We start from the raw sequence: 72,089 nt of genomic DNA on the forward strand, positions 1-72,089 counted from the left end.
CATGTTGTTCATTCTTTTTTCTATCTTCTCGTTTTAATTTCATTTTCATGTCCTCTCTCCTCTTTTTTTCGTTTATGTTCATTTCTTCCCATTTTGAAACAACTCGTCCACACCTGTGGAGTAACGGTCAGAGCGTCTGGCCGCGAAACCAGGTGGCCCGGGTTCGATTCCCGGTCGGGGCAAGTTACCTGGTTGAGGCTTTTTCCGGGGTTTTCCCTCAACCCAATATGAGCAAATGCTGGGTAACTTTCGGTGCTGGACCCCGGACTCATTTCACCGGCATTATCACCTTCATCTCATTCAGACGCTAAATAACCAAAGATGTTGATAAAGCGTCGTAAAATAACCTAATAAAATTTAAAATTAAAAAAATTGAAACAACTCAGATCCCACACAGAACACAACTGCTACACACAACATAATACAATACAGCCTACTGCTTGCAGTGCCTGCCTCACGCTGACTGTATTAATGTTTACCGAGTTACACACCTACGCAAAAGTGCATGGGTTCATTCAATTAGCTACCCTGCCCTCTGTTTACAAGATATTGAAACGAAACTAAGTAAACAAGTAGATTTTAACACAGAGAATCGAATTAAACATTCTCTTGGAAAAGGACCTATAGACCCATGGGCCCTTTTCCGGCTACCGCCTCAATTATTGTTGTAAGTACCCTTGAATATGCTATTTTCATAATTTTAAAGTAAAAGAAATTGAGTGAATTTATACATTTTTCTCTTCGCTTTGTACCATTACAAAAAAAATGTTTTCTTTTTTCTTAAAATAATTTAGTTCGAATTAACCAGATTTTCGGATTAGCGAGACTATACTGTATCTAGTATCGTTACAGTATATAGTCTATTTTATAGCATTTAATTTGTCATAACTTATTTAATATTTGTACGGACTGTAGGCATAAGTAACAGATCACTTATTTAACATATCATCTGCATTCTTAAAATGTATATTCATCTCTTCTACCCATGTCTGAGTTCCACAAATATGTAGATGAACATACTGCATGAGTTTCAATCAGAAACAGAACGGACATGTTCATAGTGCTTGGGGACAGGCAGGATCTGGCCGAATATTGAAAAGCAGTCATTTACAGCAAACGCTCAAATAAACACGGACACTGGCGGATATTCACGGATCACATGAAGCCCGGTTCTGTTCTAATATCCCCATACTCAACATCGAACATTTGATCAAATACTCTGCGTCGAAGATTACTACGGTTTGATTTCATATTATTAAACCCAAACGTAATCAGGGAATTATATGCATTCATATAGCTGAGTCAGATTTAATTGTATACAATTTGTTTTTCAAAATAATGTGTAAGTTGCTCATTATGTACGTTAATTTTTTTATCAAAACTTCAGTGTTGGAACAATGTATAAATTATTTATTTAATACAAGCATTCAGCTGTAAAAGCAATGAGTTCGTTGGTTTAATAGCAATTGGTGGGAATTTAATCCTATTGAAATTGTGTATTATCAGATTTAGTTGTAAAAATAAAATGATACAGAATTTATTCAATATTATTACTAATACAGGTGGAGTTTCCAAAAGGCCTTCCTATAGTTTAGTATTTTTAAGGGTTTAAGAGTTGACCCAGGCTACTACCGTACCTCAAACGGTAGTGAATTTGGCTCAAGGCCTAAGACTGTATTTGGACGTTGGTTCGAAACTCACTGGGTTGATTTATCTGGTCGGTTTTTCGCAACTGCCAGGTAGTCCCATGACTTATCCTCGAACTCACCTCCTACCACTGTTCCCATCTACGAACACAACAAACCTTCAGTTTTCGAAGTACTGAAAAATTGATGAAATTCAAATTTTTTCTTTATCAGCAATTAACAAATCTGTAACCTTGAAATTTTACATGCTCAATATGCGCTATTTTTACAATTGTAGACCATTTTCATGTTTAGTAAAACTATTACCGTTCCGATAATTACCAATTCAAAATGGCAGCTGCATTTTGTGCATTAAAATGCCGTTTCCCTGATAATTACCACACATATCAATATTTCTAAGTGATTCTTCTTTCAGTTTATTCCTGAATTATATATGAATAACAAAACGCACAAGCTTTGACAATCATCTTCAGTGAAGATATACTTTTTATTTTAATTTCTATTTTAAAGTATAATTTCTTAAATTTTATTACATAAAAATAAAATAAAATATAAGTGTTAAATAAATGGTTGTAGGTAGGTCTATCGACAAGCATGAACTATAGTTACAAGAAAAAATCACTGCAATATCTTCAAAACTGTTTGAATTATCAGAGAAACCATTTTAAACAATACAAGTTATGGGTGCCAATTTGTATTGATAAACATGTATACTGAGCAAGGTTACAGACTTATTCATTGATGAGAAAAACAATATTGAATTTCACAAATTTTTCAGTACTCTAAGCTGTATGTTCCCCTTAAGAATATTGTAACAAAATTTGAAATCATGCAGGACAAAATTAATAACTTTTCTCATCTAATATATTTTTATGAAACTTTGTATAGTAGTTACAGGTAGCACATTTGGTTTATATATAAACTCTCATTATGTTTGTATAAAAGGACCTACTCCATTATAGGGGGTGAATTTAGACAAAATTATTAGCTTTCTCCTATCTAACAGATTTTCATCAAACTTTACACAGTAGTTACAGACCTAACATATTTGTTTTATGTGCAAACTCTCATTACATGTGTGTAAAAGAAACTAATCTCTTATAGGGGTGAATTTAGGTAAAATTCTCACATTTCTCTTATCTAACAGGTTTTCTTCAAACTTTATACATTAGTTACAGGTAACATATTTGTTTTGTATACATACTCTCATCATATTTCTGTAAAAGAAACTACCCAATTATAGAGGGTGAATTTAGACAAAATTAATGATTTCTCTCCTATGTAACAGATTTTCGTTACACTTTGTACAGTATTTACCACATTTTCATGAACCTTTGTGAAGTAGTCACAGGTAGCATATTTTTTCTGTATACAAACTCTTATTATGTTTGTGTAACAGAAATAACCGTTTTACAGGGAATGCATTTAATCTAAGCTAATAACTTTTACTTCTACATAACATATTTTCCAATATTAATGTATTGTTTTTAGTGAGTATAATATATTCTAATAAAACTACTGTACTTCAGGGATATATGGTATTGGCGGCGAACATAGTAAAAAATAGGATTTTTTAAATTTTGTAGCCGTTTTTGGAGTGGCTTTTGTTCTGTCTTTTATTATAGATGCTACTCCTTCAGTCCTGCAGTATTCTAATTTGTCCTTGACATAATTACATAAATTATTCACTGTAAACCTTTTTTTCTGGAAGAGTTTCATATCAGCCACCATTCGTAATTCTGCTCCTACTTGAGACATCGTGGTTTCATCTAGAAATAAAAAATAAAGGACTGGTCTGAATTTTTATATACAGTAATATTAATAATTGTTTCATATTTATTATGAGAGCATTAAAATCCCTGTTGTTAAACAAAGAAATTCAACGTGAGAAATTTAACTTTTATTTCAAGACTAAATCTGTAAGATCGAGGCATAAAATTATTACAAATTAAGTTCAGTTGTTTAATTTATTCAATATCTTTAAATTAATATCCTATTTACATTTTTATTAGGTTTTGATCCCTTAATGTCGATTTGGTACGATACCGACCGATGTTTTCGTTTCGAATAAGGCAAATCCTGATTCCAGAATTTTTTCTTATTAATCGCCTTGGAATAAATGATAAATATTTGAAAAAGGCGCATGTGACGCACTTTGCGGTTTACAGCCTCTTATAGCCCTTACATTTCTATACAGTATACTAAATTTTTGTGGATATGTTCGGGTACATATTTTCTTTAAGTCTGTTTCAAGTTCAAGAATAAAAATAATAATTGGATTTTCCCTCTAATGAACACTACTTAATATCACAGACATACAGTTCTCAGTATGTGTATAATTATTATACCAAAAAGCTACACATAATTTTTGTTTATAATTCAGCAGGCGTGGGATCTTCCTCTTGTTCACACTTCCTTACAGCCACTAAATAATCTCACAATGACAATAACAGTCTCCTGCTAGACGCGAAGTCAGCATCTAAACATTCAAATTTGAGGCTTTGCCACACAGTATTATGTTAGATTACTCTTGTTTAAAGACTGAATCACTATAGAGCAATATGTTTGTGCGAGATCGTGCGTATTTGCTTTGTTTCCACACAAAACCAATTCGCGGAAAGTCTAAAATTCCACATTCAGTATTCCCAACGTAACACACATAACAATTTCCCTCTTCTTACTGCTTAAGTGACATATTGATTTTACTGGTTTAAGCTTTTAACATATTATTTTTAGAGACGTTCAATATAGTAATAATTATAAATTGGAAACTTACCACTGCAATTTCACCTAAATTGCACTCTTAATTATTGATTTTAAATATTTGCAAAAATTAAGTAAACTCTACAACTCCACTAAAGTTACTGCATTCGTGATGCAATTAACATTAAGGAAGCCGTGAAGAAATCAACAAGATTCCAGACTCATCATAGACTGGGGAAAAAAAAAAGACAGGCGTATATCACGGCCTGCTGGAGTATAGTAAACACAGAATAGTAATATACGTTACAAGAGCGGTATGTTGACGTTTTCATGTTCGAGGAAAAGACTGAAAAAGCGAAACGTAGTTGAGCTTTTTTAATTTCCGAGAACATGAAAACAAACATACCGCTCGTGTATCGTACATTATTTTGTGCGAAGATCGTTTATTACATACCTAAAAGACGAATTTCTAGTTAGTTGCAATGAAATCTCCATGTTGGTTTCTGTTTAATGACGGCAACTTCGGAAAACCAAAATATCTTTCTTCAACATTGTTGCTACAAAATGTTTTCTGTGTTTACTATATTCCAGCAGGCCGTGATATACGTCTGCCCTTTTTTCCCCCAGTCTATAAATGCGAACTTAAAACAAACGGTAAGGTTAGGTAATGATTTATTTTTTCATTTTAATATTTTAACAATATTGCAGTAATGACATCGGCATCTGCAATCTTGTTGATTTTTTCACGGCTTCCTTAATGTTACTTGTATCAGGAATGCAATAAGTTTCGTGGAGTAGTAGACTTTACTTAGTTTTTGCAGATATTTAAAAACAATAATTAACATTACAATTTAGGTGAAATTGCAGTGGTAAGTTTCCAATTTATAATTACTACTATGTTAAACGTCTCTAAAAATAATATGTTAAAAGCCTAAAGCAGTAAAATGAACATCGCGCTTAAGCGGTAAGAAGAGGGAAATTGTTATGTGTGTTACGTTGGGAATACTGAATGTGGTATTTCACACTTACCGCGTATTGGTTCTGTGCGGAAAACAAGCAAATACGCACGATCGCGCACAAAACATTTTAAAGCAACAATGTTGAAGATAGATATTTTTGTTTTGCAAATTTACCGCCATTGAACAGAAACCAAGATGGAGATTTCATTGCAACTAATTAGAAATTCCTCTTTCAGCTATGTAATAAACGATCTTCGCACAAAATAATGTACGATATACGACCGGTATGTTTTCTTTCAATTCTCGGAAACTAAAAAAGCTCAACTACGTTTCGATTTTTCAAAATTTTCCTCGAACATGAAAACTTCAACATACCGCTCTTGTAGCGCATATTGCTATAGCGTAATACTGAAGCATTTTTACTTACATCTTCAAGGGTGGCCAAAAAATGTTTCTGTCCCGCTAGATTTAAATTCATGATTTGGACCACTGCGCAGTGGTGTGGTTACGAATGTAAGAAATCAGGTGAAAAGTGGCCGTGATACACAGATATAACAGTTGAAGTTTTGTACAAATCATAGCGTTTAGAAGAAATTAATTGTGTCGAGTCAATAAAGAGGCAGTACGTCCTAAGATAAGTAACGATAAAATAAATTCTTAGAACGCAACGTAAATTGTGTCGTATAATATGATACTACTTCGAACCAAAGGGAAAAAAATTGTGAGATATTATTTTCCTCTGGAAAAAATTGTTGGAACTGAAGTGAATAAGTGGTTTGAGTTTGTGTGTTATACCGGTAAAGGACGTTTTTAAAAAAAATGGTGATATACAAGTATATGCAACTGGAAATTTTAGCCATCCAATAATCCACATTCAATCATCCAATCGGAATACGCTGATTAATAACTACAATTTTCATTCTTGATTACATACTTTTAAAACTTGTGTATCACGAATGATATCATTAAACTTGTTATTGCAACATTCAATTTTTAATTTTAACAAAATTGGAATTAAATATGATATGAAAATCAATATAGAAAAATAAAAAAATATGGCCTTCTACGGAAAATACTCTGTGCCTAGCAAAATAGCAAAATGTTTAGATTCAAAAATATTAGAAAGAGTAAACTATTCTACATATCCCGGATACACATTATCTTTTTTCGATGAAGTAAACATTTCACAGAAAATTTATAAATACACCAAAACAATAGGAATAATTAACAACATTATGAAACCTTCCCTAGTGCAAAGGCATACTAGAATTCGCCTATACAAGACCTTGGCGAGACCTGTACTTTGTTACGGCAGTGAGGCTTGGACATTAAGGAAGAAAGACGAAAGCAGAATAACGGCTAATGAAATGAAATTAATGAGATATACAGCGGGATATACGAAATGGGATCACAAACGCAATGAAGATGTAGTGGAAGAATTACAACTAGAACCTGTAATTAATCACGTAAAACATTATCGGAACAACTGGATAAGTCATCTGCATCGCATGCGTAGAGATAGAATCCCAAGAGTCATGCTCCACTATCGTTCAAACGGGGAGAGATCTCTCGGTCGTCCAAAGAAGCATTGGATTAAAAATTCAACTGAGAACGTAACAGGCCATATGGCCTAATACTTGAAGGGAAGAAGAAGAAGAAATAAACAACTTATATAATTTCACTATGTTAAATAATGAAACTATTATTTTATTTTATTTTATTTTAACTGGTGACTAGTTTCAGCGGCAACTATACTTTATCAAATTTCTAGTGAGCAAGTTTTACCTTAAAATACTCGCACGTAGCTTAGCAGTACCTATTGAAGGATTTCGATCAGTCTTCTCCAGTAATAAAAAGTAAGAATGGCAGATTTTGTTCATTCGGTACTGAATGAGAAAGATCAAGTAGGCCTAAAGAGAAGGAATAATGGCACATAAAAATAATAATGAAATGTGTGCAATTAACTCTTTCAAGAAGGTTATATACACTGCATTCCTCTGCGCTTAAGATAATTAAAACGTTCTTGTTAATATATACGCTAACAAGGCAACAAATTGTTAAATTAAAATTACGACGAGATAAATATTTATCTCAAATTTAGAATGCGAAAGAAAGCAAGACGGGCCTAGGCAGGATAAGAGACTTTTCGTGTTCTTTAAGAATATGAATATGGATAAAGAATTTAAATTATTTTATTATTTATAAAATCTCCAAAACTCAATGCGTACAAAACTGAAATTTTAGTGACCATAAGGGTATTAAATGAGACAAATATTTCAAGTCTTGGAAAATGAAAGTTACATTATTTTTATTTGAACATGATTCGCTTTAGCTTCCAACTACTAACATGTTTTCTCCAATGCAATACAGTGACGTCACAAGGATGCAGACATCCGGGTTGGCCTCTGCGATGAACTTTTTAATTAAAGCAAAACTGACGGCAGGGTTGTATGTGTCGGGGATGAAAGGGGAGGGGCGAGCACGGGACTGGGTCATCAAATCTCGTGTAGTGTCGGAGGGCAGAATTAAGGCTGTTTTAAAGTGGGGTTAGCTAGGAGACCAGAGAAGGGTCAGGAAAGAGAAGAGAGGCATCATAAGGGGGCGGGGGAGGTACTTTCATTACCAGAGAAGAGAAAATTAAAATTAAAAAGTCATGATGTTATGTATTTTAGACCGTGTTCGAGGTTGCGTTAATGGTGAACAGAATTGAGGCATCAAGTTTCTCGGCCTTATTTTAAACAGAGGCTTGTAAATTGAGTGATTATGTTCCCGGCTGATGCCAGTTCCTGTTACCCGAGATAACTTTCTCTTCTGTTAATGCAACCCAATGGAAATGGTCAGATCCTCAAGTGATAATGATAGTTTTAATTAACTGGGTTTCACTTCTAAACTAAACACTCCGAATACCACAATTTTGTGGACAAGTCCAAGGCTACTCTTTATTAGCATTCTGAATACAAGCCCCGAATATAGCGTCCCATGGTCGAGAACAATCCTATACGATATTATACGTTTCCAGAAGTGGTAAAACAGTACAGCGAATGAAATGGATTACTGGAGTTACTCAGCTTGAAAATCAAAACTAAACCAATTGTATCATAAATATTTAAAACAACAATAAAATTTCCAGAAATTATTTACAATCTAAATGTAAAAAAATATGACTTATGGTAAATGGAAAAGTACAGTACATCCCTTCCCAGACATAATTCCTGGAATTATTATGAACAATATAAATGACACTCAGGAGGAAATTAAACGCAGAATAAATATGGGAAATGTCTGTTATTATTCAGTTGAGAAGCTTTTCTCATCTAGTCTGCTGTCAAAAAAATCTGAAGGTTAGAATTTATAAAACATTTATATTATCGGTTGTCCTGTATGGTTGTGAAACTTGGACTCTCACTTTGAGAGATTAAGGGTGTTTGAGAATAAGGTTCTTGGGAAAATATTTGGGGCTAAGAGTGATGAAGTTACAGGAGAATGGAGAAAGTTACACAACGCAGAGCTGCACGCATTGTATTCTTCACCTGACATAATTATGAAAAATTAAATCCAGACGTTTGAGATGGGCAGGGCATGTAGCACGTATGGGCGAATCCAGAAATGCATATAGAGTGTTAGTTGGGAGGCGGCGGAAAAAAGACCTTTAGGGAGGCCGAGACGTAGATGGGAAGATAATATTAAAATGGATTTGAGGGAGGTGGGATATGATGATAGAGACTGGATTAATCTTGTTCAGGATAGGGATCAATGGCGGGCTTATGTGAGGGCGGCAGTGAACCTCCGGGTACCTTAAAAGCCAGTAAATAAGTAAGTAAGTAAGATGAACAATAAAATATATTTAGTCCCTTTTCGGACGGTTTTCGAAAGAACACATTTTGTGTAGGATGGTGTAGACATGTACAGTAAGTTACTTATGACCACTTTTGTTACTAATATAGTCATAAGAAGAACAGGCTTCGATTAACCAATCGTCTGAAAAAGATACGAAAATTTAATTATTCATCTGTAGTAGCTTGGCCGCAGAAAGACGGCAACACTGGAGTCAGAGTATATAAGCTAGAAATTACACTCATTCCTCTGCAATTCAGTGAACTGAAAGGGCTCTTTCTCATTTTTATTCACTTTATGTAATGTGGACTTTACATCACTAATAAAAATGTTGTAAACACATTTATTACGCAACTAGTTAGGTAATGATACTTCTATTACGCAATCAGTTCGGTAATGTGACTGATATTACCTAACTGGTTGCGTAATGTAAACCACACATTAAATTAAATTAAATGGAATTGACTTTATTTATTATAAACATTAAGAACAATGATACTAAACATTCAATTGCAGAATTTGCAGCATTTTCAATATCTGAATCCTCGTTTGAACTCATTTTAACAATGGTAGTTTATTTCTCCTAGTATTGCTGATTTTCTGCTATAAAGAAAAAACTTTCGTGTTCAAAACTAACAAAAGAATCGTAAATAAATCGCCTCTGTCAGGAAGAAACTAATACTAATACTACTACTACTAATAATAATAATAATAATAATAATAATAATAATAATAATAATAATAATAATGCAGTCGCCTCTCCACAAAATAAATGTTCAAAACTAATTAAAGCAATTACTTTTACTAAAGAAAAAGTGTTTATCAAATTGGATAAAACGTTGTACGATATATTTATCGTAACTTCATGTTACAATATTCGATTTTCCAACCTCGTACTGTAATATGAAACTTTACGATACTCATATCGTAAATAACTATTATACTCTACTGCGTTGCTACGTGTTGTAAAATAAACTCTAAATTCTAAAATTATTATTAGTTGTATCAAAAGCATAACATCCTATAACTAGTGTTAATTAATGTAATACATTCTCTTCTATCTTACATAATAAAGTAAAAACAAACTAAAATAATTAGGCTTAGTATTCCAGCTACCTAAAGACCGAAGTTAAAGACACATTGGGTTTATGGTACGCCGAAGACAGGTAATGGAACGTAAAAAGAGTTAATAACAAATAGGTAAACTTTGCGTGTTTGTGGAGTACAGTCAAATTCCAATACAGTGGAGCACTTTTCAACAAGTTCTAAACAACTACTAAAATGAGATGCGACTAATATGGGAGTCTATAACAAGTAGGCCTATATTACATCTTGCATCTTGAGCCGAGATCTCAATTTCTATCGTGATCATTGCAGTGAATAATAACATGGATTCATAATTTACGAAACTTGATATTTCTGCAGATATTTAAAATGACTTTATGACGCGAGAAACTTCTTTCAGTATCACAGACGTCACTGATGCATGAGAATAATATAATATATTCCTACTGTCTGACATTCTTTCGTGTTATATCAGGCTACTGCGTACATCACACCTCACTGAAAACCCACTTTTTAGAAATTTCCTAAGATGCCGATTATTTAATTTGGTAATTGAATTAATATCTTAATAATGCTATTATTTTGATGGTACTGGTTCTTTTGGATTACGATCAACACATTTGCTGTGCCTTTCAATGCACTGTTTTTGTCACTTTTTATTTATTTTACACAATGAATAATATCCTAGATCATATATGTAACAGATATGTCGGGGTTATAGGCTTTGAGGTTAACAACTTTTGTCAGGTTTACTGCGCTGCCATCTAGTTGTTACATAAGGAGTCACGTCATAATACCCATTTGAATTACATTGGCGACTGTGCTGCCATCTCGTGTTCGTTTACGGCGGACGGGTGGCGATCCTGGCGGTTGTTCTCTTCAAAGTGCTGCCGATTTTAACGTAGCGAGGAGTTATCTGTTACATATATGATCTAGGATAATATATAGCCTAATGTTGTTTAAATTAACCGTGAAAATTTAAAACGAGCGGTTCCGGGTTCAAATCCTGGTTGGGACAAATTACCTAGAGGTTTTTTTCTGAAGTTTTATCTCAATCCATTAAGAGCAAATGCCGCGTAACTTTCGGCGTTGGATACTGGTCTGATTTCGCTGGCATTATCATCACATATCCTTCAGATGCTACATAATTATAGCTGGTGATTACAAAAAAAACAACCGTGAAAATACCAGTTCAATATTTCTCAACTATGTCCTGCAATATTACAGGATTGAGCGCCTTGCCTAATGTATTTTACCTTTGCAAGGAACCTACAATCAGCCAGAAAGATTTAGTTATTTAAATAATGAGAATAGTAACAGAACAACACTAATTTATCGTAGTACTCACTATGATTTTATCCTGCCTTAGACTTACTAGAGCGAGAGGACAGAGGATAAGTAGCTATTTTGTATAGACCACGCACGTACAGTACCTATACCTGCAATGTGACATCACATTTGTATACTTGTTATCAGGCAACTTCATTCCAGTTCCTAAATGACTGAATTACGAAGCAGCAGAATAATAATAATAATAATAATAATAATAATAATAATAATAATAATAATAATAATAATAATAATAATAATAATAATAATAATAATAATAATAATAATAATTTGCAGGCACTTCTGCTGAACTCAGACTACAAACATGTTTCTCAAACGTTTAGATACATTTTTCGAACGTATTACCCTATTGCTTCTAAGACAAAAGAAAGTTCATATCAGCAGTTGTTAGTACACGTTTCTTGTCTCAATTTTAGACATTAAAACTTCACATAGACGCATGAAAATAGATATTAGAAGTGGTCTCCAGTATCAATAATACACAGCTCATATCTGGATCCGACACAAACTGTATGAAGTATCCTTAAAAGACGTTGCAAATTTTCAATGTCTCCTACTCCATTGTTGAAACGCTGCAATCATCGTTGTGCTACAGACTCACTAACGGCACTTTCAACCTCGACTTCACATATTCTTCTAGGTGCGGCAGCAGCTTTATAAACTTGTTTCCACTAGTGCTTTAGAAGGACTGTAATCCCAAACTTTATGATCTCCATTTTATATTCTTTGTAATAACAATTGACACTGCCACATGCTCACAATACGCAATAATAATAATAATAATAATAATAATAATAATAATAATAATAATAATAATAATAATAGCGTTGTGTAAATTACATTGCCCAACAGGAGAAAATCACTGAAATCTTACTAAAGACCAAACTTAAAAAAAAAGACATTACGTATGTGACTAATATTGAAAATTGTAATAAAACTGAGTGATTACACATTATAACTATGACTCTGACACAAAAGTGTGAGTTTAGGCTTGGAGTGTATGTATTTTATTCCACTGCTTCAGTATAAACAGAATACATAAAGACTAGGAGAGAAAAGTACACCTCTTTTTCTCCATCCATATATGAGACTATGTGATCTGTTCCCATCTCCGAGCCGGGCGTTCTATAGGTCTCCATCCTCTAGGCAAGTACTACAGGATTTCCTTGGGGATTCTTCTTTCATCCATTCTGTTGAAGTGTTCCCTCCATTTCCGTCTTAATTTACCAATGCACTCTACGTAGTATCGGCTCTGCCTTCAATTTTTCCATCATGTTCTTGTTTTGTTTTTGATCTCATTTTGTGCGACCTGTGGTAAGTCTCATTAATAAAATTTTCTCTGCAGTAATTCTAGAGACATCACATGTACTGAAGGTCTATACTTCACTTTTGTAAACCAATGTAGGCCATAAAATTAAAATTAATCCTACTGTAGTTCTGTACTGAAAATGGTATCATAACTCATTTCATAGTAACTAGGTTTTACAGTCTGCTGTTCTTCGCACCTATCTACTGTAGAAAGGTGGCCCGGCTTCGATTCCCGGTTGGAACAAGTTACCTGGTTGAGGTTTTTTCCGGGGTTTACCCTCAACCCAATATGAGCAAATGCTGGGTAACTATCGGTGCTGGACCCCTGACTCATTTCATTGGCATTATCACCTTCATCTCATTCAGACGCTAAATAACCTAGGATGTTGATAAAGCGTCGTAAAATAACCCACTAAAAATAAATAAAAAAATAAAATCTACTATAGAGGCTTAAAGGTAGCATCGCTACTACTGACTTTCTCTCGAAGATTTCTTTCTTGCTTTCAAGTATCATAAAAATATTAGCAGGACGAGGAATGAAAAGAAAAGAAAACAGTTCCTAAAACTAGCCTATTTTAAAGTAAGAAATAATAATATCAAGGGAAGGTAGTTGTTAAAAGGAAATAATTGAATGATTTATAGGATCTATTTTCATTACGTTTATGCTGTCGGTTGAGTTTCACTGCCATATTTAGTGTCTTAAGTACTAATTGGACAGATCAAATATGAATGCTTTAATGTATGCAGACGATCTGGTAATAACACAGAAAAGAGACGATGATTTACGAAGAGCCATTTATATGTTAAAACAATTAGAACCTGAATATAATTTTAGAATATCAACATCAAAGACAAAAGTGATGACATTTCAAGGCAAACTACCTTTAATTGTTAAAATAGTTATACATTATGAAACAATAAAACATACAACATATTTTAATTATTTGGGGTCAGATATTACGTTTAATTACGATAAATTAAGCCTATATCAGATGATGTGTGGGACTAAACGAAGAACTCTTCAAAAACTTGAAGTGAAACACAACTCAGGTTCTACAAGATGATGGCCGTTGCAGTTCTTCTATAAGAAGCAGGATCATGGGTTTTAACAAGGAAAGACATGTCTCCATTCATGCTAACGAAATAAAGTTTTTAAGAGCAGTTAAAGCATTGGTGTCCAAACGCCTATAGAACCAGAAGATATTGCATCCTCTGCTAAGGTCAATAACTTTTCATATAAAATAGGAAAAACGACCTTAAGGGAAGAGGATAGTATTTTTTGGTGAAAAATGAGTAAATTTTCAAAAAACAATTTTTTTCCTTAAAATACTCTGTGATATGTGTAGAATAAATTGTATAATATTTTGTGGGTATTTGTCCCTTATCAGTTGTTGAGACGCCATTTTTAAACTTCCTGCGCTCTGGATTTTTAAATGACACCGCCCTTTTGTTTGTTGTTTCCGGAACTCATTTTTTTTTTCAAAACCAAATTTTTCTTTAAAATACTCTGTGATGTGTGTGGAATACATTGTATAACATTGTGTGGGTATCTGTGCCCTTATTGGATGTTGAGACGCCATTTTTCAAGTTCCTGCGCTCTGGATTATTAAATCACACCCCCTTTGATTGCTGTTTCTGGAACTTTACCTTTTTCGCTACATAGCCAGACAAAAATCGATATAATTTTTGAACTATTAAAGATATATGAAGGAAATTTAGAATACACATTCTCTAGACTACTGGGAAACTTTTCTCTGTAACGGAATTTCCCTAATTGATTTCATTTTAAAAATAAGTCTCTCTGTTTGCAAGAAAGAAAATAAAAAAAATGTTATTAAATTTTAATTGTTTATTTTACAAATGTAGGAACTAATATCAAATTTCTGTTACAGACAGTTTGTAGAGCGTGCTTTTACAAATAAATTGTAACATAGTGTTTGAATTTATCTTTAAAAATGGCTTAGATATATCGAGTTTAGTAAAATCCTGCATTGGGTACATTTTTTTTTTTCAAATCTGCCTCCCAAATAATTTATTCAAAATATTTATATTTTGTTGAGTTGCTATAGCCATGAGCTCTCTACATACAAAAAATTAATATTTTACACCAAATAAGAAAAAAGTTTTAAAAATTACTATCCTCTCCCCTTAAAGGATATGCGCTGCGGGTTGCTTACGCCAGGGATTACCTCGTACGTGTTACAATTGGACATCTATGAGTTAAAGGATGTACAAGGATGGATAAATTATATAATGAGTCTATAAGAAATCATTTAGGAATATTTTCGATACAAAAAAATAATTGAATATAGACATGGATGGAAAGAACATTTAGATAGAATGACAGAAGTAAGACTATCCAAAATAATTACTACATAAAAGCCAAATGGTAGAAAGGCTCCTGGACGACCGAAGAAAAGATGGGCTTGAGGCCGGATAGGTTATTGGTGACTAATTCCGGAAAGAAAGAAATTTTATAAGGATTGTGAATATGATTGAGAGTAAAATAAATTTAACGCAATGTACGTGTTGCATTATTAATGATTATTTTTCCTTAATTTCTTCAAAACTGAACATATAGAATATATTTGTAAAGTATCTATAATGGAATTACTGTATTTGCACAATAGTGTGTTTTCTCGTCGTTACAACAAACGTCCGCCACGATTGAAAGTTGATTTTATGAATTCAGAGTTGCCAACTATATATGTTGAAATATTACAAATAACAGCTATAGTGTTGTAATGAAAATCACTGCCTTTTATATATGCTACAATGCATGTAAAAGTCATACACAAAATGCAGTGTTAATGAATATACATTATAGGAAACAAATCACTGCATTTGAAATGTACTGAACTTTATTTAAACAATTCAAACTTGATTTAACAAAAGTAAATAAAAATTATTCCAATTGAACACGAAATATTACAAGTACCTGAATCATTTTTACTCCTTCACATTGAAATTGATGGTGAAGTTTGTACGTTGGCCAGACTGCTAACATCAGTCAGCTGTTCATAGTGTAACTTACGTACTGCAGTATATGTTATATGAAATATTAAATATGAAAAACCTGAAATTCCATAAGGGCAACGGCCTCCTAGAGTAGTGTAGGATGAGCCGAAAGCCTACTACACTTGGGGAGCCAGTCCAAGAGAACTTACCCTATATTTACAAACTAAACACATAAACAAACTATACAAACTAAACACGAAAAACTATATAGACTAAACATAAATTATGCAAACTAAACACACACAAAAAAACTATACAAATTGAACACATAGATTATACAGTCTGAACACACAATTATCCACAATAAACACACAAAAATTATACAAACTGAACACATTAATTATATAGTCTTAACACACACAAACTAAACACACAAAAATCTATACAAATTGAACACATAAATTATAGTCTTAAAACATAAATGCTATACAAACTGCACACATAAATTATACAGTCTAAACACACAAACAAACTATCTAAACTAAACACACAAAAACTATACTTACTTACTGCTTACAAATGGCCTTTAAGGAACCCGAAGGTTCATTGCCGCCCTCACATAAGCCCGCCATCGGTCCCTATCCTGTGCAAGATTAATCCAGTCTCTATCATCATATTCCACATCCCTCAAATCCATTTTAATATTATCCTCCTATCTACGTCTCGGGCTCCCCAAAGTTCTTTTTCCCTCCGACCTCTCAACTAACACTCTATATGCATTTCTGGATTCGCCCATACGTGCTACATGCCCTGCCCATCTCAAACATCTGGATTTAATGTTCCTAATTACATCATGTGAAGAATACAATGCGTGCAGTTCTGCGCTGTGCAACTTTCTCCATTCTCCTGTAACTTCATCCCTCTTGGCCCCAAATATTTTCCTAAGAACCTTATTCTCAAACACCCTTAATCTCTCAAAGTGAGAGTCCAAGTTTCACAACCATACAGAACAACCGGTAATATAAATGTTTTATAAATTCTAACCTTCAGATTTTTTTTGACAGCAGACTAGATGAGAAAAGCTTCTCAACCGAATAATAACAGATATTTCCCATATTTATTCTGCGTTTAATTTCCTCTATGAGTAAAACCGAATACCTGGTGATAGGTGGAGATGGACGAAATATAAAGTTGCCCCAAGGAATAATTAAAATAGTGAAGGAGTTTAAATATTTGGGGTCGGTTTTGCATGAGACTGGAAACTGTAAAGCGGATATAGATTATAGGATAATGCAGGGTAGAGGAGCAATAAAGATGTTGAATGGAGTGCTATGGAGCAGGACAATAACAATGCAAACAAAAAAGAGAATTCTTGAGGTTATAGTGGAAAATATATTGGCTTAAGGGGCTGAAGGTTGGAGTCTATCGGAAGGCCAAAAAAGTAAGATACAGGCAGTTGAAATGGACGGCATAAGGAGAGGTGCTAGAATATCCAGGCTGGAAAAGAGAAGAAACGAGGATGTTAGAAGGATAATGAACATGGAAGAATCGGTGATTGCAAGAATAGAGAGTAGACAACTTCAGTGGTATGGTCATGTAAGGAGGATGGATGAGGGGAGGTGGCCAAACGTGCTACTTCAGTGGTCTCCAGCTGGTAGAAAGAAACGAGGAAGGCCTAGAAATTCATGGAAGGCTGGAATATTGAGGATGATGAATGATAAGGGACTAAATGAGCAGGATTGGAATGACAGACGCAGATGGAAAATGGGAATAAAGGGTAACCACTGAAAAGTGGAGAGGCCCTCAAAAGTAAAGTAAAAAAGTAAGTTTAATTTCCTCCCGAGTGTCATTTATATTTGTTACTGTTGCTCCATGATATTTGAATTTTTCAACCTCTTCGAAGGATAAATCTCCAATTTTTATGTTTCCATTTCGTACAATGTTCTGGTCACGAGACATAATCATATTAGAAAAGCCATACTAAAAATATTATTTTCAAAATATACTATCGTACAATACATACAATACACGTTTGTGTATTACAAAATTACAAAATCTCGGAAATAGAAAAACTGGCTCTGTTGGTTCCCCCCCCCCTCGATTTTGTAAAAAGCACTTCCCAACCTTACTATTTTTTTTATCGGAACTGTTTGTTAGAGAGTCATTAGTATGTATTTATGATAAGGGAAATAAGAAATATAGTTCATAGCAGAAAAATAAATTTATCCTTCTAGTAAACACCATATTAATGCAAGAGTCAGATTCTCTGCTAAGCTAGTGACGTCAGATGTTTTTAGAAATGATCCCCATGTGAGAGCAACGAAGTACTTACGTAATTTGTTTGTTATCTGGATTCGTAATGATGGATGTTAGTACATTCGCAGAAGCTTGCATCAGAACATACAAACATTCCTAGATGCAAAATCAAGTGCACTTTGAAGATTTATGCATATCAATTTACACTCGCGTTTCAGTCATGAATAATTGTCCAAACTCACCACAAATTAACTTAGGTCTACACATTATGGTTTACAATCGCTATGGACAGGATATAATATTTTGAGTCATAAATGCTTTACGGTATTGTGGGATCTTGTTCAATTACTGCATTCGGAAATGTTGTCAATCTTAATTGAACGCGAGGCATTGTGATGTTAATGCATGCTCCGGTCACAGAGATTAGGGTAAATATTTGTGACCACCAATGCATATCCGATTCATTGATAAACAAAATTAGATAGCCAAAAGCCAACTGGCGTCAAATCCTGATAGCACTATCGGGTTCCTCGACACAATACTAATTAACATGTTCATTCGATTAAAAATTTCATTGGAAAAAATACTTAATCATCGCAAAGTGCTTGTGACTGCAATTCATCGTGTTTCATATTTGAATCCAGTTATGTATATTTGCATAGTAATACCGTTCTGTGTTCAAATATGATACTAGTTCCCTAACATCGGTAATTGCTTTGTGGATTTAATATGCTGAAAGGAATGGCTGTTCTGTTCGGTCTATTGCAGGAACGTATCATCCATCAGGTGTTTTAGAGGCCCCAAAGAAACTGGAAAAAATATAAAAGAAATTACACAGCAGAAATGCTATGCTGTCGAAAGACAAATTGAGCTTTCCCATCTGTCCCTATCCTCACTTCCAAGCTACAGAGCGGGAGTCGTCATCTCAGTGCACTATGGTGCAGGCACAGTTTGCTCGCTAGCTCAGTTCTATCCCTTGGACATCAACTGTGCAGCAGGAGTTGAGGGGAAGGAATCAGGTGATGGCAGTAGCGTCCGCTCCCTTGTTCAACCCTTTCAATCAGTCTCTAATAATTGAAGCGGTAGCCGGAAAAAGGGCCCATAAGCGAAAGTCACGTTTCGAGAAAACAGTGATTGAAATATTTATTTCTATGTCATTGCAATTTGGATGCACTTTTATCTAGATAACAATTTTCATACTGTTACAATAATATTTGTCTACAAGTTTTTGTTAAATAATACAATCCGACTTTAATAGTGTTAATAAAAGAATATATTTTATTGAAGCATTTTATAGGCCCCTTTTCCAGAGAACAAGTTTATTTTATCAAAATACTTTCACTTTTGTTGCATTTTAGCAAAAATTTAAGATCAGCATTGAACAGCACACATTACAGAGGTTTACAATTTCATAATCATTTCAGTAAAATTATATTCCTTACATATATTTCATATTTCCGTCATAAATTGTACCGAATACGTAAGAATCAAGAATATCTATTGGGTACAGAATACAGATTACAGGTTATTTAATATTATTCTTGAATGGATTCACAAAGTGCAGTTTACACTTTAGAGCACATCCTGGATGGATTCACACTCACTTTGAGAATCATCTTCATTGATGTTTTATCCCAATCCAACTTTGCTATCTTCGATGATGTTGTCAAGCCAACTGTTTGAAATATTTGATATATGTTTTGTACTTCACATTCAGTTTTTTACCTGTCTTTTCTTTGTAATAATCACAGAATAACCCAAAGAGAATCTTGATATTTAGGTTTTGTTAGTGGACAATAGTGGATCTTGCTATGTGGAATAGATTGTAGGTGTGACTGCAGTAAATCCCATTACATTTTTGTTCATTTTATATGGTTTGCTTTCATGAAAACTCGATTTTTCCTCAAATGTTTCACATTTTAATAGTTTCGCTTGTATTACTCTGTCTTTTCGCAGAAATTTTGAAGATTCCCAAAATCATTTGACGACACACCTCTTGCTGAACACCACTTCGACGCAGAGAATATGTCCATGTATTTTCACGACTTACTTTTGGATTTTAAGTTACATTTACGACTAGTAGATTTTTTTGATAACAAGCCTGCCATGTAGTATCCTGCAGTAAATTTGTTTGCCCCCTGTAAAATATTTCGAAGAGATCTTCCTGTTCATCAGCAGTGAACTTGGAGAAACATTCCTCCTGGCAACAGAGATAATGGGTGTAAGAACTTACCTTCAACAATAGCACCTTTCGAAGTTAGATACGTTATATCATGTTGTTTATTCATTTTTCTGTCTTCTCGTTTGGAGTTCATTTTCATGTCCTCTGGTTTCGTTTATGTTCATTTCTTTTCATTTTGAAACAATTCAGATCGCACACAGATCATACAGCACAATTATACTGCTTGCAGTGCCTGCCTCAAGCTGATTGTGTTTTTGTTTGCTGCATTCCACAACTACGCAAGTATGCATGGGTTCATTCAATTAGCTACCTTGCCCTCTGTTTAAAGATATTGAAACGAAACTTCGTAAGCAAGTAGATTTTAACACGGAGAATCGAATTAAACATTCTCCCGAAAAAGGGCCTATAGACCCATGGGCCCCTTTTCCGGCTACCGCCTCAATTGTAATAAAAATAAATATGGAAGACGCATGCACTTAATTTATTTTAATAGGAACAGTATAATAAGTAAATCACTTTTCTGTTTAAGACAAGAAACCAGTTGTATTTTTCCTTTATGTATTTTAACGGTTTTGAAAGTAAATAGTTTTTTTTTTTCATATTAAAGTAATTGAGAACGTATAATGCATTTTCACTGTTACAAAATATTAAACAAATCGAATCCATTAGTAATATTTAAATCATGTCATCCTGTGCCTTTGTTAAAGTGTCGTCAATAAAATAAAATAAATTATCCATTTTTATCTGATACTATATATAACAAAACCAATTATTTCTCATTATGTATAACATATGAAACATATTATTTTTCTGTTACAAGACTGAAGTAAATTATTTTATTACAATGTAAATAACAAAATAATGATAAAAATTATTTTCGCTGTTCATTAGCATTGGTTTTTCTGGATTTTTAAATCACTTTTCATTTTAAGACAACAAACCAGTTGTACTTTTTCGTTATGTATTGCAACGGTTTTGAAAGCAAATAGTTTTTCTTTTTTCATATCAAAATAATTGAGAACTTACAGACCTATCACGCATTTTCACTCTTACAAAATATTAAACAAATTGAATCCATTACTAATATTTAAATCATGTCATCCTATTTCTTTGTTCGAGTGTCGTCAATAAAATAAAATTATCCATTTTTTTATCTGACACTATGTATCACAAAACCAATTATTTGTTATTATGTATAACATATGAAACACATCGTTTCTGTTACAAGACTGAAGTAGGGCTAAATTATTTTATTACCATGTAAATAACAAAAGATACTAATTATTTTCGCTGATCATTAGCATTGGTTTTCCTGGATTTTTTAATTCGTTTTTCCCTCACTAACTGGTGAATGTTAGATGTCAATGCTAGTGTAGAGCACAATCGATGAACACATTGTAAATTATGGTCAGAAAGTTGGCTTCTGTGATGCGTTGGCTTGGCTCGACACACTGCACACTGCACAGTACTACCTCCTCAGCCAGCGTCTCGGTACTCCGAACTAGTATGCAAGCCAGTTGACGATGGCTGCTACAGAGTGTTCAACAAAAAGCAGGTGAAGTAAATGCCATCGGCTTTGTAGTACAGGTCTACACAACATCTTACCAGACGTTTCATTTATCAGGCGAGACGGTCAGATAGAACGGAACAAAAACTCATGTCCACATTGTTACGTTTAACCGACGATTTTTGTCCAGTTGCATAGGTATCATGGACCAAGCACTGCTCTTTCTTCCTTTGTATTAATATGGGCATCATCTTTTTTTCCTTTTTAAATGTCGAAGAATTTTATATGCCATAGCTTGTCTTCCACAGACGCCATGTTCGATACTTGTCCGACGTTTTGCCTGAAAACAAGGCTACAGTCACTCAGTTTTCTAGACGATCGTACGTCTTCATTCAGTTCAGGCAAATCCTCTGTTTTACTGCCCACACCACAGTGCTGCATTGGAGTTAAATTGCTCGCTTGAACTCGGTCGACTGTCGCACCCTCGAGTGAGATACGATCGGTCGTGATACGCTCGTAATAAATAGAAGCACAGTACAATATCATCTCACCGACATGTTTTATCTTGTATGGAAGGCGACAGATAAGAAACACATATGTTTTGCTCACACGGTAAAAATAAGGCTTTATTTTCTGCGTTTATGACAAACGTTTAATGGAACAGTCAATGGAACGTACCAAAACAGGAACATGAAGTTATAAATAAAATAGTATGAAAAACTTCGATATACAGTTATTATTGCTAATTAATAATTATTCAATATTTGATTTACCACATATATAATATGATAGGTCCATACATAGTGTTCCGCCTATATAATGCGGCAATGTAGAAACGTTTTACAAAATATTATTGATATAGCAGTAAGATTAATAACAATATTAGTACAGACATGACGTCACAGAAAATATAATAAAACGAATAATCATGCTGCACAACTGTTCCAGACGCAAAGATTGACACATGAATTATTAGAGATTATTATTATTATTATTATTATTATTATTATTATTATTATTATTATTATTACTAGTAGAAAACTTTATACAGTTCTTGCATTATCGTGATTGTGTTCCCCGATCACTGTAACAAGAACGAATGTCTAATGCTCGGCTTATACCGTTCGAGGATTTATCGCTCGTGACAATTTTACCCATCATGCATGTGCGCTACCTATCGGATTATACTATGAACTACTTAGCGCTCGAGCGAAAACGTCCGATGCAGACCTCCGGCCCACACACAAAGTTTTGACTGATATGTCTTGCTTGATGGAGTAAAAGATCAAATAAGACAGTAAGTGTAGACCGAGCCTAACTGTTATAAACTGAGAACACAAACTGGAAAGGAATAGTGTGCATATTTCTCCTGATCGAACGTGGGAAGGTTTTGTATTGCGTAGTGTGGACAGATAAACCTAGATCATTAATATTAGAGAGTAGCAGAATAGGGCTTACAAGCGGTTTTCACTCGACCGGTCAGAGAGCATCCGTCAAGGACGAGCATCCGACCGAATGTTCGACCGTCAATCGGTTGCTCCTGATGGTTTGCGGGCTAGACCGAGCACTGACATTTTCTGAGTACACAAACTGAGTAAAAATTGAAGGAAATTTATTACGTGTAATTTAAAAAATGCACTGGCTTAATATAGGGCTACAACTGATTGGACACTTTATTACACTAATATATACGTAAGAAATGTGAGTTCAAAATAAAAACACCACATAGTGTACTCAATGTGGTCAACCCGCTCCCTATATCTCACACCCCTTTATGTTTACCTTTGATTAAGTCGTAGGTCTACCAGGAGAAATCCAGGGATTCTCAACATCTGAAAAGTGTCTGGAGAAAACAGGGAATGTTACGAAACAACATTACCGAGAATAACAAGTTTTAACACCTGAATCAGTGTACCAAATATTTAACGTTACCTTACACGGACATTTCCACTTTTAATTTTTTTGTGACTGGACCGTTTTGTAGTCCCAGTTTCCACTTATAGAATGCACTATATAACTTACCATAAAATCGCCAAAAATGGACATTCGTTGCTTTCTCCCCCAATATCCTTCTTCTGCAAGCCCATATCGTCGACGCTTATCATGTGAAGATGGACATGTTACAGCTTTTACATCGAAACAGATTGGAACACATTCACTGACCTGTGCCTGACTCTCGAAGGCCGCTATATTGAACACAGTATGTGACATTTCTATTCTAAACTGACATTCCGTATGTATGGAGACTTTTCAGACATTCTGTAGCTTGTGTTTATATTGTGATCTGAGAGCCTAGAAATTTTAAAAGGATGGAACGACATAATCATCTTCAGTTCATAGCATAGTTCCGAAGCATTCGTTCTTTAACAGTTCAAAGTCAGTTATTTTGAATTTAGTAAGCTCTTGTCTTAAAAATGAAAGTTGAAGACATGTCGAAGGCAGAAAGATCTTCCCACAGTAAGTATGACTCTCTTGGTAATGTTCCCACGAAACTTGAAAATGAAAACTGGGCAAAATGTACATTCTGTCACTCGATAGGTCTAATTAAAGACACAGCAACACATCGTCTTCAAGTACATAGAAAGGTACGCAACTTATTAATTTATGAGGGGCAGTCAAATGAAAACGGGTCACTATACGTTTACCTCACGGCGCGCAAGTTGGTACCACTGGAATTTCATTGCTCAACTGACATCTGGTGGCGACTCGCGAAAGTACAGTTACAATCTCTGATTACACACACTAGTCATTTGTTTATTATGCTGAAATTGAGGTTAGAGATACGTGTGTTCGTCCAACATCACTAATGGAGACAGGTAAAGAAGAGCAGCGAGGTGTAGTGTGATTTTTGACTGCTGAAGGAGTAGGAGAACGAGAAATCCTCCATCGCAGGTGCTGTTTACGGCGAACACAGCATGTCATGTTCGCGTGCACTGGAATGACACAAGAAATTCCGAGAGGGACGCGTGTCACTGCAAGACGATGCTCACCCAGAACAGTCTCATCGTGCCACCACTCCTGCTGTTATTGCTGAGGTTGATGGTCTTATACGGGGAAATCGACGGATCACTGTGGAAGAACTTCGTCGTTTGATAAGAATAAGTTACTGTTCCGTACACATCATAGCGACGAAGTACCTGTATTACCGAAAAATCTGCGCGCAATGAGTTCCACATCAGTTCACGGAGGAACAAACAACAAACAGAATGGCTGCTTCACTGGGTCACTTGCAACGATACCATAAGGAAGAGTATGCATTTTTATTTCGTATTGTCACTGGGGAACAATCTTGGTGTCACCATTTTGAACCGGAGAGCAAAAGGCAGAGCCAACAATGAAAACACATGGATTCTCCCCCACCGAAAAAAGTAAAGCAATACATATCAAGAGTCCATTGCAAGAATGATGGATGTCATTTGGAATACATTTTGCAGGAGAAGCAATTGAAAGTTTGAAATGTTTAGCGCTCAAAGTTTAACTGTGATTTTCCGATCATTACTGGACAATGACTATCAGTGTTAATGTCATATAACTCTGTATGTACATTCTATATGTCTTAAGCTATGCATTGACAGTATTGGTTCATTTTCGACAAGAAAGTGACATCCATCATTCTTCCAGTGAACTCTTCATATAAGTTCTGGTAAAGTCATGTTGATATTCTTCTTCGATTCAAGGGGTCATCTGCATGTTGAATTTCTCGAGCATGGGGCCACAATCAAAGCACAGCATTATGAAGAAACTTTACATAAACTGAGCCGCGCCATTAAGCCAAAACACCCTGGAATACTATCGAACGGCGCCAGCCTTCTTCACGATAATGCCCGCCCACATACTATTAACTCCGTGAGGAATACTATTCAAAGATTTGGTTGGGAAACGCTTCAACATCCCCCTACAGCCCAGATCTCTCTCCATATGATTTTGACATTTTTGGCGAGTTGAAGAAAGTCATTCGTGGCTTCGGTTTGCATCGGTGTACGACGCTTGTCACTGGGTAAAGAACTGGTTCGGTAGACAATCCACAAGCTTTTTCAAGAATGGGATTAATCGCCTTGTCTCGCAGAGGAATAAAATAGTGTATAAACAGTTTTGGAGATTACTTTTGAGGTAATAAATGTTCTATTATACTTTTTGGCATCTGATTCGTTTTCATTTGACTGCCTCTCATACATTCAAGAAATTAATTTGTTGCGTCTCTTAGAAAAACGTGTAAAACATTAGTTTTCATTTACGCGGCCACAATATACATATTACATCTAAAGATTTTACTTCTATTACACTTTTACTCATAGATATCTTGATTCTCTCCACCCAGACCTAGTCAGATACTACAAGTGAGATGTTATAATTTTGGCGGACACAATGAAAAATACGACTTTAAACTCTGACAGTGGACATCATCCTTCTAGGCGGGATTGGAATCCAAATACGTGGTAAAGGCAGACAAGTGTTGATTTAAAACGATTGTATCTTCGGATGCTGTGCCGGGTAATCTAATATCACAGCTGAAGGCGACGCATCCACCAGTCTCTCCACGTCGAAGCCACTATTCACCCCAGGACACCACAAACAAAGTAGCCCACTCTGTGCATAACAATGCAATGATCGCAGCCAGGTGGGGCCGCGACTTTGTCAATGCGTCATTCTTTCATGTACAAATCCCTGCTTTTCCTGCACTCTAACTTCCTCGTTTCTTGAAGATAAATCACTGGTGATAGCTTTGGGCAAAGTGTGTGTAAGTGAAACTACAAAACAATTAGGTCAAGTTTTCAGGACTGGTCTTGATTTCCGGCATTTGCTTTCGTCAGTGGTGGGGGTAGGGTGTGTTGCTCTTATGATGGGAGATGGTTGTTTGTCTGTCGTGTATTATGATATCGAATAAATTCTAAATTATAGTTTATTTAACGACGCTCGCAACTGCAGAGGTTATATCAGCGTCGCCGGTGTCCCGCAATTTTGTCCCGAAGGAATTCTTTTACATGCCAGTAAATCTACTGACAGCCTATCGCATTTAAACACACTTCAACGCCGTCGACCTAGGCCGAGATCGAACCCGCAACCTCGGATATCGAATAATGTATGTATATTTAATTGTAATTGTGTATTAAGTGTATTCTGTGGGTATGTTATTGTGTGCTTGTATATTTTGTATTGTTCTAATATGTTTAACTGTGGACTTTTTGGTGTAATGTGAAGCATTTCCATATATGTTTCCATGTTATTGTAGTCGTGATTGTTGTTAGTAATATGTTTTGCGTAATTTGATGTGATGTATGGTTTAGTTATTGCTTTAATGTGTTCATTGTAATCTTATTTGAAATGATCTTCCAGTCTGTCCTGTGTAAAAGTCTGGACAGCTATTGCATTTTAATTTGTAAACCCAGATTTAATTATTTCTACTTGTTTGTTTGATGTCATTATTTAGATATTTTTATATTGTGTTATTTGATTTATATGCTGTCTTGTATTTGTTTTCTGAATGGAGTTGCAATTTCGTGTGTATTGGTATTGTGATATGTTAAATTTATATATTTACGCTCGTGTGTTGTGTTGGTTTTTGTTATGTTTTTGTTTTGCCTTTTTATTAGTGTGGCTATTATGTTACGGTTACATCCGTAGTCTCTTTTAATTTATTTCATTTTATGTTATTTTATGTTTTTTTTTATATTAATTAAAATATAATTGTTTTACTTTAAAAATGAATAGTGATTTATGGACACTGGATAATTATAGGACGGCTTCGAATGTTTGTTGTTTAGTCAACCTGTCTAAGACAGGTGTGAACCCCATAAGTGATACCAATAAGGCACCACTTATGACGCAACTAAACCTGGAGATAATGGAATAGCGCAGTCAGTTTCTTTCCTCCTCCATTGCATACATCGCCGACTAACTACTTCTAGCATAGAAAGTATTCGAAATATTTATATTTTATTCTGCTCATTGATTCACAGCTTTCTGCCCAAGGGCAGGCCTTTCACTACAAACCCAGCATTCTCCAATATTTCCTATTTTCCGCCTTCGATTAAAGAAGATTAAATTGAATTTTGCCACAATATGAAGGAATCAAAAAATCATGTAATGCACGCGGTAGGAAATAATGTTTAACGGGTTAACTTGTAACAAATATTTTCAGGGCCTGAATTCTGATTTTTTGTTGTTTGGACCCATTTAGTTGACCATTTTTTCAAGAACTAATTCACATACCGCTATAAAAATGTTATAGTTTGTTTTTAAGAATATATGCTACAATTTCTAGCTTAAATTATAAATCAATCGGTTTTTGGATTTTAATTTTCAAATTACTATGTTTATGACAAAAATGTTAACAAATTCTTAATAATTATATTATTATTTTCTCTTCAAATAATGTGTGTCTGTTTTATCAAATTGTAGGTGGAATTCTACAAAATGTTATTTAAAATAAAACTTAAAAATTTTAGTCTTAGGTCAAACATTATTTGAGAAAAGCACACCCAAATGAGTGTAAACAGAAAAAAAAAGAAATAAGAATACAACTTGTCAAAAAAAGGACGTTTCATTAACGAACATGAGAGAAAAATTATCGCGTACTAGCTTATATGCATTATTGCTTTATATTATGGCAAAATTTCATTTAAATATCTTTAGGAGTATTGAAATAAAAAGATTTAAAATATTTTCCAATTTATAAACACTCGAAGTAGTCCTCTAACTATCCACCGTCCTTAACAGAAATCAAATATTAGTAAAATATGTAATGCAACCGTTGATAATTTTTCATGATAGTGAATTTTATTTTTCTTATAGCCATTTTGTCCTCAAAATCATTACGATGCTCACAATTTTGTTCGTGTAAATATATCGTTGTTGAAAAAGATCTAAGTTATTTTCTTTCTTATCTTTGCAGAGCCAAAGTTCCGTTTCGTGGTCATTACAAAAGTGAAGTGGTTCAGGTATAACAGTTGCAGTTAACATATGAGATAAATGATCATCATTCACATTTCCCCGTCCGCACTGTGGAGCAACGGTTAGCGAGTCTGACCGCGAAACCAGGTGGCCCGGGTTTGAATCTCGGTCGGGGCAATTACCTGGTTGAGGTTTTTCCAGGGTTTTCCGTCAATCCAATATGAGCTAATGTTAAGTAACTATCGGTGCTGAACCCCGGACTCATTTCCTCGGCATTATCACCTTCATCTCATTCAGACGCTAAATAACCTGAGATGCTGATAGTGTCGTAAAATAATCCACTAAAATAAAAAATTCACATTTCCCAGTGATTTTCTCTTCTTTTGATTGCCTCGTATATAATAATGCATGACTTCAAAGTCTAAGAGTCGACATTAACATATTGTTCCTTTCCTGTATTTGTTACATCTCAAGTTCATGCAATACTTTACTTTCACTGAGCATCCAACTCATAGTAACGTTTCTGAGCTTGTATCGCCTTGATAAAACTTGTAATTATTCCTTTCGATTGCTACTAGGGGTTTCTTTAATCTTGAGGGTACAAAATCCAAGTCTCACTTTCAAACTTTAGAATACTGCATTATGTAGGACTAGTATTTGCTTTATTTATTCTTAAAAATTTCACCAACGATTTCATTGTGTCTTCTAGTTAAGCATTCATTTGCTGCATTTGAACTTCATAACTCAAACATTTAAATTATTTAACCTGATCGATGACGTCTACATCTATAACTTTTCTCCTTCAGTATTCGCTATATTGGTTTTATTCACAGAAATCTTCATAGTTTGCTCTTAATGTACCCTTCGGTAGTTCAACTTATCCAGATATGCAAACAGAAGTTTTGAAAGTGTTCCTTTCCATGTAAACATCGTGAATACCGGTAGCCTATATGAAGGAAACATAAAAGTAGGAATACCATAATTTTTAGACAAGACACAAGATAATAATATATGTTAATCACCACGCCGAGGCCTCTTTTACTACCGATAAAAGTCTAGTAATAAATTTTGTACGAGTCTCAGTGGTCACAGAAGTTAGGACGAGATGCAAAATCCGCCTTCAATTGGCCATCATCAGTTTGTTTCAGTTCGTAACCTGTCATTCTACTCATAGAGCCAAATAGACTCCAACTAAACTCCTACAGTGTGAGAATTTTTAGTTTTTGTGCCATGTTAAAAAAATAGAATTAATCAATGTTTCGCAGCTATATATCGGCTTTATCATAAATGAAAACAAGGAAAAATAAGCCCATTTGCTGCATACTTTGCCAAAAACAGTGGTCATCAGCATAATGCACCCTCGGGCTAGCGTCTCTTACCCGCGCATAAGACATTGCACTGGCATGCATCCCTGGCTACTGGGGGGTATGTTTTCTATCTCTCTCTTCTGCTTCTTGACGACGGAGCGTATTACTTTGCACTCGTTATCCTTTACCCATTTCAGCGAGTGCTCACGACCACTGCTCTAAGGCCTCTTTCACACTAGGCGATGGATCAGTGTATCTTATTGTAAAACACATTTTGAGATAGAATCGGTCATTTTCCTTTCATAAGAGGCAACTGCAGTTGTCGAGTTGGTCAACAGCCGCTTGTAGTCGCTCACTACCGCAACTAATTGTCGATACTATAGTTTTCTATGTCGTATTCGGAAAGATTTAAATACTCTATTAGTTATCCCAATGCTTTATTGTATTTACAGATATTATGAGAGATATCTAATCCAATAAAAATACATTTTCTTTAACCTCGATATGAGTAAAACCATTTCCGCTTTCATTAAATAATTGTTAATGTACATGTTACTTGAAATAGGATTTTTCCCACAAAGAACCATATTTTTATCGCTTTTATTTTCATATATTAATTTTCACCAACAATGTTCAAAATTTGTACTCAATAATCATCTTGTGTTGATGCCACAAGAAATACATCTGCAGAAGTAAAACATCAATCTATAAGTTTGAATTGATTGGGTTGAATCCGTGGTGCATTTATCTCAAATTGGGTAATCCTGTCCATATAGGCCAGGGCTGGGCATCGGGAGCGGATCCAGACTCTAAACGGGGACTCTTAATATTCATCCGTCACTCAATCAACGCTGCGCGGTGTTCGGCGGGGAAGAAAGGGGATGAAGAGAAATCATATGGCTCCCCGTGAGAGAGTAGAATCCGCTCTTGCTGCCTAGCCCTGATATAGGTTATTGGGTTGATGCATAATTTTATAACTTCTTTAGCTGTGACTCTTCATGGAAGAATAAATTTTCTCATGAAATTTCGGCCAGTATATTAGATTTATTTAGATTAGATTAGATTTATTTATTTAACCTGGTAGAGATAAGGCCGTCAGGCCTTCTCTGCCCCTCTACCAGGGGATTACAACTATAACATGAACAATAAGATTACAATTAATATTAAATTTACAATTACAATTACAATTACAATAAAAATTAAAGTACGACAAGAATACCTGATTAATGAAAGCTAGACATTTTATCATAGAAGTTAAGAACAAAGAATATTTTTGTATTTACTAAATTACAAATTAAACCTACAATAACAAAATCCTATAGTGATGAAATTACCGGATATTGAGATATTTTGTGGTAGATTAAAAGAACTATTTACAAGAAACCATGTCTGAACGAGTCTCAATTACTGACCAAGTGCCTAGTAAGTTTGCGTTTGAATTGAATTTTATTTCGACAGCCCCTGATGCTAGCAGGTAACGAATTCCAGAGTCTTGGCAGGGCTATTGTGAAAGAGGATGAGTATGAGGAGGTGCGATGGGATGGTATTGTTAGTATTGTTTCATGGCGAGAGCGTGTGTTCAGATTGTGGTGGGAAGAAAGGTAAGTGAAGCGAGACGACAGGTACGAAGGAATAGAAGAGTTCAAGATTTCGAAGAGAAAGAGAAGTGAATGTAAATTTCTTTTCTTATCTAGTTTAAGCCAACCTATTGCTTCCAGGGATGGGGTAATATGATCATATTTACGAACATTGCTTACAAAACGTACACACAAATTATGAGCACGTTGAAGTTTCATTTTGTTGTCGCTGGAAAGGTCAGTCAGTAAAATGTCAGCATAGTCAAAATGGGGAAATACAAGGGTCTGCACAAGGGACTTTTTTAAGCAAGAGGGAAGATGAACATTTATCCTTTTTAGCACATGAATAATAGAATATACTTTTCTGCAGGGTTCTGTGATTTGCATGTCCCAGTTGAGATTATTATCCATGTGAATGCCAAGATTTTTTACCGAAGAACTGAAAGGGATATGCACTGTACTTACTTTAACGGGGGAAATGTCGAGGTGCTTTACAGCGTCGGTTTGCCGTTTGTGTCCTAATATGATTGCTTGTGTCTTTCCAGGATTGATATTAAGATGGAATTTCTTTGTCCATGTCACAATCGAGTCAATGTCTTTGTTCAATTTATCTATAGCGTCATTTATTCGATCTAAGCGGGAAGAGATGTAGCATTGAAGGTCGTCAGCATACAAGTGATAGTTACAATGCCTTACATGAGATGTAATATCACTGACATATATCGTGAACAACAATGGTCCGAGTACCGAACCCTGTGGTATACCTGATGTTATGTTAAACCAGGAAGAGCTTCGATTCCCGGATACAACACATTGTTGTCTTTCCCGTAAGTAGGATTCGAACCAACTCACAGCAGTCTCTGACAAATGCAGATTTCTCAATTTATGGGTGAGCAGGTCGAAATTTACAGAGTTGAAAGCTTTGCTAAGGTCAAGAAGTGTTAGTATTGTTACTTTATTAGAGTCGATTGCTTCACGAATGTCTTCTGTCACTTTAAGTAGAGCAGTGCTTGTGTTGTGTCCAGCTCTGAAACCTGACTGATACTTGTCGAATAGTTTGTGTTCGTTCATGTAGTTAGTAATTTGTCTGTGTACGATTCTTTCCAGTGCTTTTGACATGGCTGGCAGGATACTGATTGGTCTATAGTCGTTCGGGTCGGTGGGAACTTTGACTTTTGGAAGAGGAATAACGAAAGCTTGCTTCCATATTTTAGGGAAAGTTGAAGTGATTAAGGAACTATTGAATATGTGTGCAATTGTAGGTATTACTATGTCTTGTATTTTCTGTATGAGTAATATGCTAATGTTGTCTGGCCCTTGAGCTTTCGTCTTGATGCGTCGGATGGCTTTCATTACGTCAATAGGAGTGACGTCAGTAAAATAGAATTTGTCTCGAGTTGGGGGAGCTGAGTCAGGCAAAACTATGTCTTGTTTCGTTGTGTTGTTTAAGGTCGGGTCGGTATATGGGACGGGTACCCACCCAGCATCGTGATGCACTTGGAGAGATACGATAGGTAACGAAATCCGGTTGCGAAAGCCAGCTATAACGGCTGGAGGGAGATTAGGTATTGTCCATAAGCGCCTATAGTTTCACAATTTCCCTTTCTTTCACACTAATGCGTGTTATTTTATAAGTATTATACATAATATCGTCATATACCACTGATATCATTCAATATATTTCACTTTTAAATGCCGACTTATTTCACCATCATCACCTACAAAATTTAGGACCAGTGGCCTGTTCGTATCTCAGGACTCCACAAATAGATTTCTCCATCTTTTTTTTTTTCTGAGAAAATCTTGACAGTTACAAAAAGGCATTTTTTGTTTTACTTTTTTCCTCAGTTATTTATGTTCTAATACCAGAATTGTTTTGGAAGTTTATATTGTTCACAACCTGTATATCTATCTACGATTAAATATCTATTTTTTTTTTTCCAGTCTTCTTTAACCGGCCATGGGCCTCAAAATTATCATCCCGAATGTCTCTCTTGAGATTAATCACTAAGGTTCGGATATAATAACTGTATCAGGACACGCTGTATAGCTGTATAGGATAGAGCCTTGACTTGCTTCAGACTAAGTAAATACTACCCCCTTTCACTAGCTAAAACTCTACCTACTGGGAAGAGCGCTCCCCACTCCCTAGCTAAAACATCAATGAATGGACAGTACAGCCGATAGATAGGAACTGATTATACGTCGTCACTACTGAAGGCTGGGAGACACGCGACAACTAGTTACTGTTTGTAAACAAAACGCTCGGACCAAGGATGCCTATCCTGATACAGCTACTTTATCGGAACCTTATTAATTACTAACAAAGATGTATTCTTGGCAGGTTACTGGCCGTAAACAAAACAATATGATGGCAATATACGAGTAACTATTTTCAGTTAATTTGTATAAGATTAATTGCACAATTCTGCAGAAAAATCTGAAATCTCACTTCTTTAGAATCTATTTGAACTACTTTCCTGTGCAATACAGAAAATAAAAGTTTACCTTCTTGATTAGGACCGTATTAAGTTATTTAATTGATGTACGACTTTCGAAAGACAGTTTAAGACAAAAAATATATTTAATAATTGATTAAATGGCGATCTTACTCGTGTTAATTATGTAAGCATGTGCGGCTTACAGCTGTTTCGGTGCTACTTGACACCATCCTCAGAGCCATCTGTGTCTAGGCGTCATCTCAACTTCGCTACCTGTTGTGTGGTTGCATTCGTGTGATGAAGAGGTGAGTCAAATAGTGTGTGTGTTCTGAAATTGATCTGTGTGTTGAGAATTTTATTAGGGTGTGTTTTAGTGTGACTGTATATTTCATATTGTTCTAGTGTGTTGAGTTTTTGGGTTGTATGTGTAGGATTTCCATGTCTGTATTTATGTTACTGTATGTGTGGTTGGCATTAGTTATGTGTTCGGCATATGTAGATGTGTTGTTTCCTCTGTTTATTGCTTTAATATGTTCTTTGTATCGAGTTTGGAATGATCTGCCTGTCTGTCTAATGTAGAAACTGTCACAACTATTGCATGTGAGTTTGTATAGTCCTGTGTGGTTTTATTTATTTGTTTGTGTTGTTTGTGTGTTGAGATGTCTTTGTAGTGTATTTTCTGTTCTGTAAATATATGATAAATGAGAATGTCATTCCGCACCATCATAAAGTTTTTCTTTTTTCTAAAAGCGTATAACATAAGTCAAGAATGTGTGTCATCTTCATAAAGCACAAGTCCACCTTTTGCCATTAACGGTCCCGTCGAGACTCGCGGTTCTCTTTTTATGTTTCCGCATTTTATCTTCTTGAAAACGCATGTGAATTCCTGGGACAGGTGAAAGGCGTGCTTTCGCATTGTGGAACGCGCCGCAGCCAAGCCACCATCGTTATAGTGGATGGCGTGTTATTACACTACCCAAACTTGGCTTCATATTTGTCGACACGATTATAAAATGGCGGCGGTCGCAATTTCATCAGTCGGCGTTATTCTTTTCTTACAGTACTGTACGAAGAATTACTGCAGACACAAGTAAACGGCACATCTTATGGATGTACTGTACACAAACACAATGCAGTAAATCATTTTAATGTATCACTTAGGAGTATCAATAGGCGATCGACTAGACCGCTAGATCTTCTGCTTTCGGATTAGTAGACCTGTGTTCAAACTCGATGGAATTCATTGGAAATTGTGGAGGACAAGAAAATTACCGGGATTTTTTCTCAAGGAATTTTCTCTGCCTTCAGAGGGACTGTAAGATTAAACATTTCAGTACAAAAGTTTGGTTCAATATTTGCAGGCTTTCAGTGCACAGAGTGGAATAAAAATTACCATGGTTATATAATAAATCATTTTTAATTCAATGGTATAAGGGACAACAAATTAGTTTCTTATCTAAGTGCAAAAAGTAAGTCCTAACAATTTAAGTACAATTAGAAAAGTGGAAAAAGAGTTAAGTGCATATTACTTGCTACAATCTTCATTCATATTTCTTGTATTTTTAACCCTTTCCGCTCGAATGACTACATTTGGAGTATCTAGCAACATAATATATAGTACATAGCTTGGTCCATATCCTTATCGACATCCGAATGATGCAAATTGGATTAGTTTCAGAAAACCTAATCTAAAATAATTTTTTAAGTAAATATCCAATATTCCTCTTTTCTTAGGCCAAAATATATAATAGATGCAAAAAAAAAATTCACCCACAAAAACAAATTCAGGACAGAAATGGTTAAGTTATCAAGTCACATATATTGCAAATGAAATGTAACAGAAACAAATTATATTTCAATTAACAATTTTTGCCATTTTTGCAACACGTAAATATATTTCTATTATGTTATGTGTGTGTGATATTCATGAATCTTTAAGTCTATTTTGTAGAACACAGGCTGCACAAAACACTGTAAAATTTCATATAAATAGATTCAGCAGTTCCACAGAAAAATGCACTGAAGTGTGAATAATATTAATTTAAAGAAAAATATATATTTATGTCTCGTGACCAGAATGTTGTACGAAATTGAAATATAAAAGTTGCAGACTTATCCTTCGAAGAAATGGACAAATTCAAATATTTTGGAGCAACAGTAACAAATATAAATGACACTCGAGAGGAAATTAAACGCAGAATAAATATGGGAAATGAGTGTTATTATTCAGTTGAGAAGATTTCGTCATCTAGTCTGCTGTCAAAAAATCTTAAAATTGAATTCATAGAACAGTTATATTACCGGTTGTTCTGTATGTTTGTGAAACTTGGACTGTCATTTTGAGAAAGGAACAGAGATTAAGGGTGTTTGAGAAAAAGGTTCTTAGGAAAATATTTGGGGCTAAGAGGGATGAAGTTACAGGAGAATGGAGAAAGTTACACAACACAGAACTGCACGCATTGTATTCTTCACCTGACATACAGTAGCCTAATTAGGAACATTAAATCCAGAAGTTTGAGATGAGCAGGGCATGTAGCACATATGGGCGAATCTATAAATGCAAATAGAGTGTTAGTTGGGAGGCCGGAAGGAATAAGATCTTTGGGGAGGCCGAGATGTAGATAGAAGGATAATATTAAAATGGATTTGAGGGAGGTGGGATATGATGACAGAGACTGAACTAGTCTTGCTCGGGATAGGGACCAATGGCGGGCTTATGTGAGGTCGGCAAAGAAACTCCGGGTTCCTTAAAAGCCATTTTAAGTAAGTACCCTAAGTAATATTTAAAAAAAAAAAGACGTATGAATTGCATGAGCCGCCATATGTAAAGAAGAAAGTTGAAGGACGCACCTGCAGAGATACATGCCCACAAGGTATATATATATATATATATATATATATATATATAGTTTGAAAGAGCAGGTCTTGCACTTCTTTTTAACGCAAAATAAAAAACCCGAATTTTCACCCCAAATCACTACCCAGTCCTCTGCAGTCCTTGACTCATAACCAGACAACGTATTTTCGGTCCCGATACTGAACGTTAGTTGTACGTCAGTTGCAGGGAGGTCACTGCACTCGTTGTTACGCTCCCTCCGTACGCCAAGTGACGTGACGTCTTGTCGCTGTGTATAGTCTGGATCAGCTTACTTAATAAGGTAACTATTTTTCCCCGATTACTATATATGCTAGTGGATTATAGTGATTTTCTAGATGTCAGATTGAATCACATCCAATTCGCCATCATATTTGCACTTCCCCTCTTTCATAATCATCTCTGTTTCTTTCCCTATTTTGTGCTTGCTTCGATGTAGAGCTGCTTGCAGACCGACACCGTACTTGAACCCCGTAGTATGTGGTAATTGGTTGTTGGTGGTAGCGCTAAGTGCCGTGGACACTCACCTGGGCTCATGGTAGCTCGTTGAACCGGGGTTGAGGGACCTCGGTGATTGCCTAAAAGGAATGGTAAAAGGATTCTAGGGTGTAGGGGCATGCACACCATTCCATTCCGGGTAATTCAATGGATCCACTCAAGCGATCTACATGCGAGGATAGTCCCCAGCCCGTGCCCCTCCCCTCAAGAGGAAATAATGGAATAGATAAAAGTATAGGCCGAAAATATAACAGAGAAAAACCTGCCTTGTCCACAAAAGTTCTCCCAAGCTCTGCTAGAGATCAAATTCCAGTCACCCATTTGATTGAGCTATGCTAGGTTAATCGCTATCCCTCACAGCACGAATCCCATCACGAGGCATGCTTCACTGTCGATTTGTTTTGGTCTGTAGCAGTAAGAAAAGCCACGTTGCGTCCTGGTTGCGAGTCGCCTGCTTGCCGCTTGAATACTAAACAGTAGTAGATCAGGACAAAAGTGGTACACTGCACTTCTCGAGGGCTGAAACACGCAGCCCTCCTATGGTTCGTGCTATTCTATTATACAGTTTATTTATATAATTTCCCACGATTTTTTTCTTTCCTTTGTACTTTATAGAACTCAAGCTTTCATTACACTCACCAGCACAAAACATTTGATAGGACACTAAGTTCTTCATTCCCATGTGCGAGATAACATTCTTGATCTTCTATTTACCTAGTATATTTCAATTTCTCACACACTATTTTTTATTAGTCTTCTTCATGTCCACTCTTCCTTCTTCCTCTTCATTTATCTCTCCAACTCTCTGTCCTTTGTGCCTTTTACTTCCTAATCTTTATTTTCTTCCTCCTTTTGCTTCACGTTCTCTTACTTTTCTTCCCTTCTTTCCCTTCTCTATCTTCCTCTTCCTCCCTTCTCTATCCTCCTCTTCCTCCCTTCCCTATCCTCCTCTTCCTCCCTTCTCTATCTTCCTCCTTCTCCCTTCCCTATCCTCCTCTTCCTCCCTTCCCTATCCTCCCCTTCCTCCCTTCCCTATTCTCCTCTTCATCCCTTCTCTATCCTCCTCTTCCTCCCTTCCGTACCCTCCTCTTCCTCCCTTCCCTATCCTCCCCTTCCTCCCTTCCCTAACCTCCTCTTCATCCTTTCTCTATCCTCCTCTTCCCCCCTTCCCTATCCTCCCCTTCCTCCCTTCCCTATCCTCCCCTTCCTCCCTTCCCTAATCTCCTCTTCATCCCTTCTCTATCCTCCTCTTCCTCCCTTCCGTACCCTCCTCTTCCTCCCTTCCCTATCCTCCCCTTCCTCCCTTCCCTAATCTCCTCTTCATCCCTTCTCTATCCTCCTCTTCCTCCCTTCCCTATCCTCCTCTTCCTCCCTTCTCTATCTTCCTCCTTCTCCCTTCCCTATCCTCCTCTTCCTCCCTTCCCTATTCTCCCTTTCCTCCCTTCAATAGCCTCCCCTTCCTCCCTTCCCTATCCTCCTCTTCCTCCCTTACCTATCCTCCTCTTCCTCCCTTACCTATCCTCCTCTTCCTACCTTCGCTATCCTCCTCTTCCTTCCTTCCTTATCCTCCTCTTTCTCCCTTCCCTATCCTCCTCTTCCCCCCTTCCCCCTTCTCTATCCTCCTCTTTCTCCCTTCCCTATTTTCCTCTTCCTCTCTTCCCTATCCTCCTCTTCCTCCCTTCCCTATCCTCCACTTCTTCCCTTCCCTATCCTCCTCTTCTTCCCTTCCCTTTCTTCCTCTTCGTCCCTTCCCTATCCTCCTCATCCTCTTCCTTCCTTCCCCTCCCCCTCTTTCTTCCTTACTTTCCCTTGTCCTCTTCCTCCCTTACCTTCCTTCTTCCTCTTTCTTCTTTACCTTTCCTCATACTCTTCCTCCCTTTCCTTCCCCTTCCTCCCTCCGTATTTTTCCTTCCACCCTTCTTCTCTTCATTTTTCCCCCTTTCTCTCCTATTCCTCCCTTCCCTCTCCATACTCTTTCTCACTTCTCTCTCCCTCTACCTTCCTTCCTCTCCTCCTTCGCTTCTCTCTTTTTCTTTCCTTTCCTTCTCTTTTTCTTCCTTTCCCCTTCTCGTTTCTCTTTTCTTTTTTCCCTTTTGTATCTCATATCAGCCTAGTTTCACTTTTCTCCTATTAGGCTATTCCTCTTTCACCTCCTCCTTCCTTTATTCATTTCTTCTCTCCTACTCTTCTTTTTCTTTAGCCTTCTTCTCTTCTTTCTTCTTTCCCTCCTACTCTTACTCTTCTTCCTGTATCTTTTCCTTATTTCAAGTTATTTTACGACGCTTTACTTTTAAATGCTCACTTAGCTAAAGTTAATATTGCAATGGTCATAGCTAAATGAGTCTGATAATTTGTCAAGGAATTGGCTGAAATTCGCCTTGTAGTTAGAGGAAAACTCGGAAAAAAATTCAACCGGATAACTATCCGAAACGGGATTCGAGCCTACATCTGAGAACAATTCGAGCTCCAGTAACATCTAACTTATAAGATTTTTTTTTTTTTTTAAGTTAACATCATAGCTTATCAGAACGCTGGATATTACGGCTAGTGCCGGCAAAATTTTGAACAAAAATCCCTTGGTGAATGAATGGTACTTTATCTGTGCAGAGTGCAAATCTGGGTAGTGTAAGTTAAATTACCCTCAATTATTTTGTATAACAAATTAAGGCACAAAATAATGTACCCATGTGTAATGAAAACTTAATCACTTCATACTCTTTTCCGAATTTAAATGTAACAAAATTTATTCCAATTATAAATGTGTAGAGGTTGGGATGAAAAGCAATTTGTTTATGGTGATAGTTTATAGGAAATCCATGAACTAAACACTATAACGTACGAAGCTTACTTATTTTCAAGGAAAACTTGGTAATTCTTTCATTAGGTTAGGAGTTAAGAATTTTCAACAGTTTGTTATGGTACTTCATTCCATTTTTCGAATTTAAATGAAAATTCTAAAATCACATTTATTTATGAAAAAAAAAAACATTTCTTTAACAATTGTGTACAAACGTTTCTAATTTCTGCCTATGAGATGTCAAAAAGTTTCGTTACCCTACTCAAATACTTTTTAATTTTTTATTTCGTAAAATAGCAGATAATTACAGTATTTCAATTCAATACTAAACGATATTACAAAACACTTCATTTATTTTACTGCTTAAAGTTAATTTAAATATATAAGTTGACATACATTTCTTGCAGCATCTCTAGGTTACAATTAAAAAAAAAATCCCGTGAACACTAGCTTACTCAAATAGCCCCGTTTTACTCTATATTGTATTACATTATATTTACATTTATATTACGTTAGGGAGATCTTGAATCTCCGTCAGTTTGCATTTCTGCGAGGTCTAGTCTAGTATTAAGCAATGTCCATCCCAAGGAGGAAGCACATCATTTGGGGAGCACGTTGACGGCAACTTCGGAGTGGTGTGCACTTAACCATTTGGCTGAGTTACCCGCAGCCAGTCATGGAGGTAGCTCGAAGTGCTGAGATATGTGGGATCGTCATTTTGCTTGGCTGTATCTAACGGAAACATGAGCCCATAAAACTGAAACTCGCCGCTAATCCTGCTCTGCATAAACGTGAAATGTGTCTGGCTTGTGTGACAGACTGGCCCCACGCGCTAGAGCACAAAACATGAGCAGGCATCACCACAATACAAAATGGATAATAACGTTACTTTCATGTCTACTGTCATAACTGCTTCCTCGCCCACATCGTAATCAGGGTTGGAAGTTTCTGAGTCCTTTTGTCGCTACTGTGAGGTTGGTGGATGACGATCCTTGGACTAATCTTTTCATTATGTACTGAGGATCACGTAAGAGTAATTCCTAAGGGACTAATTTGCCTATCTCGAAAAATCGAAAGAGAATTGGGAGGAAAAAATTTTAAAAGGTACGCAAAACGCGTCCTTGCAAGGGGTTGGGGGCTGTGCAAAACTAAATATGTGAGCTCCAAGCCTGTTGGCCACTAGTCTCACTCCGGGTTACGCTGCTCCACTGAAGGAACTCTAGAAAATTTTGAAGGGGAAGCCGAAATTGGACGTAACCTCTTAGGTACCACATACGCGAGGGGGACCGAGATTTGATCAAGTGATCACGGAACGAGAAGAGGAAGAGCTGGCTGGTGTTTGCCGTTAGGATGGCAAGACGCTGTCATCTGTTGTTCGATGACAAAGCATGTGAAGGCCGTCGGAAGAAGCGCCGTGAAATCTAAATCTGCAATTTGAGAGGTCCCTTTCCTTTCAATTTGCGACTAATTGAGTGACCTCGTATATTTAATAGACAATTTATATGTTCTGAACTAGGGCAGACGTCGTTTATAATAAAGGGGAATATATATGGGGAAGGGCATATAGTCCGTGGCCCATTTCTTATAGGGCTCATCCTGACATTTGTCTTACGCCTGAGGAAAACCACGGAATACCTTAGGCAGGATGAGTTGTCTCATATATAAGAGACTAGCCAATTTGGCTATTATGTAGGAGGTGATTGTTGTCATGAGCCTTGTTGATTTGTCTCAATTTCGAGACCGGCCATTTGGCTATATGATGGCTCAATTGCGAAGAGGGGGCAGAGATGTAATTGTTAATTAATTTAGAGTTAATTAGGGAGATTCATGGGGATATGAGTGCAGGTCCGTGGCCCATTTCTTTTAGGGCTCATCCCGACATTTGTCTTAGCGCCTTAGGAAAACCACGGAAAAACCTTAGGCAGGATGAGTTGTCTCAATATCAGAGACTAGCCAGTTGGCTCTTAGGTTGAGTGTTTGCCTATCTCTTCAGTGTTGCCAACTAATACTAGATATCACCAAAAGAGGATAAGATCACACAATGCCATGTACTATAATAATAATAATAATAATAATAATAATAATAATAATAATAATAATAATAATAATAATAATATATTAACAGTAACGATGTCTTGCTTATTTACCACATCTCATCTTTATGCTGGGGAGGTGTTTTCTAAAAGATTCACTAATTTGTGAAAGAGTATATTTTTCTTCTGGACCTCTCGTTCATTATGTTAGTAGTTAGTAGATTAGTGTATGATCTAATATTAAAATGTATTTTATGCTCGACCATGCCGAAATGTAGTAATTATACACCTGGTAGCAGCCCTTTAATGGACGTCATTAAAGTACACCTATTCATTAAAGTTCAGGTGTTCCACCAATCAGAAAACACCATTGTAGCAATATGAAAGCGCAAGTATAGATTATTCTCGGATATGCAATCGAAAGACAACTAGCGAAACGTCACGGAGGCTGGAAATCCAATACTGTCGCAGAAGGTTATGTTCTGTTACTATAATAATTAGCGTTAATTGTAAATAATATTCAAATAAATTCAATTTGTCACCTCGTTTTTCAATGTCTAAATCAATTTCAAGGTTATATCAAGATTAATGTTTATTTTCCTCTCTAGATTATATCAAGGTCAATGACATTTGTTTCTCGGAAAAGATCAATACTTTGGCGTCTGCGAACATCTCACAATTTACGAGACATTGCACAAGGTTAGTTCCGCTCCCCAGTCAGATAAGAATAACATGAATACTTATGAATAATTTCAAGTTAGAAATATAGTCGAGCATAAAAAGTCGTATGAAACTTGCCTATAATGGTAATTAAGACGCTCGTATGAAAATTATGAAACTCGCTTGCGCTCGTTTCATAAACATAGCTGCGTCTTAATTACTACCATTATAGGCTCGTTGCATAATGTACTATTGTCTGACAATATGAAATTCATTGCTTTGATTAAACAGTTTACGATTCACGAGACCTAACCTAAAAATGTATTTTGTTTAATCACGTGAAATGATTAGTATGAATTCCGAAAACGAATGCCACTTTGAAATGTATGCTTTAGAATATTTACTCCATTATTGTAATAAAAGTCTAAACACGAAATAAAATAATTAAAATGTGAAATGGTATTTCTATCGATTAACCAAGAGCATGTATCACACGAAATATATTACATTTATTTACACTTAGCCTATTTGACTCTATTCTTGAAATTGTAACCACAACGCAAAGCACCACATACAGTAACCATTATGTATTAATATTAATACTGATATTAATTAATTATTAGTATGTTCAAATTTCACTAACTTCCAGTAATGGGCTCAGAAATCTAGAACAATTTGAATTTTCAAAATTTAAACTACCGACAACTTGTGTCACTGTTGCCAACATAACGGTTATAAAATGAGTACCAGTTGTAGTATGTTTCAATACCGAAATTCGAAACGAAGTTCGCAAAAGAAAATGCAATCCGAAAAATATAAAATCACCATAATCCACTAGCTTATATAGTAATGGGGGAAAATGTTAGGTTTCACCCTTAGGGTATTAAGTAAGCTGACCCGGACTATACTTTAATCAGTAGCTACTGTGTTGTGAGACTGCCTACTATTTCTTCTATAAACTTAAGACACCTACATCTATTTTTTTCGTCTTCTACAGTGTAATATGGGGATGGATTAAAACGTATTGGATACAACAACAACAATACTAATAATAATAATAATAATAATAATAATAATAATAATAATAATAATAATAATTTTATTTAATCTGACAGAGCTAAAGTCAGCAGGTCTCCTCCTCCCTCCAGCCAAACTAATGGAATACAATAGCTTTACTTATTACAGCAATAATTAGAACAATATTTACAACGCGTAACAATTACACGACAATAAGTAGTAATAGTAAATAATAAGAGTAAAAGTAAATACGAGTAATAATAATAATAATAATAATAATAATAATAATAATAATAAAAGTAATAATTTGTCACAAGTTGTTTAGTCAACTGTCCGAAGACAGGCTTGGACCCTACAAGTGACACCAACATTTTTAATTAGTTATCAAGAATTTATAGGGAATTAAAATTAGAAAGAAATTCGTAAAAAGTGTGAAATTTTTTATTTTAAACTGCTAAAATATACCAACAAGACATCACTCAAGAGGCAACTAGGACAGGAAATACTGGGGTAAGGTGGTCAATGACCAGCATACATCGCTGACTAGACAAATAGTACAATATTACACCAATCACCGGCTATAAATATCAGTAGAGATATGAAAAAGTCGAAGAAGTGATTTGAAATGTCAATAGGACTTACGTTTTAACAACAATATGCAGAAAAATTTATTCCAGTCCTCATCTATCCTGCGAGAATGGGATCCGGTCGCTTTTATTCTCTTTGACAATTATTATTTCTAGGGTTGAGATGAATTTGCTACCCCTGTGATTGCGAGCCATCTGCGCGTGCAATGTTGTTTGAGTTAATGCAAGAGGAAGCGAACTCCATTCTCTGTAACAAATACTTGAAAATATGTGGAAATCGTGTTTTCTGCATGAAAGACTTGAAACAGGAAACTCAGCATTTAGTACTGAATTTCTCAAAGTTACGATTGGAAAACAAAACAGAAACAGGATTTTCGCATCGGTTAAACTGTCCATTAGATATGGTATGCTATCTGGAAGCGACAGCACTGCAACGAATTCGACCCATGTGTACTACGAAACCTAGATTATAATTCACTTCGAGGGTCTCTCTTTATGCATTAAATTCATTAGGTAGAGGCTATTTTACTTCTCGCACTAACTCTGTGTGTGTGTGTGTGCGTGTGTGTGTGTGTGTGTGTGTGTGTGTGAGTCTGTGTGTGTCTGAGTCTGTGTGTATATGTAACTATTCACACTGCAAATGGGTAAATACCCGGATGCAGTGATAACTAATTACACTCAATAATGATAATTAATAATTAATAATACTAATAATAATAATAATAATAATAATAATAATAATAATAATAATAATAATAAGAATATAATAATATTAACACGGAGCATCCTGAATTAAATGAAGCACGATCACTTAAAATAACATTTAAAGTAAATATAATTTGTATCTTAACCCTACGTTCGAACTAAAACCCATGAGTATATATTCATATATGCATAAGTACCTTTCAGCACTATACTAATTTCGCTGTCAGCTCACTCACTGCACTGGAACTACGACACATTTCACTGATACTATCCTGATGTCACTAATACTTCAAAAACATTTCACTGTTCAAATGTTTTGATCTATCACTATAAACTATAAAACTTCACTGACACAAACTCACTTCACTGACACAACACACTTCATTGATACAACACTTCAAATAACAAAATATCAATTACACCCTTTAAATAGTGTTCATAATATACTACCGTCCATTAGTAAAGTCCTTAAGCCTATTTTTAAATACATTTTTGGTTATTGATAAAGCTTTTAGTCCACACCTGTGGAGTAACGATCAGCGCGTCTGGCCGCGAAACCATGTGGCCCGGGTTCGAATCCCGGTCGGGGCAAGTAACCTGGTTGAGGTTTTTTCCGGGGTTTTCCCTCAACCCAATACGAGCAAATGCTAGGTAACTTTCGGTGCTGGACCCCGGACTCATTTCTCCGGCATTATCACCTTCATTTCATTCAGACGCTATATAACCCAGATGTTGAAAAAGCTTCGTAAAATAACCCAATAAAATAAAAAATAAAAATAAACCTTTTAGTATGCAGATATAGCATTTCAGTCCCTGATAGTATGATTGAGAAAAGTAAACTTTCCAGTGTCCACCCACTGTCTTCTTTCCCATTAAGTTATAGCCTTAATATACGCTGTAATGAATTTTCCCGAAATGCAAGAAGCTAATTCTATTTATATTATTATCATTATTATTATAATAATGATGATAATAATAATAACAATAATAATATGGTGCTGGTGTAGTAGCAGTAGTAGTAGTAGTAGTAGTAGTAAAACGAAAAATGGTGGCAAGCCAAATGAAAAGAATAAACGAAGTAAAGTGAGATTTTTAAAAGCACTAGTATGTTATTATTATGTTAGAGCAACTGTTGTGATCATTCTACAAACAAAAGCTAACAATGTCAACAATTAACAAAAGAATGTTCACATCTCGAAAGGAAACATCCTTATGTAACATTATTAGGCCTATTATTATTATTATTATTATTATTATTATTATTATTATTATTATTATTTTCTCCGGCGTAGCATTTCTGTCTACAAATTAGTTAACTCTGATTTCATGCTATGCTATGCACATACTCGGACGTATAATTCATCTGCCCACAGAGACTGTATATATGTCGTTTGCATTGTCCCTCACCAGTATTGTTTAAAGCTGTGATCTTGAACAATGTTGACTACATGGCCAAGAACGTCAGAGACCTAGGTCCTCGATAACTCGATAGCTGAAGGCTGGTGATGATCATATTGATTTTAGTAGTATTAGTAGTGATTATTTTAGCAATAATAATAATGAAAGGATTTACTAGTGGTGGCTGTAGTGCTAATAGTATTTATTAGTGATGATATCATTGAAGTAATAGTAGTAGCAATATTAGTAGCAGTAGAAAAACCTTTCACTTCTTTCATACAAGGGAAACTTATCATTGCTCCCCCTCCAGATGTTAAAAAATGATAGCTTATTTTACGTATTGCTCTGGGAGACCTGAATCAGAATATAAAATAACATTACAAGAATAATGAAAAGTTGTACAGTGTCTATCATTCTTATTTTTACATATCTAATTTAAACCAATAGCACAACATTTTGTACAAAATAATTATTACACTAATACTAGTGTACTATGCTTTAAAACCATTCCTTAGAACATATAGGGCCCTATTCATAGACATCGCGCTAGCCCATGCTACGAGCGTTCTAAACTAGCCCCGGTTATAGCCAGGTTACTTTTACAGGATTCAGAGACGCCGATTAATCAGTGGCTACATTAGTCGGCGTATTAGCTTTGGAAACTGTTACACGATGCTGAAAATGCTACTGCGCATGTGCAGACTGGCAATTGTCATGCTCAGACGCAAGCGATTCCGAATCGTTTCTGTTTATTTGTGAGGTTATTGACGATATTAAACTACAATAAACTATTTGTTTTTTCTTCTGTGGTAAAAAAGCAAGAAATATACATGGCAGCGTGCGGGAATTCGACTACACAAGAAGAAATGTCGAAAATGTAAGTAGAAATGTTATAACATTATACGTAATATTTTTAGGTTAGGCCTAGACGTAACTATTATGAAATATTGGACTTCAAAGAGTGAATTATTCTAATTCAGTATATATTTATTTACTTTTAGTTGAAGAAATAACTAAAAACAACTGGTGGAGGATGTCCTGCTCCCGAAATTGATGACGTAGGCCTACTAAACGATATGGAATGTTAACATATGAGGTATGTGTTTTTGGTTCTTAGGACATGTTTTTGTAAGTAAGATAGGCCTATTACTTCATGGTAAATGTTTAATGTGGCTCTGGTATGATTATGTCACCTAAGGCTACTCTGAATAGGTACTTGGTAGCCTAATTAATATAACGTAAATAATATATCTTGTAGGAATATAGCTGATAATGCTAGTAAAATGTAATTCACAACAATCGTGAAAATGCAAGCTACGCCTATACTCAACTACCATAAATGCAGTTTGGATAATATGGCTTTGTAAATACCTATAGGGGATTGGGCCACAAACATCTGATGTCAACTCACACAATTATCAATCATACCTTAACGTAGGCCTAATATCTTGTGTACAAGAATTATCAAAACTGAGACCTTATTTTAAAGGGCAGTAGGAACGCCTAGAGATTTCTGAGATATCCTTTTCTCTACTTTGTCAAAAGAAATAGCATTATTTGAGGTTAGAATTACCTACATAAGCATAAGAAATTTGTAGAATCCATATTGATGGTCAGCTATAAAATTTCATTATCTTGTGTGTTTATAGAACGCTAGTAAGTGATTTATAAAATATATATCAAACTCATATTTATTACAGCACTGAAAAGACAAAACCTCATACTCCTATGTAATCTGTAGTTGTGGTGATGTAAACATAGATTACCTCTTATTGTGTTATTGTGTTATTTACAGTCAGTTTTTATTTTAATCCCTAAATAACAAAAATATTAATAAATAGATTACATTGAAAATAAAATTATATGTAATTTATATTCGTACACTTGAGTAATGTTGACATATTCGGGGGTCCGTGCCTTAATGGTAACAGCGAGCGCAACGCAGACTGCATTAGTCGGTGCTCTAGGGTTTGTTTTGCTTCAGCAGTCAGTTCTGTTCAAAATGGGCAAGTCGAAGGCACTAAGTGCCGAGCTAAAGGAGACGATAGACTGGCTCTTAAAGTTATTAGCCTATTTAAGGAAAATAGGCGATATAGCAAATAAAAGCCATTCCACGATAAAATACTTGTTTAATAAATTCAAATACCGTGGATCTACTGCAAATCAGAAGAGGAAAGCGAAAGAAAAAATACTAAATGAGAGGGAAGAACGTTTTATCATAAAACAGATATAATCAAATCCATCGTTAAATGTGCCAAAATTAGATCTCTTATGACAAAAACCACAAGGAATACTGTTGGTGAATCAACGGTGTGGCGTGTCCTATATGAATAAGTGATATCAAGCTAGAAGGAGAAGAAAGAGGCCCTTTGTAAGTTGAAAAAATCGAGCCTTAAGAATTAAATTTTCTAAAGCTAGTGTAAATAAGGAGCAAGAATTTTGGGACAATGTTATTTGGTCGGACGAGACTAAGATAAATCTTTTCGGATCCGATGGTGCCCATAGAGTGTGGCGAAAGAAGAATGAGGCGGACAAAGTGGATAATACTCTTCCCACTTTAAACATGGAGATGACTTCATAATGATTTGGGGCTGTATTGCCTCGAAAGGTGTGTATAATATCGACTTCATTAATGGGATTATGAACAAAATGATCTGTGGCAACATCGTGCAAAATAATATCAAGGAGAGTGCAATAAAAATGGGTTTACCATCCATCTACATTTTCCAGCAAGACAATGACAGCAAACTCACGGCCAAAATGAACAAACACTGGTTGATATGGAAGTTCCGAAGCAATTCCATACTCCTCCTCAATCATCCGATCGGACTCCCATCGAGCATTTGTGGTCCAGACTTAAGGGAAATGTACATAAAAATACAATTTCGTCCAAATAATACCTCAAAACTGTTGTGCTGAAAGAATGGCGAAAGTTCACTCCGCAGCAATGTAAAACGTTGGTAAATTCCATGCAGAGATGGTGCCAGACAGTGAACAAAATCAGAAGATATGCAACCAGATATTAGCACGTAATTGTTTGTTATTTATGTGTAGTTATTTAATTTTGCTACTAAGTGTACGAAATCAAATGACAGGTAAAGTTACTCTATTTTTTGTTAAATATTGTATATTTACATGTTTTTTTATATAAATTATGGAGTTTATTTTTTGTTTTATTTCTATTCGTAATGCTAGTGAACAGAATTTTCAAAGAGAAATATAATACTTTCATTTCATATGTCCCTTACCACCAAATTTATTACATATTTTCACCTGTACGAATAAGACTGATAGACACTGTATATAAACATGTATGGACATGGAATGGCTTTGGAAAGACATTGGGTTAGCTCAAAGGATAGCGTGTTTAGTTGTTAAGTTGGTGTCACTTGTGGGGTCCAGACCTGTCTTCGTGCAGTTGACTAAATAACAAGAACAATATATACACAGGCTGTGCCATTTATCTTGTGCACCTATTATAATTTTTTTGTGTGGATAGGTATTGGAATTTTTGCTTTTGAGCGTTATATTAGAACAAGGAGCTAACATGAGTGTGGAGATTATGGTGCATGTAACTACCTTATGGTACAAGATACACGTGACGTCATCAATTTTTCAAATAGCACTACGTACTTTAATCATGTTACATTGATTACACACATTAAGACGATGTCACCTTCCTAATCAATAACAACAAAATGAAACAAAAACGTACTTCCAATGTGATAATGTTATGCTTTGAGAGTCACAGATGTTCCAAATGGTGACCATTCACATTAATGCACATTCGAAGGCATTCCCCTAAAGACTGTATGACAGTCCGGCATGTTGCTGGCTGAATGGACACACAAGCCTGTCGAATGCGTTGCTGCATGTCTGGTGTTGTCAGAATGTTCTGAAACACACTGTCCTTTACAGTTCCTCACAGGAAGAAGTCGAGTAGCGACAGGTCCAGAGAACGTGCAGATCACTGTACGTGGATTGTGGCGTCGACAGTTGTCTGTTTTAAATGTTAAGACAGCAAACACACAACACACGACGTGTACGGACGTCAGTCGTCTTTCGTTTTGTGTAAGTTAATGCACAAGATGAATGGAGCACCACAACAAACGGCACATTTTGATGACATTCATTCTTCGATTTTATAACCAGTTTCTCTATGAACTGAGTTATCCGATCGTAGAATTTTTCGTACTCTGAAAGAGTATTCTTTGACTACTAGTAACACGTCGTAGGAACTAATACAAATATTAACATACATCATGATTACACAAATTTTAACACTATATCACTTCGGAAAACGTATTATGTGTCTTTCACGTGTTAAATGTTATATTACCAAACAAATCCATAAATTTTCTAGACATCATAATAACAAAAGTCGACAACAAACACACATTCAAAGTCTACAGAAAACCCACAACAACAACACATACACAACACATCTAATCACCCAACACAACACAAACAAGCTGCATTCCGAACAATGGTACACAGACTACAACATACCAATGAACAAACATGATTACAAAGAAGAGCTAAACACAATCAAATACATAGCAAAAGAAAACGGATACATACCCAACATAATAGACAACATAATACGAAAGACAAAACATAGTCACAAAAACCATAAAAATACAACACAAACACAAGAACACAAAAAAATACGTCACACTAACATACGAAAACAAAACCAAACCCAAGATTGCAACCTCATTCAAGAAATTAAATTACAACATCGCATACAGAACAAATAATACTCTACAAAAACATCTCAACACACAAACAACACAAACAAATATAACCACACAGGCGTAAACAAACTCAAATGTAACACCTGCAACAACTTCTACATAGGACAGACAGGCAGATCATTACAAACACGTTATAAAGAACACATCACAGCCATAACAAAATTACAAAACACTTCCACACATGCAGAACACATCACAAATGCTAACCACACTTACAGAGGCATCAACACAGACATGGAAATTCTATACATCCAACCAAAAACACACTAGAACAAAACGAAACATACAGACACACAAAAACACATCCAAATGAAATTCTCAACTCACAACTCAATTTCAGAAAACACACACTCTTTGACTCCACATTACACTACACAAACACGCCCCCACAGGAAAGAAAACAAAAAGCGCCAAGATCAGCAACAACTAGTTCTGAAGATGGCCAATAGCAGGCCGAAACATTTTAACAAGTTAATATAACATTTAACACGTGAAAGACACATAACACGTTTTCCGAAACAAATATTAATGTTTAAAAGAAGACAACTTTCTCAATTTCTTCACGAAATTTTAAACGAAGAGTTATAATGAAATCCTTGCTAATGTTTACACTTGCGTTCCAATACTAAGAAACTTCTGCACCAGACAGCAGAGATGAATAAAGTGAGATTGACAAAGAGATGTAGAGTGTTATAGAACCGGGTGAGTTCAGTCCTCGCCACGTGAAAGTATAACGTAACTGCAACTCTAACAGGCACTTCGTTAATTAACTCGACTTCCCTGTGAATAGAGCAAGTATCTTAAAACAGGAAGCTGCACCCTCTCACGGTGTATCTAGCAATTTGAAGTTAGTTTCAAACTACTGAGGAATGGGGCACGTGAGACGTCACATCGCACTAATCCGCTTCGGTTAATGATTTGAAGTGCGCACTACCAAGTTGCCAAGTTGCGTCAGAGAGCACGGCTCTCGCACCCACCGAACAACAACAGATTGCAACGTTCTAAGGCTTCATATGAAAGTAGACTGATGCTATGTGGTTTTAGCTGAAGGACCGCATCAGGTCTATTTCATTCGTAGGAGTCTTACTGGTTGTCCGACTAGTGTGCAAGTTGAAATGAAATATGAAACTCTCGCTACTCAAAAATGAATTGGACAGACTAGAAAGAAAGACAGAAAGAAAGAAAGAAAGAAAGAAAGAAAGAAAGAAAGAAAGAAAGAAAGAAAGAAAGAGAGAAAGAAAGAAAGAAAAAGAGAAAGAAAGAAGGAAAGAAAGAAGGAAAGACAGAAGGAAAGAAAGAAAGAAAGAGGAAAAGAAAGAAAGAAGGAAGGAAAGAAAGGAAAAAAGGAAACAGAAAGAAAGAAGGAAAGACAGAAGGAAAGAAAGAAAGAAAGAAAGAAAGGAGGAAAGAGAGAAAGAAAGAAAGAAAGAAAGAAAGAAAGAAAGAAAGAAAGAAATAAAGAGAGAAAGAAAGGGAGAAGAAGAACGATATTTATTTATTTAAATTTATTTAACTAGCTAGGCAACTAGTGAATACAAATTAAAATTATAAAACAAAAATTTTTCTAGCCACTACTGTAAGAGCCAGGCTCGTGTATGGTGTGGTCTTAGCCAATAATATAACATAAAATTTACAAGGACAGTTTACTAAATACAGTAACTTAATTCAAACCAATAAATAACACACAAGAGCAAAAAAAAGAAAGAAAAAACACATTTAATATAAATTGACAATCAGACAGAAGCCAGTGATATTCAATAAAAACATGAATATAGTCAACAGAAATAAAAGCTAAAAAAATACACACATTTGTTATTATATATCACGAATAATTTTATAAATTTCTTTTTTAAAAGCTCCAATTTTAAAATATTTCAAATTTGGAAAAAAGTTTGTAATTTTATTATAAAGTCTTGGGCCAAAACTAGCACCATGTTTTAGAGCTGCACTTGAATGTCATTTAGGCTCAATTAATGTGAAAGTAGACTTTTACCTTGGAGTACGATATTCATGTCGATTCGATTTATATTTTATTTGATTAATGTGGTAGTTAGTTAGTAAACTATATTTATAAATTTCTTCAATAGTTCATACTTTAAAATCTGTGTAAATTAAATTTGTTGGGTAATCCATATTTTTGGTTAGACAAATGTTTATTAATCTTCTGTGTAATAAAATGAATGAATTAAGTACAGATGATGCTACTCCACCCCAATTTATTATAGCTTATTGATTAATGACTGTACTAAAGCTAAAAATATTATTCTCAATGCCTCCTTAGTGACAAAATTTCGAAGTATTATGAGTTTATAAAAATTACCATACAAACAACATTTACATAATATGGATTTTCACGGGGACTAAGAAGAAGGGAAAAAGAGAAAAGATTGTAAAATGCAATTAGGAAAATCTAGGTATTGAGGAAACTCCAGAATAAAAGTAAAATTATTATTATTATTCGACAATAAGAAGAATGAGGGATTAATCTTTATATGAAACAAGGAGTCAAAGTCAGGATATGAGAAGAAATGTCAGAAGGAATTGAAATTGGGAGAGGAGTACGTCAAGGATGCCATTTATCACTATCCTGTTTAACATCTACTTAGAGGATTTGGTGAAGAGCGGTTTTCAGAACTTGAGAGAGTGATAGTACGAGGAAAAAGAATAAAGTGCATAAGATTTGCTCATGATATGGCGTTGTTAACAGAAGAGAAGATGATACTAAGCGATATGCTACTGGAGATAAATGACAGCTGTGAGCAGTATGGGATGAAGATAAATGCAAATAAAACTTAGATCGTGGTCATAGGAAGAAAAATAAATAAGGTGAATTTGCGAATTCTAAATGAGAAGTAAAGCAAGTGCACAGCTTCAAATACTTGGGGTGTAGTATAAGCAATAACATGAGCTGCAGCCAGGAGGTCAAAATGAGGATAACAATGGTCAAGGAAGCTTTTTATAGAAAAAGGAGCATCTGCGGACCTAAGAACTAAGGAAGTGACTAGTAAAGTGCTTTGTATGGAGTGTGGTATTGTCTGGAGCAGAAACATCGACATTAGGACGAAGTGAAGAGAAGTAAGAACAGAGATCGTCTTCACTGAGGATGGGCGCCTTACAGCACATTGGTACGTGCAGAAAATCCATCAGGAGCATGTTGTGCCATTTGCTCCATTTATTGGTGATAGATTTCCTACTGATGCACAATATCGCACGGTCGCATGTGGCCCAATGTACGCATGTACAGTTCTAGAACGAGGCGGGGATTCATGCCAAGGAATGGCCTGCTGTAAGTCCGGATTTGAATCCCACAGAACAGCTGTGGGGTAATCTGGGAAGAAGAATCCGCAAACCCAGACACCTACAAGATCTACGGGAGGCTCTTCAAGAAGAATGCGAACTGATACTTCAGGAGGTTATTGCAACTTTAATCAGGAGCAACTCTGAAAGGTTGAATAACATAATTAATACTAGAGGTGGCAATACATGCTATTAGAGGTGAGAAGAATGGGTCAATGAAGTGCAATAAAAAAATTGTTAAAGTGGGTACTGAATGAGTTTTCGAAACAAAACAGTGTAAACATTTTGTGTTACATACGTTCTTCTTGAAAAAAAAATCAATGAAATTGTTATATTTTTTTATTTATTCATTAAAGACATCAGCTCAAAGAATTTGAGTGACCATAAGGGTCCTGAATACAATAAACATTTACAGTATAATGTGATTTGCAATATTAAAGAAAAAAGAAAGTTAATGTTGAAGGCAAATAATATAAGTGGATTAATTGAAATAGAGATGATGATGTAATATTTGAAGAGAATCCTCGATAATATTTATAAGAATAGACATTACATAATCAAAAGGAATGTTAAGTTCCTTAAGATAATTCCATGTGAATTTTGTAATTGAACTTCTACTTCCAAACAGCAAATCAAAGACAGACCACTGTTTAAGAGGGAAGTTACACTTTTGAGAAAGATACGGCAGACAAGGTTCATATATAGACTTCTTCTCGATATCAACTTCGCTGGCTTGATTTAGGTTCCTTTCGAAACGGATAGTAGGGTCAAGAACAAGAGCCCGTTTTAAGCGTCCATTAATAGCAGTAATGTCTGCCTGTCTGAAAGAACCATCTGATGATACACAATGTACTTCTTCATGAATCTCCCAATTTAAAGTTTTCAAAGCATGTCGTACACCAGGGCTGGGCAGCAAGAGCGGATTCTACTCTCTCACGGGGAGCCATATGATTTCTCTTCATCCCCTTTCTTCCCCGCCGAACACCGCGCAGCGTTGATTCAGTGACGGTTGAATATTAAGAGTCCCCGTTCAGAGTTCGGATCCGCTCCCTTTGCTCAGCCCTGTCGTACACGATGATGTCTGGCAATGATCAGCAGCTCGCCTTTAGGGCATTGTTCAATCACGTGTCGAAGTAGAATTTCAAATTTGACCGTAACTTGATAATGCACCATAAAATAACAATATAATATCAGGTAAATATGTAAAATAAATCCTAATTTAAAAAAAAAAAAAGTTGAAATGTTGCGTTTTTTGTGCCTGTCATTGTATTTTAATTGACTTTGTGAGGAAACATTTGAAGTTCAGCGTCGACAGTGAGAGGATTATCGGTGGTTATAGACAGTGCTGTTTCATATTCTAAAGTCTTCAACAGTTATTTGTTTTGTTTCCTCCGTTACTTTCGACTTCTTGATCACGTCCTAAGGAAGAAATCGGTATTTTAAACAGGTACTTTCGATGAGAACAATCTTCAGACCATAGCTACTCTTGCTGGAGTCTTGTAACACAGCCAGTATACTTCGTTGCAGTTACGATATGACTGTAGTTTCTTTCATATGAGCGAGTTTTATTACTAATTTTTTTCTTTTATATAGGACATTTTCCATCGGAAAGATTAACCTCAGCGACTTCACAGGCTATGAAGTGTCTGTATAGCCCTGAGAGAAGTAAATCGTACAGAACAAATGTTGTCATGAAATATTTGTAGTTCGTCTCAAATCTCATGAAAGGTTTTCCAATTTTTTTGCTCACTTGAGAGTTCTATTTAGTTTCTTCTTTCAAGTTCCTTTAATATTTGCACATACCTATTGCCTCTAAAATTATGACTATTTTATCACTGAAAAAAAGTTTAACGGAAAATAGGTGGATCTCAAAGTGTGATGCCGCAACATGGAATTCGTCAACCACAAATTTTATTTTGATTTAATGGAATTTAAGCACACACCTTTGTTACGGAATACCTGCACTCTGCTCATTCGGTTAATGGTGAACAATTTAATTCAGCCATTTTCATTTAAACAATCTACGAAAATTTCCTTCATCCACCACTACTAAAGTATGCTAGTAAAGTGTGTAGTGTCATACCACCATCAACATGAAGTGTAATACTCGAGAAAGGCATAGATAGAGTGTAAATATTTAATAGCTTATCCCTTCACTGTTATCAACGCATAATTTAAGCATCTGGCAGTTCGTACAGTAATATTAGTATTATGTAACATAATGTATTTAGAATAATTAATTTTAAGACAAATTGAGGGAATTTCCACTGTAAAAAACAATTTAAAAACTATTTATTGTAACGTTTTTTCACTAACAGATACCCCTTCAACATCCACGAATATCATTACAACAATTTTGTTCAATATGGGCCCTTCCCATTGTTTGCCACAGACTTAAATTCACTGCAGTGGCTAAGATTCGAACCCGCGATATTTAGCACGATAAGTTTGCCAAACATATTATCGTGTACGTCTAACTGTATAGCTATAGACACCAAGAACTGCTGACGAGTTAAACGCACTATACAAGTATCCAAATCGGTTTCAGTGTTGGGGAAAAAAGTGGCACAATTCACCCTCGATTCTACTGGTTCAACGGCGGTAATATACGTTTGTGCGAGATCTTGCGTATTTGCTTGTTTTCCGCACAGAACCAATACTCGGTAAGTGTGAAATACCACATTCAGTATTCCCAACGTAACACACATAACAATTTCCCTCTTCTTACCGCTTAAGCGCGACATTCATTTTACTGCTTTAGGCTTTTAACATATTATTTTTAGAGACGTTGAACACAGTAATAATTATAAATTGGAAACTTACCACTGCAATTTCACCTAAATTGCAATGTTAATTATTGTTTTTAAATATTTGCAAAAATTAAGTAAAGTCTACTACTCCACGAAACTTATTGCATTCCTGATACAAGTAACATTAAGGAAGCCGTGAAAAAATCAACGAGATTCCAGATGCCGATGTTATTACTGCAATATGTTATATAAATAATATTGTTAAAATATTAAAATGAAAAATAAATCATTACATAATCTTACCGTTTGTTTTAAGTTCGCATTTATAGACTGGGGGAAAAAAAAAAGACAGACGTATATCACGGCCTGCTGGAGTATAGTAAACACAGAAACCATTTTACAGCAACAATGTTGAAAGATATTTTGGTGTTCCGAAGTTGGCGTCATTAAATAGAAACCAACATGGAGATTTCATTGCAACTAATTAGTAATTCGTCTTTCAGGCATGTAATAAACGATCTTCGCACAAAATAATGTACGATACACGAGTGGTATGGTTGTTTTCATGTTCTCGGAAATTAAAAAAGCTCAACTACGTTTCGCTTTTTCAATCTTTTCCTCGACCATGAAAACGTCAACATACCGCTCTTGTAACGTATATTACTATTAGTGCAGAGCAATCCATGTAAACCTTTACAATTTTAATGACTTATAACTTTTGATATGCATCAGAGGAAGAACAATTATTTGTATACATGTGAAGTCTGATTAGTGTAATATGTATCTAGTCAGCGATGTACGCAATGGATGGGAAAAAGAACTGGCCACCCTGCCTCATTATCTCCTCGCTTAGTTGCCCTATGAGTGATGTCTTGTTGGTGTCAATAGTGGAATCCAGACCTGTCTTCGGAAAGTTGACTAAACAACAACATAACTTTTAAACAAATAATAGCGAATTGTGCAATCTGTTCTGAATTACAGAGTAACTGTGCGAAATTCCTCGGAGTAAATGTTGAAAATGTCTTCCACCTGCATCTATACACAACTGTACGCGTCCCATCCTATTCCGTGACGTTCTGAGAAGTATATTCTCGTTATTGTTGCTGATTTCATTCCTAATGGTCTCACGGAGTTGAGAAAGTAACCATGGTTTATTCTTGAATATTCTGTCCTTAAGTTAGTCCCTTAAGAAGAATTCCGGAGAGCTTAGGTCAGGTGATTTGGGAGGCCACAATTTTTTTTAGATTAGGCGATCACCGAAGAAGCTGGTTATAAGTCTCATGGAGTCGTTAGACGTATGACATGAATAGCCTGTCTCCTGGCTCAATCGGCGCAGTGATTTCTTTGGTGAGTTTACTAAACGTCCACGAACAACAACAAAACCAGTTATGTCCAGCTTTCTAACCATCGATAAAATTGTTGGCCTGGTTGGAGCATTGCGCACACCGAATTCTCTTCGAAATGCCCGTTATGTTTAAATCAAGGAATTTATCTTCTAATAAAAATACACTGCCGAATTGAGAACTGCATGTTCGTGTTACGACTGCAAAAACTAGAGACTGCGAACTAACAATAGCCAACAATAGCCATAAGCAGTCAACAATAGATTTCAGGGGTACCAATACGGATTCTCTCAGAGGCATCGAGGTCATTAAGCTCTATTTGAAGTTTGTACTAGCTTCCAGAGGGAAATTATAACTCATTAAAATTGTAAAGGTTTATATAGATCGCTCTGTATAAACAGAATTTTTAAAGAAGCATAAAGGAAGCTTTACAATGAAGAAACTATAAGCAATCACGCCGCTTGTGGCACGATAGCATGCTGCAGGTTACTTTGAGTACGGTGACAGCACAGTCGCATACGGCTTGAGGCGTCGATCCGCCGGTTGCTTCAATTCGCAAGCTCATCCATTGTTGTTAAGTTCAGTTGTCCAGTCACATGCGGCACGATGAGTTCGGATACAAATAAAACAAACGGAATTAGGCTTTTGGGTAGTCTACCGTGTCCTGGAACTTCACATCTCCAATGTTTCGGAATTGCATACAGGTTTCGTCATCAAGGCAGATAGGTAAATCTAGAAGGATCGTCTACTCTGATAGGCCCGTTACGTCAGGTTATCTGGATCACTAAGCCTTACGTAACAAGTCCAACAGAGTATGCGGTCCCACTGGTTTTATCCATTTTCCCTGATGATGGAATCTGTATGTAGTTCCGAAACGTTGGAAATTTCTAGTTCCAGGACAGAATACAATATCCAAAAATCTAATCAAATTCTTATCACAGTCACCGTGAAAGTCTAGAAATTCGTAAAATAAAGTGAAGTATACAATAATTGAAGGGTTCAGGACAGAGTGCTACATTGGAGTTAAATCGCTCGCTTGAACTCGGTCGAGTGTCGCACCCTCGAGTGAGATACGATCGGTCGTGATACGCTCGTAATAAATAGAAGCACAGTACAAGGTCATCTCGCCGACATGTCTTATCTTGTATGGAAGGCGACAGATAAGATACACATATGTTTTACTCACACGGTAAAAATAAGGCTTTATTTTCTGCGTTTATGACACACGTTTAATGGAAAATTAATGGAACGTACCAAAAGAGGAACATGAAGTTATAAATAAAATAGAATGAAAAACTTCGATATACAGTTATTATTGCTAATTAATAATTATTCAATATTTGATTTACCACATATATAATACGATAGATCCATACATAATGTTCCACCTATATACTGCGACAATGTAGAAACGTTTTACAAAATATTATTGATATAGCAGTAGATTAATAACAATATTAGTACAGAGATAACATCACAGAAAATGTAATAAAACGAATAATCATGCTGCACAACTGTTACAGACGCAAAGATTGATACACTAATTATTATTATTATTATTATTATTATTATTATTATTACTAGAAAACTTGATACAGTTCTTGCATTATCGTGATTGCGTTCTCCGTTTATAATAATTACATTTACATCCAACAATATCTATCAGATGTTACTACACAGTTCATCACTGTAACAAGAACAAATGTCTAACGCTCGGCTTATACCGTTCGAGGATTTATCGTTCGTGACAATTCTACCCATCATGCATGTGCGCTAGCAATCGAATTATGCCATGAACTACTTGGCACTCGAGCGAAAACGTCCGATGTAGACCTCTGATTCAGAACCATAGTGAGCCAAGCGCCGTTTACTAAAACCGTAGAAAACAAGGATTAAAATGAAGTTATTACCATAATTAAATGGAAACATATAGCAAGTAATATAAAGTACACACATTAAAGCTAAATGATATGTCAATCTTCATTAAACCATGGTATTCACTTAACTTTAACCCTTGCTTTCTCCGTTTTTAATAAATGGCGCTTAGCCCACTATGGCGCTGAACCCTTTAACCCTTTCCAGCCCAATGATTCCATATGGCATCATACACTTTACCTGCTCTGAGAATGCATGTAAAATGCCAAATGACTCCATATGTTATCATAGCCATATTCTTAGTTTTTTTTTAAGATAGCTGGCACCCCTGAAATCCCGAAACAAAACACTATCGGGCAGCGTTTCTCCTTCATGTCAAAATATATATATATATATATATTTTTTTTTTTTTAATTTTCAATTTAATTTGGGCTGGAAAGGGTTAATTGAACAATACAGCGAAAAACATATTTCGTGGAATTTGCAGGACCCCAATTTCAAATATAATAGGAATAAGGTGATGTTGTGGGGAAGAAATTGCTTTGAAGTTCGATTTATTGGTGAAAGAAGTCAAAGACGAAGTAAAAATTTGAGAACGACCTTCCACAGATTCAGAAAGAAAAAAAGCTGATTAACTCAGAGTGATCAATGGGTGCATTTCTCTTCTCTGGCTTTTCTTCTCGACGTTGACGTGACAAGAAAGTCCTTCCTGAAATTGTATTCGTATGAGTAAAGAGGACTTCGATTGCCTTCTGAATAAGTCACTGCGAGGTATATCGATATTTACGAAAATCTGTCTTTACCACATTTTTGTCTGAATACGTTTCCTCCTCCTGTTCAGAAGGACATAGGCCGCAGCAGTAGCTGTCTACACCGATATCTCACTCAGCACAAACACTAAAAAATTGAAGCAACCAGTAGCACTGGATGTAAATGATCGGCAGCATGCTGCAACGAATGCTTCTGCTACGCAGCACGGGTGGCAAGAAATAATCGCATGCTATAAGCAACTAAGTTGCTTCATGTAGCCTCAATGTAAAGACTCCTTTAGGCCTACTCAGTAAATATTTTAAAGTGTAAACTTACAGTCTGGACACATGTAGCACGTCAGACAGCACTTACCTGGAAAAGAAAAGGAAGGATTATTTATAAAACTATAATAATATGGTAATAACACATCAAAGTAATCTACTACTACTGCTACTGCTACTGCTGCTGCTGCTGCTGCTGCTGCTGCTGCTGCTGCTGCTACTACTACTACTGCTACTGCTACTGCTGCTGCTGCTGCTGCTGCTGCTGCTGCTGCTACTACTACTACTACTACTACTACTACTACTACTACTACTACTACTACTACTGAGTGTTACAAGTTACTAAATACATTCACTACTAGTAGTTCCAAGTTGATCTGTCTCGGTGAAATTTTTTTTTTCTATTCCTTAAGTAGTAGAAATTTAAAATTATTCTTTAAACTGTTATTGCACCTTAATCTATTACGAGGACCACTGTAGCTAATAGCTAAGCAACTATGCTGACGATTATTTTAAAGCAGAGGCAAAATAGATTTAAAATAAAAATGAATTTAACCTGGCGACTCGGAAACAAATTTCCAGCCTATCTAAATGTTTTCTTATTTCCCCATTAAATGAAACCACTAAAACAACACATTACCGTTAACAAAATCATCACTAATTGAAGACTACGATTCCAAAAAGCATTAAGTCCATTTTTACGAAATGGCTGGTCTAGATTTTTTTATCCACCGGTCTACGGACTGAGCGAGTTTTCAAGTGACATGCACAATAACACAAACTTTTGGACAAGGACTGGAGTTATTGTGGAAGAAAAGAGACTAAAAATACAATAAATGTCTACAAAAAAAAGGATGTTTGTATAACCAGGTCTGCACAAACGGAGCTCATTGGGCGCGGCCGCTCCTTCACAGCAGAGAGCCGTCTAATAGCTCGGCGGAAAGGTACATCGGAATGACATAGGTAGAGGATAGTCCACGCAGCTATCTGGTGTAGTGTGTATTATCAGTGGCTATTTCACTTTCCCAATCTATGGCTACACAATGGAGGAATCTAAAAGACGGAAAAGTGATCATCAGGCAAATTATTTCAATACTGCATGGGAAAATGCTTATTTTTTCACAGCAGCCGGAGTCAATACTTATCTGCCAAGAAAGTTTGAAAGAAAAAGGAAAACATAATATAATGCGTCATTACTAGTCCACACATAGAGATACGATGGTTTTATTGGTGAAGATCGCAGTAAAAAATGTTCAGGAGTTGAAAGTTGCATTATTACATGAGGTAGGGTACGTTTGAATTTATTTATCTTCAACGATTTAAATATCTCTCTTCAGGGAAAAGGCCAGTTCATTGTTGTTATGTTGCATAAATTACGGGATTTCAGTCGTAAACTTACACTTTTCGTAAGTCAGTTTCGGGAAGGTAATATGACTCACTTTCGAACGATAGAAACTGCTCGTGATGAATCCATGTTAAACGATTATGTGCAAATATTAATCGAAATTCAAAATGAATTAATTCTAGGTTCCAAGATCATGTCTTAATTGGAAAGTAGTTTAAAGTTATCATAGTAAATTCCTTCAACACCAGTTGAAACAGCGTCATGCAATTTACAGCTTGAACTTATTGATCTTCAATCTGACCTACGGCTAAAGACCGTTTGAATAATACTACTAGTCTGGTTGAGTTTTATAAGACTAAACCTCAGCAATAATATCCACGACTACACAAGCTGGCTATGAAAATGATTGCTATGTTTGGCTCAACATTTATATTTTTGAGCAACTGTTTTCTATTATCAACTTTAATAAAGGCAGACATCGAACAACTGCAACTGATGTTTCATTACAATCAGTACTTTTCCTTTCAGCTGCTAACAGCGTAAAACCCCGTTTTGATGTACTGATAAATAAAAATATAACAAAACGATGTTGTATAATTAAGTAGCTATAGAGTTTCTATTATTTCTGTAAAATAAATATGTCTTTATTAATTAATAATTAATAGTCCAAGATAGTTTTGTAAACACTGAAAGGGAATTCATTCCCTGGACACTCGTATTAATACTTTTGTGTACATTTTGTAAGAGATCAACCCTTCTTCCAGTCCACCCTTTTACAGAGTGCAGTCAATATCTGCATTCCGCTCTCAAGCTGTGAGCCTACTCAGAGAGCGGAAACCTTGTGCAGGCCTGGTATAAACCATAAAATGGCCAAATGGACTGAGCGAGTTTTGGGATCACACAATTCAATTGCTTTCATAATATCTAAAATGAGGGACGCTCAGTGTGATTACCATACAGTAGGACCAAAATTAACATGCTTTTAGTAAAAACACAGACAAGAATTTCTTTATTTAACTACAAACATCTCTTTCATATTGATATTTAATAATATTACTGTAACGTCTTGAAAGGCATATGCAAGGAATATTTATTTGCGTATGTGAGTGTGTGTGTTGTGGGTTTGCGTGCGTGTGTTATTTAAAAACCTCTGTTAACTCCTTTTTTTTCTGCATTTTCTGCGGACCTCCCAAAAGAGAACTAGGGAAGAGACTAGTGAAGTACTTTGTGTGGAGTGAGGCAGAAATATTAACCTTATAAAGAAATGAAGAAAAACGACTGAAAGCATTTAACATATAAATACAGAGAAGAATGGAGCATGTGAAACGGACGGACAGAATAAGAAAAGAAGCTGCGCTAGGAAGAGTGACTGAAGAGAGAATAATGCTGAAACTGATCAGGAAGAGAAAAAGAAATTGGCTGAGACATTGGCTAAGAAGAAACTGCCTACTAAAGAAGCACTGGAAGGAATTGTGACCGGAAAAAAGTTCCAAGCAGAAGAAGATACGAAGTAGACAACATTAAAATAATTATATGGATTGTAGGCCTATGCGGAATTTAAGACAAAGGTGGAAAATAGCGAATATTGGAGATTGCTGGGTTTGCAGTGAAAAACCTGCCCATGGGGAGAAAACTATGAATGAATGAACTGAATGAAAGACTATTAACTCCTGCTGTTCTGTATGCTTTTGTACATACTGGTCTTGAAAATAATGTACATGCGCTGAGATGTAGCTCTGTACACATCAGGAACATCCTATTTTAAAATGTTTCCGCCAAATTTATCCAGCCTCGTACACGTATTTTAAAATTAGAATATGGAAGCACTGATTTTTATTATACCGAGACACATGGGATGTAATCTACTTTAGAATGAAGGCGCACAGATTGTCATTACTTCAGTAGATACCTATTAATAATAAACTAGAATGGACTATAAAGTACTCGTACTTTTTGTCAAGGTAAAAACCAGGGTTTAAGCTAGAAAATAAATAATTGTCGCAAAAATGAACAAATGAAAAATTTTTTTGTGTAAATTGCAAAATGCTTGTGCAAAATTATAAACAATTATGCAGAAAGATAAAATTAATAAAATATGATATCTTTATGCAAGTAAATCATTAGACATAGGTATATTTAAAATCAATTACTGCTGAATATACATCACATTAAAATATGTTATTTTGTGGCACTCTAAACATTGAGGGCCGTATTCACAGACATTCTTAGCGCGGGCTTTCTGTGGATGATCAGCGAACTAACGTTTTTCGTATTCATAAACCAGTGTTAGCGATATGATATGATATGAATCCTGTACAAGTAACCAGTTGATAGCCGGGGCTAATTTAGCACGCTCGTAGCACGGGCTAGCAAAATGTCTATGAATAGCACTCTGAAATTCTTTACTAGTAGGCCCTTCAAGATTCATTGTTAGCAGAGTGCTAACTCTTTTTACTGAAAGGCGGTTTCTAATTCCAGTTTTTACAATATTCATGCAACTAAATCCTCGCTCACAATTTACAGTATGCGTTGGAATTATATAAACCAATTAGAAGAAATAGTTCACTTAACTTACATGAATTGCACCAACTCTTTTAAATCAATTTCTGAACATCTATTGCTCAATACCTTTTTGAATATTGCCCATGCCATTAGTATTTCATTTAAATTCAGATTAGTTCAAACATCTTTGATTTAATTTTCCCCATTACCATCTTCGTTTCTGAAGTCGAATTTCGTTGTCGCATTTTTGCACATTTACGTTCAAAGTTTGTTGCATTTTTAGAGGTCGAGTAGGAAAATGCGACAAATGCGACCGTGGCTTAAAACCTTGGGTAAAACTATACCTGAACCATGAAATACTACTGATTTAAATAAACGCACCTCTCCTAATACACGCCCTATGAATGATTATCAAAGCGTAATATGGTTGATGGCATTGGGTAGGGAAGGTTGATTACGGTGGACATGCCTACATACACCTGATCCTTGTCAACGCTGTCACGATTGAAATTTTCAATGGCACAATATCGGAGAATTGCAAGAGCTTGAAATAGAGAAAGATGGCATTATAATGGATGTATGCCTATATCGAACCGCATCCACTTTGATTACATATAAACAGACTGAATATATTTCTTGAAATTCTAAGTGACAATAAATAAAAATATAAAATCTTTATTTCAATAAAAGTATAAATTATTTTAACAACGTATGACTCCCATTTATAGAGTCATTTTCCAGACACTTCGAGAATTACAGTCGCTTGAACTTTTACAGCCTGCGTATGTTTCAATAGGAAAAGTTGAGCAATGCAAAATTTTCCCGTTAGTATTGCGCCGGTGATAGAAAATTTATGCCGAGTTTCTGGAAAGACTGTTAACTGTACATACAGAGTTATCTAATATTTAACGCGCTGATATGTTTGAAAGGAGCTTCCGAAACAACAATTATCGTCATCTTTACAGTTATCTGTGCTTCAACTGGTAACTGTGCCTCAGCCTGTAGTTACCTGGTTGTTAGTACTGATTCGAACAAATACCGATATGCGGCGCTACTGCATTACTGTTTCGTAAACTATAATAACTGATATGAAATAATAATATAAACCTGAATTAATTAATTTACTATATTATCGGTATAACTAAAAAAAATGGCATTTTATTTACGCAACTTACGTAAATGTATGGGCAGGGCATGTAGCACGTATGGGCGAATCCAGAAATGCATATAGAGTGTTAGTTGGGAGGCCGGAGGGAAAAAGACCTTTAGGGAGGCCGAGACGTAGATCGGAAGATAATATTAAAATGGATTTGAGGGAGGTGGGATATGATGATAGAGAATGGATTAATCTTGCTCAGGATAGGGACCAATGGCGGGCTTATGTGAGGGCGGCAATGAACCTCAGTGTTCCTTAAAAGCCAGTAAGTAAGTAACTTACGTAAATGTTCTACTTTCTATGACATATTAGGATAATAATGTGTGTTTGTAAAAACAATTTCAAATATCTTAAGCTTAATTTTCTTCATAAACTTCAGATTCTATGTCGTTAGTCAAAGAAAATTTTATTCTTGGGTTTTCTACGAATGCAATGGTATTTCGGTCTCCAAAAAGTTCATTTGAACACATGAAAACATTCATATGGACGAATGTAACATATTTTACAACACCAATATGGCTGCCATAACCACCACAGCTGACTGCGGTTGCAGCTTTGTAGCAGAAATTACATCTAGCTCTCTCTTCAGTAGTACAGTATTATTTACCTCGATGATCACGCCAAATACGAGTAACAACAATTATTGCCTTTTTAATCATATTACGACTGAGATGGAAGTGTACATGTACGCTATCGTTTATCACACGGTTCCTTAATTAAAGAGCTTTGCTGCTAATATTACAGAGCTCACTGTAATATTACTACTGAAAACTTCTGCAAATAAAAATAACTATAAATAACTAGAAAAATCACTAACAAAATACTAGTGGAGATATCTATGGACAACAAGAGATACTGAACTTGAAGTTACCTCAACTGTTAGTTACAAGATCTGATAAATCTACATTTAACTTTTCGGAAACTCATGAAAGTTATCAGTGCAATCAAATTTATAAGTGCAGTTAAGTAACTGACAGTTAACTGAGGTGTACCAGAAACCGGGCATTAATGTATTAAAAGCAAATAAATTATTCTCTACTAAGAATTTTTATTAGTGGACAGAATTAAAAGAACAGTTTCGAAAACCAAATTTGAAGACCGATTAGGCTAAACAGCATTCTTGGTAACTGAAAACAATACAATATTATATTTTCTCTTAATTAATTTTACTTACAGCCACAATGTTAATATTTCTTCGTACTGTATTACTATTACCCACATCGATGAGGAAAGCTATGAGGAAATAATTAACCATATCACCACCGACTGATATCAACATACGAAGTGAAATACATCCTATGAGACAAGTACCAAATTGAAGTCCATGAAATTGATGCCAAAATATAATTCCATCAAGTAAAATATTAAATTTATGTTTTATTTAACTACGCTCGCAATTGCCTAGGTTATATCAGTGTTGCCGGTGTCCCGGAATTTTTGTCCAGCAGGAATTCTTTTACATGTCAGTAAATCTACTGACACGAGCCTGTCGTATTTAAGCACTCTTAAATGCCATCGACCTGGCCCAGGATCGAACCCGCAACCTCGGGCATAGAAGGCCAGCGCTATACCAACTGCACCAACCAGGCCAACTCCAGCAAGGAAATACACAAGGTGCAACCAATATATTTCCGAACTCCACTTGTATTTATTGTACCGTTAAACATGCATGCGCGTCTCAATGAAGATCATTGCTTCAATGACTGTTGAATCATTCTGTCAAACACCATCAGATTGTCTTCAAGAATTGAGGTTCTGCACGTGGTTTTGTGCAAACATCCCAAGGACCTATTGCGAGTTTTCATGGAATCTCTCCATATACACCTTATGGCTAGTCTTCTCTGCCTTTGAAGTGATGCATTTAGTATAGATTCCAAGTGTTTCCTTGGTTCTAGATAATTTCTCCGTTTCCTATGTCCTGTGTGTTGTCGACATCTAGGGCAGTCCGGAAACTAATTGATTGCCCTTTGAATAACGCTTTCAAATATTACAGGCGAAGACGCAAAGTAATTAAGTGGAGCCTATTTAAAGAAAAGGGGATGAAATGGTGCTTTATATAGACGTGACATTTCAAATTCACCTATGAAAAAGAAGTTATAATTATTTAATCAATGGAATGGAAACAAAAAATAATGACTGTAAACCTGTATCAATATATTCGTGTTATAAATACATGTATTCTACTTAGAACACTAATATATTGATACAGGTTTATAGTCATTATTTTTTACTTCCAGTCCATTCATTATTAATTATAACTTTGAAGCCACGTCATTTTAGAATAAAAAAGAGGAAAAAATGTATTATAAAACTGATCTAAATCAATATATTCGTGTTCTAAATATATTTAACGCCTCAAATTTATCTATGAAGTAAAGTCAGAAGATTGAATGAAAACAAAGCAAAAATAACTGCCGTAATAAAAAAGTTACCTAATTCACTTTATCGATGGCCTAGATCAGCGGTCATAAGCACAATGCACCCTCGGGCTATCGTCTATTACCCGCGGACAGGAGATGCACTGGCTGCTGGCGGGTATGCTTTCTCCCTCTCACTTCTCAATGACAGTGCATATTTCGATACACTCCTTACCCGTTACTCATTTCAGAGAATGCTAATGACTACCAACTTAAATCAAATACCACGTATGTGATTTTTTTTTTCAAAATCTTTTAGGAGAGCATAAAACCAACTTGAATCATTAACGTCAAAGTAAATTAGGTATAAAATTGTATCTTATTGTCGTTCCTGGCAAGAGTAATTCCCGATGTGCAGTTATCACCAGAGGAAAGGTTTAATCACCATGGCAAATTGTAAGATTACCAATTTACAATTTAAATTTAGACAAGCCAATCATTAAGTCAAAACTTTGCCATGGCTAGAATTCACAAACTCTGAAATTATGGATCTACGATACTTAATACCGTACATAACTGATGTGGTTACCAGGCTCTCGAAAGGAGAGGGAAATATCTCCACTCCAACCTGCTGTTCCGAGCTCGGAGCAACGATACCCCGCACCTTGCGTAACCACCATCCAGCTGAAGGGCGAAGCCAACTTCGCGCATGCGCGGAGACTCGAAAAACATATCAAATCGTTACATCGGAAATCTAAGTTTTGAATATCGCATTCCGTCGGATTTACAAAGAAACGAAACATTCACACATACCGTTACATATTCAATTTTGGAAGAACCAGTGGAAAATAATAATAATAATAATAATAATAATAATAATAATAATAATAATAATAATAATAATAATAATAATAATAAAATTTAAAAAAGTTAAATTATGGTTTATTTAACGACTCTCGCAACTGCAGAGGTTATATCAGCGTCGCCGGTGTGTCGAAATTTTTGTCCCGCAGGAGTTCTTTTACATACCAGTAAATCTACTGACATGAGCCTGTCGCATTTAAACACACTTAAATGCCATCTACCTCAGCCGGGATCGAACCCGCAATCTCGAGCATAGAAGGCCAACGCTATAGCAACTGCGCTACCGAGGGCGACTAATAATAATAATAATAATAATAATAATAATAATAATAATAAGGCTAGGATTTTCCGTAAACGTCTCACTGCTATGGAGAATTTTCACTTTCTCTACTAATTACAAAAATAAAATAATATTTAGTTTAATTCTTCTCATTTTTTCAAATACCATTTTACTACAGATCCCTACGTTAGATGGCAGGGTGTTCTTGGCTCTTGTTAAAATATATGTTTCACACGTTTTATTTATAGGCCTACTGCATATTGGTCTAAAGAACAACTCACAGGCATGCGCATATGAACGACTAACTATCATATTCAAGGAACTAATCTACAGACGAAAGATGAGTGCAACAGAGAAAAATTCTCTCTTGGGTTCCCTCTAGTGGCCTACTCTCATGCACTGCATCATACATAGATGTATGACAGTGGCACAATGTCCACACATGTGCAGAGGTGCACTCGTTATAAGTGACTAAGTGGCCGAGATCCGACGGAGTAAGCACCGTCTTAAATCACTAAGTGATTATTTTTCGCATATCATATATTATTATGATGTACCGAAGATCATATGATGACGCAGAATTTCTGCACGGTAATATCATATGTACTTCGGTACATCATAATAATATATAATCTACAGACGTTTCGTCAGCAGTGTCATTTCCTCCAAATGCACTTAGGAAGACTTAGTCACATGACTATCTTTATCAGAAGGAAACTTGTATGTTTGTAAGAAGATTGCTCGGTTGACGATGAGCAGTTCACGAAGTTTAAGATTATTACGTTAGTATCCCCGTGTCTTCCCAAACGTTTTATAGACATGCGTTCCATCTTAGTGAAGCGTAAGATTTCCCAAGAGATTAACGACACTATTGACAAATGCGAGAACTTACGACGTGTGTTAAGCAATTGAGCAATTCGTTTATCCAAGTGGGAATTCCTAATTTAATAGCTACTGCATCGGCTTTCGACCAGAACTCAATTCAAATACCGGCTAGTGGATGCTGAACTTGTGGCGGTTGAAAGTTTGTATTGAGGTACTTTTTGCCGAGATACACCCAAATTTTGGTCATAATTTTGTTATTGACCAGTATGCAAATCACTACAGCATTCGTAAATCGATTGGCCCATATTAAACCCTTAAGGTGCACCTACAATGAAATATTTCCGAAAACAAGAATATTACATAAAATTACTGGACTTAGTCCAATGACCATATTATTGCGAAGTCTGAAATCAAATAGGACGTCGGTGTAACGAATACCACTTCAACACGTTTTTATTCTCAAAGAAACGATTCGTAATCCCGTCCATATCTTCATAACACGCAATATTAGATAATTTCGTTTCTATACACGAAAATTTCGTTTCAACGAAAACAAAGAAATCCTTTAGCAAAATCTATAATCACAAGCCATCTACAACTCACAATAGAAACAGAAACTCAACAATAATAAAACCGGCCAACTGGTATACCCACAGCTCCTAAACACGCGATATTACCACAGATGTTGAAGAATTTGTAAATAAACTTTAAAAACGTTGTACAGTAGTGGCAAAAAAAAAACCGGACCGACCCTTGTACCTGATTTCAGAGCCTTGTTCACTCCAGAGCACGATAGACTGGTAACTAAGGCTTTCGTGGTTCGAATCCTGCCTGGAAAGGAAACTTTTTTTTTCCTTATTCAAATTTATTCCCAATACTTTTCGATTGCAGCGATATTTTACTACTTAATTAACTTATTATTCCCAGAACATGAATTTTACCAGCAATCGAAAATTATTGGGAATAAATTTGAATAAGAAACAAAAAAAGTTTCCTTCCCAGGCAGGATTCGAACCACGAAAGTCTTCGTTGCCAGTCTATCGTGTTCTGGAGTGAACAAGGCTCTGAAATCAGATACAAGGATCGGTCCGGTTTTTTTGCCACTACTGTACAGTGGATACAAAATTACATCAATTTTTTGACGAATAGACTT

Source organism: Periplaneta americana, chromosome 15, assembly GCF_040183065.1.
Source record: "Periplaneta americana isolate PAMFEO1 chromosome 15, P.americana_PAMFEO1_priV1, whole genome shotgun sequence".
NCBI lineage: Eukaryota > Metazoa > Arthropoda > Insecta > Blattodea > Blattidae > Periplaneta > Periplaneta americana.